Here is a 72,089-nt window from a genome sequence, read left to right as displayed (position 1 = left end):
GTGGAGATTTTGAGAAGGCAAGTCTTGCTTTTGAAACAATGGCTGCTCACGATGTTATTTCATGGACAACAATGATCACTTCGTTCACCCGCAGTGGCAATGTAGAAAGAGCACGGGATTATTTCAACCGAATGCCGGAGCGTAATGTCATAAGTTGGAATGCGATGTTAGGTGCATATTGTCAAAACAGTTTTTGGGAAGAAGGTTTAAAATTGTACATTCTCATGCAAAGACAGGAAGTTAGGCCAGATTGGATCACCTTTGTCACCACGATCAGTGCTTGTTCTGAGTTAGCGATTTCAAAACTTGGAACACAAATTCTATCCCAAGCTGTTAAAGTAGGGCTTGGTTCTGATGTTTCAGTTGCCAACAGTGCAATTACCTTATATTCCAGATGTGGTAGAATTGAAGAAGCGCAGAAAATTTTTGACTCAATACAAGAGAAAAACTTGGTTTCTTGGAACTCAATAATGGGAGGATATGCTCAAAATGGTGAAGGCAGGAAGGTGATTGAAGTTTTTCAGAACATGTTGATGGTTGGTTGCAGACCTGATCATATCACGTATATAGCAATTCTCTCAGGTTGCAGCCACTCGGGCCTTGTAAAAGAAGCAAAATATCATTTTAACTCCATGACTAAAGATTTTGGCATCTCTGCAACTCCTGAGCACTTTGTGTGTATGGTAGATCTGTTTGGTCGAGCTGGGTTACTAAAGCTGGCTTTGGATTTGATTGATCAAATGCCATTTAAGCCGAATGCCAGTATATGGGGTTCTCTACTCAGTGCTTGTAGGATCCACCATGACACTGAAATGGCAGAGCTGGCAATGAAGAACTTGCTAGAATTGAACACGGAAAACTTTGAAAGTTACATTCTGCTTGCAAATGCCTACTCTAGTTCTGGGAGACTGGAATGCGTTTCTGAGGTGAGACAAGTGATGAAAGAGAAGGGAGTACAGAAGGATCCTGGCTGCAGCTGGATAGAGGTGTGCAACAGGGTCCATGTATTTACTGCGAATGAAACAAGTCATCCACAAATGAAGGATATTTACAAGGCATTGGAAGACATTGTTAAGAAGATCAAAGATGATTATGGTTATGTTGATAGGTCAAGTTTTGTTGGGTATCATAGTGAGAAGCTTGCTATTGCTTTTGGTTTGATCAGCTTGCCTGATTGGATGCCAATCTATGTGATGAAAAACCTTCGAGTTTGCAATGATTGTCACCAGGTGATGAAATTGATTTCTCTTGTTGTCATGAGGAAACTTGTTGTGCGGGATGGGCACCGATTTCATCACTTGGAGAATGGAAGTTGCTCTTGTGGAGATTACTGGTAGTTATAAAGTCGAGTTCTGATTCTTTGATTTATGGAAGGAAAGGATGCTTGGAAGAGAGATTGAAAAGAAATTGTGGATAGGGTTTGAAAGAGATAGACTTGTTGGAAAAGAAGATTCTTCTCTAAAGGTGGTAGTGGTAAACTATGTACTTAGCGCCGAGCGGGATCCTTATTTACTGCTTCTACTTTATTTACTGCTTCTACTTTTTATTCTCTGCCTATTCAGTTTGTAAAAGTATTGAGAGATTTCTTGTGCGAAGAGGTGGATGAGATAAAGGAGCGCACCTTGTAAGTGGTGATTGGGAAGCCTATGAACTTGGGAGGGCTTGAGATTGAGAATTTACAAACTTGTAACAAAGCTCTAGTCGCAAAATAGCTTTGATGTTTTCCCCTCTTGTCTAGCTCCCTGTGGTGGAGGATTATTGCGAGTAAGTATGGGTGGCACCCCTTTGATTGGTTGTTAGGTGGCTTTAAAGGCGCACATAAAAATCTTAGGAAGAATATTTCTTTTGAGGTGCCATCTTTTCTTTTCTTGATCTTGTTCATGGCATCGTTGAGGGAAAGGAATTTGTTTTTGGAGGGTCAATGAGTGGGGACACTAGAAGAAATATGGTCTTTGATGTCGAATGGAAAAAATAAAAACGGATGTTTAATGTCAGGTTTTAAAATGCGGATGTTTAATGTCAGTTTTAAACCGACATCGAAGAGGAATGATTAATGTCGGTTTAAAGCTGACATTAAAGTTATTTTTTATTTTTTTATTTTTGTAAAATTATTTTATTATCAAAATTATATATAAGTTAAGTTTAGAGTTTGTTGTTTTTTTTAACCCACTGGCAGCCGCTCGGTCCCCCTTCCCTCCATCTCTCTTTGTCTCGACATCTCGCATCTCATCTTCCTCCAGGCTCCATCTTCCATCTCCTCTTCTTCCATCTCTTCGATCTCCACCACCGTGTTGACCAGTTGCTCTTCTCTCTTCGTACAATTTTCATTAACCTCTCTCTTCGTATGATTTGCCTCAACATCTCTCTTCATACGTTTAATCCTAAATTTTAGAATTCGGAGGGTATTTTTGAAGTTATGTCATCATCTTCTTCTTTACTATTAGGGGCTAGGAATCGTGAAACGCTAAACAGAGACGGAGTAGTAGGTGCTTGGCCAGCGGTGAGTCTTCAGATTAGGAGACGGATTTACAGCTTTACCTGTGGTTCTTTATCTGTAATGTAGGTACATTCTTCATGCTGATGTTATATTTGTACATAGTTTTATTTTAGGGAAATTACCAAAAAAATTTGATCTTATCTTGATGTTATATTTGAGTTGAAATTAATATTCGGTCTTTCACTGTTGCTTGACGATATAAAAATCGCTGAGATCAAAATCCAACCAGAAGTGAGGAAGATGAGAAGATCAACAAGGAAGGTAATTTATGTAACACAAACTTTTTTAATCTTTATTTTTTATTTTGGAAAAAATAGGGAATACGTCAGACAAATTTATCATCTATGAAGGTAAATGGTTGTTCTTTCTTTAAAACATTGGTCCATTAGCTAAGTGGAGAACGTTGGTTATTTTTTTGGGCTGCATAACTATTTGTTATCAATGGGTTTCATGCCAAGGTCATGATGTAATTTTTGACCGTACTGGGATCACATTGGAGCCAGATCCAACCATTTTTTTTCTGTAGCTCCCTACATTACCCTCAGATTTTCTACTTTTTATGTAAATTACAGCATGCAACTAAGGTTGCCTTTTCTCTAGATTGTTAAGCGTTTTTCTAAGACACACCTATTGCATCTAATGGCTTATTGATTTCCATTATTTTATGGCAGCAAGACAAGTTTATGAAGAGGAAATTCATGAGAAGTTTCCGTTCATTGGAGCCAACTTTTCCAAATGTAAGTAAGTGAACTATACCCAGCATTATTTGCTCCGTATCCAACTTTTCCTTGCTTTAGTTTTGCTAGCTATTACTCGAGGTAAATTAGTTGCTATACTAGCAGCTTTTCGATTATGTAGATTTGCTTTCCATCGTTGATTATTGTACATGGGTCAAATGTTGTAGATTTGCTTTCCATTGTTGATTATTGTACATGGGTCAAATGTTGAGCTGGAAATGAGCTTCAACTGTTTCTACGACTAAGATATCTTTTGATGTTGTTATTAAACATTTAAAGGTTAATGGATTTTAGTAAAGTCAAGTTTTTGAATTTATATTGGAAACATTTTGTGTACTTTATTTACTAATTTATTTGTGAAATTACTTGAAGACATAAAGCTTTTCATTTATTTTAGACAATTTTGACTTCTTCGAGTTGTTAATGTAAATGTATTTGTAAAATTGTAGAAATCGATGAGGGTTATTTTGAATGTGATTTCTTCTCTTGTGAAGAAGTTATGATCAATATCTTTAAGGGACGACATTACAAGTTTTTTCCCATCTAATTATTTACCATTGAGAAGGAAAAGAAAGATCTCATTTTCGGATTAATATCGGATGGTGGGGAAAGTATAGTGAAAGATAAAAGAGTTGAAAGAGGAAATTGTTTGAAAGAGTTGAAAGAGGAAATTGTTTGGCTTCTTGAGGAGTTTGTATTTAGATCTGGAGCTCTTTTTGCATGGTTTGGATTTGAGTCTCTTACTATCTTTCTTTTTTCTTTAATTCTTGTATTGAGTTCTGGCGGTCACTTTTTTAGCGGTTAGTATGATAAGCATACTCTCTATACACCTAGAACCCATTGTTCCATTTGTTATATTGACTTATTCAAATATCGATTATGGACTGTGGCATGTTTCTAAAAATATCTACTTGGGAATGCTGGTCGGTAATAATCTCAAGTATGTGAGATTTACTTTGCAAGTTCTCGGCTTTTCTTAGGTGCTCAATTTACTTTTTGCTCATTCATATCTTGTATGCAATCTGTTTGTATAAATGCCTCGGTCAAGTTTGAGTTTACTTTTTCTAATATACACCTTTTGCATATGATGGCTTATTGATTTCTAAAATTAGTCCTCCACATGTTGAAGAATTTGTTTATATCACAGACAATATCTACGATAGAGAAGATGTAATTTTGTTTTCATTTATTGTTTAATTTATGTTAATCCTCATACGGGTTTAGTCATAATCAAGTTTGGTCTATTTACTTTGATCATAGTGTTTGTATTTACTTTGATTCTGAACGAGGTTGAGATGGAGGTTGAAATATTGAAGTTGTGTCTATTTCCAAAACTGTAGCAACTCATGGCGGCGGTGACCCAATGACAACAATGTCCAATTAGCTAATTTGGACTCTCCAATGTAGACAACCAGCTCTCTCAATGTAAATTTTTTTTTACAAATGATGCTCAATGTAACTTGTTGATAGGTTAGTTAAACTTCTTGCTTTGTTGTTGGAGTCAAAGTTATTGTATATATAATCACACTATTAAGATTTCATTTTGTATATTCACATGTAAAACAACAATATTTATAGTTTCTAAAAGAATATTTATTTTATTGATTTGTTGGCGCAAGAAAAAAAATATTTATTTTTTTAACTATGTGACATCATAAAAAATGAGCAATAATGCAACAATTTAATAGAAATAAATTTGTAAAAATGGACAAAAAAACAAGGCTTTAATGTCGATTTTAAAATGCATTATTGGAAACTACAATGTCAATTTTAAATTGACATTGTTGGCTTCTTTAATATCGATTTTAAATTGACATCAAAGCCCAACTGACATTAAAAGGCTTTAATAACACTTTCAAAGATATCAGTTTTAAATTGATATTAAGGTTCGATTGAGATTAAAGGACTTTAATAACACTATCAAAGATGTCAGTTTTAAACCGACATTAAAGCCCAGTTTTGTACTAGTGGGATAAACCCTTTTGCATTACTTAATTGTGAAAGATCGACTTACTAACTATGTTTATATCAAGTGGACAAAAATATATCTACAATGAGAAGAATATAGCTACCGAACTTTAGTGGAGTATCCTTGTAATTAACGAATGTTGTTAACTAGGTTTGAGTTTGGTCTTTTAAACTCGAATTGTTGATCTCATGACCTGAAGGATTATTAGATCTCTTGTTAGCTCGTATCAAAATAAACCTATAGAACAATATGATCAATAAATTTGAAATGTTCGAATTAGTTTAGGGAGTAAAATGAAATGGGTTAAATATATTCGATATAGTTAATGACTTGGTATGGAGAAAGAATACGAGATATTTAAATATGATTTAAATATTGAAAATTTGAATACGAATTAATTTAATATTTGATATTAATTATGTTTATAAGTTAATTAAATAAATTAATTTTTGAATGAACTAAAATATAAAATGTTATTTGGAAATTGACTTTCAAAAGTAAAAAATCTATTCAATTTTTGGCTAACTGAGTGGGTTATTCCGTGCTGCGTGGGATTATCTTCACACGGTGATTTAGTTGATTGGTTGCTTGGTGTTGCTTCATTTAGAAATACTAATCCCATTTAGGGACGTTTGGAACTTATGATAGTTCTAGTAATATAGTAATCTGCATTTGGGGCAAGAAAATATTTTATGTTGAAGAACTCTTTTGTTGTTGTAGGTGCATTTTTTGCTCCACGCCACTCTAGTAGGTGATATCTTTATTCTCTGTAAGGAGCTAGAAAATCCTTAGTGTTGGGGTACTCAACACCGCATAGTTAGTAATACCCTGTTAGGATATCGAATGCTTTAAATGTCGTAATTGAGGAAGTTTAAAATATTGTTGAAAGGAAGTATGTGTATGTAGTTTCCCTCTGGAACCTTCAGGTCGTTCGGTCTTGAATTAACATCTCTAAGAATGCACGAGTCAGCTGCAGATCCTTTCTAGCCGGCTAAGAGGAACACAAAATCTCCTTTCGTATCACATACTTCTAGGATGTTTGTGGCAACTTCACCCTTTTGTGTTATATATCTTGGGCAATCAGTTGCCATCACGTTCACCTTTAATTTATGTATGTGCCATCTAATGCACCAAGGCAATTCTATATTGTATAAAAACAGTGAATCAACGATCGTGATTGGGAGATGTTGAAGTACCGGCTATATATAAATATCCAACCTCAAACCACCTCCATCGGGGATATATGCATGCGTTTGTTACTAGTTGTGGTTTTTCAACAACTTGTCATGCAGGCGTAGCACTGTCAACAAAGACTATGTTGAAATGTCGCAAAATTGTCTCACTGGACTACAAGAAGTCCCTTTGAATCACTCGATTCTTCATGTTGTGCACTAGTACGTGCAGGACCATGATGACCATCTCCTCGATATCGATGATTTCCGTTGACGCAAATCCAACGATGGTCACAAGTAGGTTGCATAGACTGACAAAACATCTTTTGTCCATTGTAGTACTTTGACGACATACTAGGTCGAACTCATGGATCATGCAGAAGTATGCGAGCTGCCTAGTTCTATGCCTAGTGTCGTAGGGTGTTTACTGTAGCCTCTTGTGGTCATTTATTAATAGCCCCGACATCATTAGTAACTGGTGTTGGGAGACTATGAGCATGGTTAGTATTTTAGCAATGTCTTCTGAATCCATTGTAAGATGTAGACTAAGAACCTGTTCAAGTACGTGGTTTGTTAAGTTATTTTGAAATAACAAATGCTCAAGTACTCTATTATGGTATGTAGAAAAAAAAATATGGTGTACTTTTATCTACTGTGTGTGAAAAATGGTCGTACTCTCCTTGTACCCTATAGTGTGAAATAGCAAGTTTTTATTTCCAAAATAGTTGATAATCTTCTATTTCTCACTATCGTACCCGATCTCTTTTGATAAATCGTTATATAATTTGAGTTTGAGAAAACACATTCTACTTGATTTGTTCAATTAATTAAATTTGAATTGAAGTTTAATTCAAAGTGTCATGGACTCTACAAATTATAAGGTGCATTACATATTGTCAAATTTATTTATCAATTTTTTCACTAAAAATCATATTTGTGAATCATTTTTTAACCCTAAGCATATTTAATTAACAATTTCAAATATACCGAAAAATCGAAAATGGCTTATGTTAATGTGCAAAACTCTTTTTTCAATAATTTCCTTTTACCCACCGTATTCGTTTTTCATTTTTTCTAAGTACAAAATCTATTGCAATGTCTAATTTAAATTTTGAAATAGGTCGAAAGTTATAAAATGACTTTCATATTTTGTATAGTTAGCTAATAATCATTTTTCTTCTAACCATATTTGCAATTGATACCTTTTTTCTAACATAGTAGCAATTAAGCTTTACTTTTCTAACGTGCCCTATTTTTTGTTTCCTAGGTTAAATTTACGTAGTTCAGATTTGTACGAAATTTAACCTAGGAAACAATGACCTCAAACATGCAATGCAAGAAAGCAATGACATTATAGGCATGGAAAGGAAGAACAAGTAATTTTCAAAGATGCATTTCAACGGAAAATGTAACAAACACAAACAGAGAATTGAAGTTCAAGAATCTGAACTTCAATTTGCTGTAATGGAAAAGATGTCCTCAAACATGCAATGCAAAGAAAACAGTGACAATTATAGGCATGGAAAGGAATAAGAAGTGATTTTCAAAAATGCATTTCAATGAAAAATGTAACAAATACAATAGGAAATTGAAGTTTTCAAGAATTTGAACTTCGATTTGCCGTAATGGAAAAATATCCTCAAACATGCAATGCAAAGAAAGCAATTAAGATCAGACATGGATCTCATCAGAACCTCATCATCGACAATTAAAAATTTGAATTAAACCTCCAGACCTACCGTGCTCAGAGAATTTTAAAACTTTACCATTCTTCAGATGTAGGTATCTGTTCATTCTTCAAATGTATAAGCAAATGAGAAGTCGGAGCAACAAGGGGAAATCTGAGCGGCAAGACTGGAAGCCCAACCATGCAATCAACTAGAGAGGGGTAGGAGAATAATTTCTGAGGCCTTAGCGTGGAAATAAAGCCAGTCAATGAAACCAACAAGTGGAAGGAAATAAAGCCAGCCATGAAAAACCTTGCATCTTTGCCCTAGGCTTTCAAAAGCATTCTCATTCAGATTGTAAGTTCGTTTTCTCATAATTCAATGGTTTGAACATAGGGAAAGTAGAACTTTGTTTTCTCGTTGAATATAATGAGTTCTGTTTACATCTTGTTAGAGGTCAAACTACTAACTTCGTACCTGTTGATTCTCATATGTGAATGATATAGTTTTAGCCTTTAGGAGAATTAAACATATATGAAGACAAGGGCTGAACATAAGTTGTTCTCGATTTATAAATGGGATAGTGTAATTGCAATGTAGTCACATAGAAGTGCAGGAGTTTCCTAAGCTATAACTACTACACTCTATGGTTTGTTTATGTATGTTATGAGTTTGACACATAGAAGTGCAGGAGTTTGGTTTGTTAATGTCTTCATCCATAGAGACAATGAGTTCAATTCCCCCTTCTCTCAATCTCTTCCATTGCATTACACTATTATTATATAATATACGGATTATGTAACACTATTATCTGCCTTGAGAATTTGCACTAGCTCCAAATTATTGAAACAAGGCAAGCTCATTCATCAAAGAATATTTTCTTGTAGCTTTCAATCCAACATCGTTCTCTGCAAATCCCTCATTGGGTTTTACTTTTCCTGCCATGATTATGCATCAGCTGAGCTTGTTTTTCAAACCAACGAATGCCCATGGGATGTTTCTTTATGGAATGCTCTTCTCTATGCTTACACCAACAATTTCAGGTTTGTTGAAACTTTGCAACTCTTTGACCAATTGAATTGTAATTCTCATGTAAGACCTGATTTTTATACTTACCCAGTTGTTCTTAAGGCGTGTGGTGGATTGGGTAGAGTTAATTATGGGAGGAGAATCCATAATCATTTGTTGAAAACGGGTTTGATATGAGATGTTTTTGTGGGGAGTTCTTTGATGAATATGTATGCGAAATGTGATCAGTTTGTTGATGCCATTAAGCTGTTCGATGAATTTCCTCAGAGAGATGTGGGGTGTTGGAATGCAGTTATCTCTTGTTATTTTAAAGATGGTAAGGCTGAGACTGCGTTGGAGATGTTTGATAAAATGAAAGAGTTGGGTTTTGAGCCTAATTCTCTAACTTTTACTGTTGTTGTCTCATCTTATACTAGGCTTTTGAATTTGAAAAGAGGTAAGGAGATTCATAGGGAGTTGATAGATAGATGGATTTTCACTAATATGCACAATAATAATCTTTATGGAAGTTTTTGGCTCACATTTTTTGTTCCCTAATCCATTAGCATAATGCTTGTAATTTTGTCCGGATGATGAACATTTCAATGATTGTACCTATTTATTGATACTTTTAAATATAATAACATGTTTCTTGCTCCATTCTCTTTCTTTTCTGCAGAGGGGCTTTAAACAGCAATGGTTGTCTATTACGTTCTCAAAGGCTATTTTTCTTGGCAATGGTCTTGTTGCAATTCTTACTGGGTTGTTTGGGAATGTACTAGTTGATAGTCTGTCTCTTGGACCAGTGGCACCTTTTGATGTTGCTGCATGCTTTCTTGCCATTGGTATGACCATCATTATGACATCATGGACCGAGAACTATAGGGATCCATCGGAGAGAGGATTTGCTCACCCAGTTCAGCGTGGCTGCTGTTGCCATTGCACTTTGTATTCTCTTAGATTTTCATGCTTATATATTTTTTTTCATTTGATTACATTTCCTGAAAGCCTAAAGTCTTAGCAAGAGTTTTAGTTTCCCCCTACCATAAATACTTCAATAAAGAAATCTTATAAATTTGCCACGACCAAATTAAACTAATTCTAAAAAAATATAGTAATCAAATGAATTTGTAATGTAAGCACATGCTTTCTGTCAATTGATTTGATTACATTATTCTGTATATTGTGTAGTGTACATTACAAATATTTCCACGACTCATTGTATAATGTGCAGTTTACAGTACAAATTCATTTGATTGCATTATTTTGTTAATTGATTTTCCCCCTTTCTTCTTTTTTCCTTAGAAAGATAAATATCTGAACGTTGATTGATATTCTTTAAGATATGCCAACTCATTTTAAATTTTCTTTGGGTCAGATGAGAAGATCGCACTGCTAGGTGCAATACAGTCTATTTGAAGGTTCAATGTATTGCAGGCTTCGTGAATTGAACAGCTTGGTGATTACTTTTGTATGTTTATTCATTTTTGTGAATGATGTTCCGTATTTGTTAATCCTTAAATTTGAGGGTGCTACATTCACAAATATGTATATGTATTTAGTAGGTGTGCATATGATACTATCAGGCTAGCTATTTGAAATCAGAAATTGATGTTTAGTCAAATATTGTTAGGAATGTCCTGATTATAATCAGAGTTTTAAGTTTAGTAAATTGGTATTATTGATGGAAGCTTGTGCTTCACTCGTTGTTTGGTTTGGAGTTTTTGGACTATACATTGACATGTTTATGACAATTACATTATGAACTTGTTGATCACAATTATATTATGAACAATTATATTATGTCTTACTTTTTCTAATTTATTTTACTTCTTATTGGGATATTGTTGGTTTATTTTCACTTCTTTATTTGTTTCTTCCTTCTAATTTATCTAACTTTACTGATAGTTGTTCAACAGAGGTTTGCCACATAGTAGTAGGCATTCTATAGCTAGTGTGCAAGCAATTTTTTTTAATATATTTTTCACAATATACAATGACGAATATTTAATGTCGGTTTAAAACCGACATTAAAAGCTAGATTTCTTGTAGTGTAAAAACTATAAAAAATAATACCCCTTATTCTTGACACTGAATTAGTTGATGCATAAAAACTATCAAGTAAACCTTCCTTATTCTTGACACTGGATTACTTGACGCATTGAAAAGCGTCAAGTAAACCAATACTTGACAAGTAAAAAGCGTCAAGTAAACCCAGTTTTGTAGTAGTGAGCGTTTGTGGCTGGTTGGGAACCACCAATGATTATTGTAGATGGTGTTTCTGTTCCCAAATCTGAAGTTTACTGGACTGATACTGAAGGACAAGCCTTTATGGTTAATGCTAGAGCTCTTAATGATATCTTTAATGGTGTTGACTTAAATGTCTTTATGTTAATTAACTCTTGTAGTTCTGCCAAAGAAGCATGAAAAATCTTAGAGGTTGCGTATGAGGGCATTACAAAAGTTAAAATATCTAGATTACAGTTGGTAACCTCAAAATTTGAAGCCTTAAAGATGTTTGAAGACGAGTCTGTAGCTAAACATAATGACAAAGTTCAGGAAATAGCCAATGAGTCATTCAACCTTGGAGAGAAGATACCTGAATCCAAGATTGTGCGAAAAATGCTGCATTCTCTGTTTGAAAAATTTGACATGAAGGTTATGGCTATAGAAAAAGCACGTGATAACTAAGCTAAAATTGGATGAATTATTTGGGTCTCTTCTTACATTCGAGAGGGCCATATCAAACAGAGAAAATAAAAAAGGTAAAGACATTAATTTTAAATCAAGATATGAATAAGAGTCAACAAACAATAAATCACCAAGTGAAGCAAATGTTAATGAGTCAATAGCCCTTCTGACAGAACAATTTTCAAAAGTTGTAAAAAAGTTCAGAAATATGAATTCTATCGAGTCCAACTCCAGAAATTCGATAAACTTTAGAAGAAGAGATGGTGAAAGTTATAATAGAAGAGATAATGAAAATTTCAATAGAATGGATGGTGAAAACGTCCGATGAAGAGATGGTAAAGGTAGAATTTTCAAATGTAGAGAGTGTGGAGGAGTTGGTCATTATCAGGCTGAATGTCCCACGTTTCTAAGAAAGCAAAAGAAGAATTGCCAAGCTACATTATTTGATGATAGTGAGGAAGATGATGGGGGTACAAATGCATTTATTGTGAATATCACTGAGACTAATTCTGTAGTTGAAGATGAAATTGAAGATTTTAAAGAAGAAAGTGAAAACGACTTGTCCGTTGAATAGTTAAAGATTTAGTGGAAAGAGGATTCAAAAGCCAGAGCTATGAAAAAAGAAAAAAATACAGAATCTCTGGAAGAAAATGAACAATTATTATCGGTGATATCTTCCTTAAAGTAAACATTGAGGGAGGTCCAGATAGAGTATTATCAGACTATGAAATCTCACAAAATGTTAAATTTAGGGTCTAAAAATCTAGATCAAATACTAAAATCAGGACAATCTAGTTAAAATATGTGTGGTCTTGGCTTCAACTCATCAGAAAAGAGAGTTACTCAAGAAAATGGAATAAAATTTATTCCTGCTACTATGGACATCAAGCCAGACCAACCAGTTGAAACAAATGCTGCTGGCTCTTCTTCAAGAGTAAATAACTGAGTGTACCATTTTTGTGGTAAGAATGGTCATATTCGACCTTTTTGTTATTAGCTACAAAGATATAAATTTCAGTATCAAAAAGCTACTTATCATTCACAGAAGCACAAATCAAATTTATTTACTTTAAGAGGCAAGAGAAGTTATAAGGAATAGACAGTCAATAATTCAAGAAAATGTAATATTGCCTTTACTACAGTTCAATCATCAATTAATGCATGGTATTTTGATAGTGGTTGTTTCAGACACAACTGGAAATAGATCCTTCTTTTATGAACTAAAAGAGACATTTGGACACGTTACCTTTGAGGATGCTGCAAAAGAAAGAATTCTTGCCAAAGAAAATATTAAGAAATATAATCTACCATGTTTAAATGATATACAATATGTTGAAGGGCTCAAGGCAAATCTAATTAGTATTAGTCAACTCTGTGATCAAGGTTACATTGTAAATTTCAGCAAAGATAATTGCGTAGTGACTGGTGCAGATAAAAGGGTTCTTATGAGTGGCTGTAGACAGGCTGATAATTGTTATCATTGGGTATCAAACAATACTGATGTATGTCACTCAACCAAAGAAGATTAAACTCGACTATGACATAGGAAACTTGGACATGCTAGTCTACGTAGTATTGATAAAGCTATAAAGAATGAAGCAGTCATAGGAATTCCAAATATTGACTCAAACAACAAGTTTTTTTGTGGTGACTGTCAACTAGGAAAGCAAATCAGGGCATCTCACAAAAGTTTGAAGGAGTGTTATACAAACAAAGTTCTAGAATTGTTACACATGGATCTAATGGGGCCCATGCAAACTGAGAGTCTTGGAGGGAAAAAGTATGTGTTTGTTGTTGTAGATGACTTCTCCCGTTTCACTTGGGTAAGATTTCTCATTTATACAATAGAGCCCATGCATACTACCAAAGTGTGCATCAGTTTATGCTTGAGCCTTCAGCGTGAATAAGAAAAGAGTATTGTTTGAATCAGGAGTGATCATGGAAAGAAATTCGAAAATGAAGAACTGGATAATTTTTGTGAAGCAGAAGGGATTTGTCATGAATACTCAGCACCTTTAACACCGCAGCAGAATGAAGTAGTAGAGAGAAAGAACTGAACTTTATAAGAGATGGCTCGAGTCATGCTACATGCCAAATCTCTACCACTACAGTTTTAGGCTGAAGCCATGAGTACTGCTTGTCATATTCACAACAGAGTTACTACTCGTTCTGATACTACTGTAACCTTGTATGAGTTATTGAAGGGCAGAAAATCTAATGTTAAGTATTTTCATGTATTTAGAAGTACTTGTTATATTCTTACTGATAAGGAGTATCACAAAAAATGGGATGCTAAATTAGAAAAAGGGATCTTTCTAGGATATTCTCATAATAGTCGTGCTTATAAAGTATTGAATGATAGAACGAGAATGGTTATGGAGACTATCAATGTGGTAGTAAATGATAATGAACAGACATTATATAGACGAACAATGTGGTAGTAAATGATGATGATGATCTACCAACTAAACTCTCTATTACACCTGAGTTAGCTGTTGCTGATATTCCTACAGTTGATACAAGTGTTAATAGCTTTGATGATAGCTCTAAATCAACTCAAAAGGAAGTAATGGATGATGTGAGCGAAATTATTCCATCTTCACATGTATAAAAGAATCATCTATTGAGTTCCATAATTGGAGATCCCTCAGCTAGGATTACTACCAGAAAAAAGGACAAGATTGATCATGGAAAGATGATTGCTAATATTTGCTATCTTCATCCATTGAGCCTACATTAGTAAATGAAGCTCTCAAGATGAATTCTGGATAAATGCAATGCATGAAGAATTATTGCAATTCAAAAGAAATAATGTGTGGTCTTTGGTTCCTAAACCTGAGGAAGCAAACATTATAGGAACAAAATGGATATTTAAAAATAAAACATACGAGAAAGGACAAGTAACAAGAAACAAAGCCAGATTTGTTGCACAAAGTTATTCTCAGGTGGAAGGAGTGGATTTTGATGAAACCTTTGCATATGTAGCTAGACTTGAAGCTATTCCGTCTTTTACTTAGCATATCACATATTCGTAAGTTCAAACTATATCAGATGGATGTTAAAAGTGTCTTTCTAGATTGGTACTTGAATGAAGAAGTGTATGTAGTGTAACCTAAGGGTTTTATTGAACCAATGCATCCTCAGCATGTGTATAAACTCAATAAAGCCTTATATGGACTTAAGCAAGCACCTAAAGTATGGTATGAACGACTCATGGTTTATCTTAGTCATAAAGGATATTCCAAAGGAGGTGCTGATAAGATTTTATTTGTGAACAAATCTGACAAAGGCTTGATAGTTATGCAAATATATGTAGATGATACCATATTCGAAGGTTTTCTAAATGAACTTATTAAAAATTTTATTGATATTATGTAGTCAGAATTTGAGATGAGTATGGTTGGAGAACTATCTTGTTTTCTAGGTCTTCAGATTAAGTAAAGGAAGGAAGACATTTTTATCACTAAGGAGAAATATGCTAAGAATATAGTTAAAACTTTTGGTCTTGATAAGCCTCAACAAAAGAGGACTCCAGCTGCTACACATGTTAAAATTACCAAGGATAGTGATGAGAAGTCTGTAGATCATAAACTTTACAGAAGTATGATTGAGAGTTTGCTTTATTTAACAGCGAGTAGACCTAATATTGCTTATGCTGTTGGTATATATGCACGATTTCAATCTGATCCTCGTGTTTCACATCTAGCTGCAATTAAAAGAATAATAAAATGTGTTCATGGAACAAGTGAATTTAGAGTTTTATACTCTTATGATACAAATTCAATTCTTGTTGGCTATTGTGATGCAGATTGGGCTGGATGCTCAGATGATAGAAAAAGCACTTCAGGAGGATGTTTTTTTTTCTTGGAAACAACTTGATCTTCTGGTACAGTAAAATGCATAATTGTGTTTCATTGTCTACAATAGAGGCAGAATACATTGCAGTAGGAAGTGGGTGTACTCAACTTATTTGGATAAAACATATGCTTAAAGAATATGGTATTCAAGAGGATACAATGCACTTTATTGTGATAATATGAGTGCAATCGATATTTTCAAAAATCTAGTACAAGACAGTAGGACTAAGCATATTGATATTAGATATCATTTTATTATAGAGCTTATAGAGGAAAAAATAATTACACTTGAGCATGTTCGATCAAATCTTCAGTCGGTAGATATATTTACTAATCACTGGATGCAAGTTCTTTTGAGCTGGTTTAGGAGTTTGTAAATTTTAATTTAATTATTTATTTAGGGAGACTTGGAGAAAATGCATCATGACCTACATTTATGGGCATGTTAGCGCTGAAATAGCCTTTACTAAGGGGCACTTTTTTAAACAGGAAGTTACTTTTGTTTTAAGTCCCCTCATCTTCAAGAAACCCGTTCATCTTTGAAATTCCAAAATACACGTTCTTGAAGTTTTTTGAATTAAAAAATGGTGAATATGTATAAAGGAAAGTATCAAGCTCATTCGTCTAAAGGTGTTATTGAAGTTCTTGACACTTGAACCAACATGCATGGCGTTCGAATGAGGGGTCATCGACTTAAGAGCACTCCCTCTCAGAGATCCTATCGTCTGCCGTCTAAAAAGAATTAAGTAAATCCTTCTGATATCCCAAATTTTTCTGTGCATGATGAGAATGTTGCTAGTAGTGCTGTTGAGAATGTCCAAACTGAACTGGTTGTCTCTAAGTCTCATATGTCTGAAATGGATTCGGATGAACAAGATGATGTTCTACTAACTAGGTTGTTAAAGAAGAGTTTATTTTTTATCGCTAAGCCCACTGTTGCTAATGCTTATGTTACTTCTGTTCATTCTGATGGTAGTTCTTCCTCTGAAGATATATTTGTTCCAACACCTGATCAGCCCTCTACTACAAATGAAGATCTTGGACATTCTGGTCATTCACCACCAGTTAAGTCTCCTGTTCAAACCAGTTCACCTGTTGATGTTCAACAATTTGTTTCTGATCCTAACCCTATGGGTCAGTCTACTAATAATATGGGTGAGAACATTGCTGATAATGTTGATGAGAACCCTGATGTAAATGTTGATGACCATGATGAACCAATTGATAATACTGTATTGGATGATGTCGAACCTAATTTGAATACCCCTTAAACTGAATCTGAATAGCCTCAAGCTGAACTGAGACCAAAACGGAAGAAATCACAACAAAGTTGTTGCAATATTACTACGAAAACTGGGAGGAAGAAGATTCCACCGAATATTCCATCTGTCCCCATTGATGGAATCTTATTTAATCTCGAAGAAAGTGTGCAAAGGTGGAAGTATGTAGTGTAGAGGTGTATTGCAGATGAGGTGAATGTGTCTGATAAGCACCATTCTTGGTTAACTGTTATGAACTTGATTATTAAAGCAGAGCTGTCCAAAACGATTTCTAATGTAGGACCATTCTATCCTCAGTTGATAAGAGAGTTTATAGTAAATATTCCTTCAAAATTCAATAATTCAAGCAGTCCTAATTACTAGACAGTGCACATTTGAGGCTTGAAGTTCAAGATTTCTCCTACTGTAAATGGATTCTTGGAAAGCACCGTGGAATCTAGCTCTACTCCTTCACATCCATTCAATGATGTTTTGGCTTCTGTACTGTTTGGAGAAACCCTGTCTATATGGCCTCTGAATGAGATTCCAACTGTTTCACTAAGTATCAAATATGTCATTCTTCATAAAATTGATATTGCTAACTTGTTTTCCTCCTCACATGCTTCCAGTGTTTCTGTTACGTTAGTGACTCTTCTTTATCAAATCTGCAATGATGATATTGTGGATGTTGATCTCTTTATAAATAATTAGCTTTTGAGACATATGGAAACGTTTGGTGTCAAGATTCCTATCTCTCTACCTCATTTCTTCTCAAGTCTTGTGGTTCATCTAAATGTTGGTATCCTGACCCCAAATGATGCTCTGGTGGACCCAAAGACATTATCATTAAGCTACAGGCTATTTCAAGGAAGTCATGTTCTTAACATAGAACATGATATGAGACCCTTTAGGAACCCCCATGTTTGACATTGATGATGTAGATGAGAATGCTGAAGGGTTCTTTGTTCATCGTGACTTAGTCTCCAAGATAATTAATACGCTTACAGTTGAGTCTTGGGCTCTTTCTATTGTCTGATAGAAGATTAGAGGTTGATTTGCTTGTTCATCACCTGAAGTCACTTATTCCTTCCTCCAATACTAATGTTCCATAATAGGAGTAGTGTTTTTTTTTTTTTTTTCAGTTCAAAGGGGGAGAAGTTGTGAAGATAGGGGCCAGGAGTAGTTGTAGCAGGTTGGTATCCTGAAGCTGTTTATGATGCTGTTTCTATTGAAGCTATAAAATTTTGATGATGTTTTGAAGATTGCTGAAGTTCAAAACATTTTTTGAAGTTGTTTCTTTTTTGTTTTCTTTTTGAAGAATGTAAGGAATTCATATGAGGTTATATGATCATATGATGTTTACTTTTGATTTTTTGCTACATGAATTTATAGAAATGAAATGATGATTGTCAGAAGTTTATGGATAATTATTTTCTTGATGAATGAGTTAATTCCATGTATTGATGTATGGTTAAAAAATGTCGATATACTGACTGTTGCATTATGAGAAGTTTCTGAGAAGCATGACTTGAACTTGAAAAGAAATCTCCTCTTTTTGACAAAAGAGGGAGTTTGTTGAAATTTTGTCAAAAAGATTTAATTAGATTTTCTTTTATTTAAACAAGTTATTTAATTTCAAAAAGATAAAATATTTTCTTTTATTTTTGAAATCTTTTATCAATATCTTTTTGAGATTATCAATGGATATATATATATACATACTATGAAACTTATGTGAACTGGTATGACTTATGGACGGAGAAAGCTTTTCGTGCTGCTAGTTGAAAATAGTGTTGCCGAGCTAAGAGCAGAAGAAGGTAGTACAATTAACTATCTATGGTCTTAATGTGTTGATCTGCGATGAAATTAATGATGAGTAATATGAATGAAGAAGTAATGATCAAGAAATCATCTTGAACTCAAAAGGAGTATGAAGCCATCTCCAAGAAGATTCACTCATATATTCAGGGGGAGCCTGAACTCTTAAGTTAATTAAATACTTTAAGATAGTCATATACTTGAGTTGATTATCACTTACTATATTGATGTATCTTGACTATTGTGAATCTTAATAATATTACTCATATGAGCTGTGCGCAGCTCCCCAGACGTAGGTGATAATTGCCGAACTAGGTTACCAAAGCTTTCTGTGTTATTTACTTCTTCTGTCCCTCCAGCTATTACAATTTAATTACTTTAGAATTAACTATAGATTATATTGATTATCTCATAACTATTTTCAAGTTATAGTCCCACTATAACCGAACTTCTCTTGGGCTAAGAGAGGGTGTGACGCCACATTGTTCAAGCCCAGGAATCAACCCTTAAGAGAGAAATTTCTCTACTTAATCTATCTATAAAGAATGAGTGAATTCCTTCTTGTGTAGTTGTGTTTCCAGCTCCCCAATCAGATGAATCCCCAAAATGGTAGGCATATTGAGTTGGCGACATAGGTCACTCTAACCCATGCAAATCAAAGAACCACCTTCATATGCAGGAGTTCATAACTCACTCATAATTTAGGTTAAGTCACTTATGGTCATCTTGGTGAAATGTGGTCTCAACTAGTAATGGTGTTAACAAGAGAGACTAAACATTTCATGGTGCGGTCTTATACAAACTCTTTGTATAGAATACCCCGCTCTAATGCCTCAACATGAATGATTAAGATCATCATTTGTAGCACTTTAGAACAATTGTAACAATTAAAAAGCAAGCCATATTCGTAGTGTCACCAGGATAAGGTATCCAATCTTATCCATCTAGTATAAACCATCTAATATAGACCATTTATTGAAGGGATAAAAAGCCCTTTACAGCGGAAGAAATACAGAGATCCAATTTTAATTGGAAACTTAAAAAATACTAATACATTGACAAAATTACAAAACTAATTTCCATGGCTAAACATGCTTTGAAGAAAATACAGAGAAGAAGAACTTATTCTTGTTGACGACTCTGAATCTACCAAACACCAACTTAGGACACTACCACTTGGAAACCTTCCTATTCTCTGATTGAAATGCTTTGTGGGAACCAAATTGGATTAAGGGAATTTCTCTTTACAGAGAAATTTTTTTCAGAGAGAATGGGAGAAACTCTGTATTGGCAGAATCACCTTCTGTTTTGTTACGCAAAAATTTCCTCTTCTTCAGACGCAAGAAGTGGGAAGTTGATAGAGTAAATGGGAACGTGGGAAAACCACCCACATTCTCTATTAATTTAATAAATAAATAATAAATCAATATATATTAAATTAATTAATTAATTAAATTAAATAATTAAATAATTAAATTAAATAATTAATTTAATTATATTTAATTAATATTTAATTTAAATCATATTTAAATGAATATCTCTCGCATAACATATAGTTTTAATTTAATTAATTTAATTAAATCAAATTAAACTAAACTATTAATTAATTCTCAAATTAATTAATTTCTAAATTAAATATCTTATATTTAATTTAATCCAAAATTTGAATCATATTCAAATATAAATTTCTCTCATAACATATAGTTTTAATATGTATCACATACACATTAAATTTTAACCTATAGTTTTAATATGAATCTAATTCACATTAAACTAATATTTGAACTCATTCAAATATTTTATTCTCTTGTAATTTAATTTTGAATCATATCCAAAATTAAATTTATATAATAAAGTCTAATTAAAATATAAACTTTATATTATATTATAATGTATCAATATACATTATATTAATTCCTAAAGTAAATTTGAACATTTCAAATTACAACAAATATAAATAAATCTCATTAAGTTAGGAAGGGGACCTAATGGACCTATAAATCAGAAACTACAACGATATGAGATTAATTAGCTAAACTCATTAACCACATTAATCAATATTCGTTAACTGTGTGTACACTCCACTAATCAATGTGTTTGTATCAAATACAAAGTGAGCCGTATGCATATGTTAACAGGATAAGGTACCCAACCTTAACCTTATACTATAGACCCCTTAAGCTGATCTTGAACATTGATCCCCGTATGTTTCTACATACTGTTCAAGACTCATCAAACAGCTTAGGATGTTAATTTATTGGATTTAGGTTATTAAGACAAAACTAATAATATAATCAATAACACTTATTGAAATTATAATAATAAAACATTTTATTAATAACGGTCAATTGATTATATTTACTATCTACGAGTTATAGGACATAAAACCCAACATTTAGGTTATCACTTAAGTATGATCATTTGTATGTCTTCACATACATGTTTAGGTTACAGAAAATAACCTTGGATGTTAGTTTATTGGTTTTGTAAGTTAATGCAACTAAATGTCAAATGAAATAAAATATTTTATTTTATTAAATAAATAAAATGGTTGCATAATACAATTACTAACTACAAGATCACGAGATTTAGGGCATCAACTACAACAAAAACTTTAACCATACCCTAGTAAATATCGATTGATACATTTACTTACTCAAAATTGTGAGATTATCTGTTATAATATCTATTGATACACGTGTTTATTCAAAATTGTTTGATTTGTATATGTTTGTATGATTATATCTTTGTACATTGAGAATATACTTATCTTTAGGACAAATATAGATGCAATCAATGATACCAAGTAATTATTATCATCACATTTTGAAATGAAAGATTTAAATTGCAATGATACAGGTAATTATTATTATCACATTTTGAAATGAAAGTTTTAAAAGAAGCTGACGTAATACTTGGGAGATGAGTGACTTTGAAGAGGCTAAGTGACTTTGAAGACTACGGGAGATGTAGCATTGTGGAGAGCACTGATACTAAGAATAGTGTGTATAATGTCAAAAGATCTTGGAGAAATTATTTTCATGGAGTTTGTTAGGTCTAGGAGGAACTTAGCGGATTCCAACCAAAGACTTAATAAGGAGAGTAATTCTAGAATTTTCAATAAGTGTGATAGACTTGATGGTGTATAGCTTTTCATTAATGTGAATATGAAGATATGGTTTCCTTTCACATTGACCCATGGTTCTATGTGCATGACCTTAAATATCACACTTTTATCTTTGAATCAATGAAAATTAAAAGACTAAAGTCTATTGTAGGGACTCAATCATAGTTATCGAAAGTTCATGAAAAATATTGATTTTTAAATTTATTCTTCTTTATTTGCTTAGATAAATTACTTATTATTTTTTTTAATTGCTAGTCACTCGTGGAGATGGTTGGAAATGATTAGTCAATTAGATAAAATTTATTTTTATATTTAATATACATTTGAAAAACTCTTCATGTATTTCATTTAAATCTGAAACATCTTTTTGTATTTAATTTAAATCAGAAATGTTTTCTATATTTAATTCAGGGAAATGTTTCATTGAATTCTTATTAAAAGAAAAATGGTTCTTTAGTACTTGAGGTGATTTTGGAGTTTTGATGTTATTTTTCTCTCCGTTTATTTTAACTGTGAGCAAGTTTTCTTTTGATTCAATTCCTTTCTTCAACGAATGCATGTCTCAAGTTGGAGGTTGTGTAAACTTGGTAGCAATTGGCTATTTTGATTTAGCACCGAGGTTGCACCAAATTTTTCTATCAAGGTTGTGGATCTTCCACGACATAGCAACAATTGAGAATCGAAATTGACGTTAAAAAACACACATGGAAGAGTGTAAGTGACAAGATGAAGTTCAAAGTTGGTAACTCATAGTTGGAGGGTTATGAAAATTTGTAATCTTGTAGATAAAATTTGTGACATCTACTAATTAAATATTATTATAAAATCAACCATACATAATAATAATCGAATTAAATCGAAGATAATCTAGAAGCATTTTTCAAAAATTAGGAATTGACATGTTCCTTTTGATACTTCTGAAAACAAATAGACATCAACTTCAAATTTTAGAGTAAAAACATTTTCAAAAAGTGTTTCTTTTGATTGTCAGAAAATAAATAGACACCAAACTCAATTCCCATCGACTAAAATTGAATTTTTACCCGTAATTGTTGGTATTTTTTTTCTCCAAAATCGTCCTCTCTTAACTTTGTTTCCTCCTAAAAAGGATCATTATATTTAAAATTTTCAAGACTTTTTCTGATCACCAAAATATTTATTTTTTCATACAATTATTTATTTATTACATTTTAAACTCTATTTAATAGAATTTAGTCAAAATTTTATATAAAGAAAGATGAAAACTTAGTTCTTTCTACCAACTTTTTAAAATTATGTTAGTTTTCTTTCTAAAATTTTGACTGCTTAGAGCTGCACAAAGAGACCAGCCCAGCCTCTGGGAAGACAGCGGTTGAGTGTTTGTCTTTTCCATATTAAATAAACAAATGTTTCTTTTATACATTCATCTCACCAAATAAGTGAAAATAATGTATAAGTTTGGTACTTTTAAATTTACTACCAACGATTTCACGTGCGGGTGTCACATGTTTAAGAATTTTATAATTTATAATTTCATTTTTTTTTTGTTTTAAAGATTTAGTTTATTAATGGTAAATTATGCTTATGAAGTAAATGAAATAACTTCTGCTACTCTATATGGTATAATGAAATCTCTTTATAAAAAAAAAAAAAAAAAAAACTGTAAAATTAGTAATTGATGCAGCACTTAAGATGGAAGGACAAAGTGTCATTTACAAAAAGGGTAGGGATAAAAAGGGAATGTAAAAGTTCTCCTGCTTTCCCCTTCTAATATTGTATTGATATGAATTTTACCAGATTTTTGTCTCTACAAAGATTTTGTTCTTTTCTTTGAAATTGGATCATGTGAAATCCTTTTTAAGATTGAAAACAAACCAAACTTTTTCAATTATTATTTATGTATCTTGTTTCATAAGCAAAAGAATGCACTAATTCGATATGCATCCGCATTCAACTAAACATTTGCAACAAATATATACATTTGACCTATCATACTCTATATTGAACAATTACATCATGTCGGCATCAATTGTATATCTATTAGACTCCACAAACATATTTATGTCTCACCTAAAATAGTAAAATAGGAACTTATTAGATTTTTTTTTTTTACAATATTTTTTATATAAATTGAGATTATACATTAATACTAAAAAAATTACACACCAGAATTTAGCCTTAAATTGATTAAAAAAAATTACAGCATTTAGCACTTTTTGTATATAAAATTTCACAAGAGCAAGTTTTTACTAAAATTATCGGCTTTAGCATTTCTCTAATTTCGGCTACCAATTTATTTCATTATGACCCTCAAATTTTGTTACATGTTATATTTATATTATGTCATAAAACTCATCACTGAATGCCAATAATTGTGCAATGCCAAGAATGCAGCTCAGGAAGCAGAATCTCATAAGAACTACTTGCGTGATTATGCTAATATGCTTGTTCAACTTCGTTTGACCCTCAACTCTTATATTATCGGGCGTAGGTCATTTTGGCAACTCTGAATCATTCAGTGGCTTCTAATTCATATGTTTGGTCGTTTGATCCTGTGTTATCATTTTCAGGTGTAGAGACAATATGCTCATTATAACTATATTTATAATGCAAAACTGTATTTACAAAAATATAATAAAATCACACTAAATTGATAAATTTTTATTAGTGTATATAACAGATATGAAATTTTACTATATTTTGTAAATTATTTTATTCATTTTGCAATATTTAAATCTCCACCCTGTATTTGTTAACCTAGGAAAAGAAAATAGATGAATAACCAATTCAAAACTGTTGGTTTTTTTAGGTCCAGCAGATATGCACAAAATTATAGTTCAAATATTATAGATCACAGTGTGAGGACGGGATTCGACCAATGAATACTCTTAAGTGAGTGAACATTTTAAGTGAGTTAAATTTTTGTTTATGATTTTCTTTTTTATTTTATCGACAGCATACAAGAAAATAATATCAAATACCGTATCAACAGCCATACATTTTCTGGGATGGAAATGGAATGGAAACTAAAGAGAGCTTGTAATAGAGTTTGCTTTATTATATCATACCATACTAGAACAGGATTCAAGTTAGTTGCAACATGCCCTCTACTTCCTTTAACATCTCTTCACTTTCTAAGTGAAACAAATGATGTTGGAATAGAGATAGAGGAGAAAGACCAACCTTCTTCCATCATTGTCCTAAGGTAATAGCTGCTGCTGCTTTCCCTTCATCATTCTGTGGCTTTGCCTTTGCGTCTGCTGCTATCCCCAGTTTCCAACAAATAACAAACCATTGAATCCACATCATCTCCAAATATGCTATAAGCTTCAATCACCTGTAGATAACTGAACCCCATCGAAAGCACCGTTCGCATCCCATTGCTTAAAACTGACTCCTGCACCCCACTCTCTCGCTTACAGTTACCCTCACTTCCCGAAGACCCTGAAGTTTTAATAAAACAAGACACTAGTAAGTAAACATAAAACTAACTTTTCATATTCGTGCACTTTTACATCCCATAAAAATATCACTACGTATTGATAATTGCATATACATACTGGCGCCTGAAGAAGACGGTTCTGCACCCGAGGTGGAGTTGTCTCTTCGGTCTAATTGCTGCTTCAAGGAGTATTTAGCAAGATATTCAGCTCTTGAAGCTTCCATCACCATCTGCTCGATCTCCTTTTCAGTTACCTCAAGATCTGAGAAATACCGTCCTTGAGCAAGAAGAGCCTGTCAATTCAGAAAAGTAAAAGATCGCTCTTATTTTTCAAAACCGCTCTAACCTATAATTTAACAGTCCAAGATACTTGCATTATCAAGCTGTTGATCTTGCTGCGCTTTTAAAGCAGCCTTCACTTTATCCTTGTCAACATTTGCCTGCAAAGTGCATATGAAAACGTCAAAGGTCCATACGACATTCAACAAAAGAAAGTTCAAAAGAATAACTTGCCGACTGGAATCTTTGACATGCTAAAACTGGGTAAGTGAAGATTTAGGGAGCTTTTGGCACGCAAAGTTGAGTTTAATTGGTAATTATTATACGAGAGAGAGTAACAGGGAGAACTGACACAAATGACAGGGTGATATGTGTGGGTTCGGTAACCAACCCTTTTAATTAATGACAGGCGGGGATTTTTTTACTCACCCAACCTAAGTTGGGGGCCTTAAGGTTTCAAGAAATTTTGACCCTCACTTCCGCCCAACCAAAACTTCAAGGACACCAAGGAAAATAAAATTAATAGCATATGGTCCTATCAAGTAGTCGATAGAACCTGAAAGTACATTCAAAGGTAGATCACAATGGAATTACAAGATAAACCAATGGAAAACTACCTTTTTGTCCTCAATTTTGATGAATATGTGCTTCTGGTCCTAGAGTTTTAAAAATGGACCTTTTTAGTCCCCAGATTTATAACAATAAACCCATTTGGTCATTGAGTTTTCAAAATGTACCTTTTTAGTCCCTGAGTTTTTAAAAATAGGTTTACAAGGTCAAAGTATTTTTTAAAAAAGGTACATTTTGAAAACTAGGAGACCAAATGAGTCAATTCTTGTAAACCTGAGGATTAAAAAGGTCTATTTTTAAAACAAAGGGACCAAATTCACATATTTATCAAAACAGAGGGACTAAAAAGGTAATTTTCCCTAAATCAATTGTTCAAAGTACTTGGACCCTCCCAATCTAGAGGCTACTCTCAATCTTTTTCATTCTCCACACCCTCTATTTATAACCAATAAGCCTAACAAATTATCTAACTAATTACAAATATATCCTTATAATTCTCAATAGCTAGTGCTTTTTAATGCTAAAGATACAGAATTAACTGCAATAGTCTGGAGGATTAAGCGCAAAGTGGAGAAAAAGGTGCAGGTTTTCTTTTTCCAGGAACACTATATATAAAAAGAACAACATATAGAAGGGAGAGCATAGTTGTGAAAATATGAAAAAAGAAAAACATAGTAAATTTGATTTGTTTGGTTAATAAAGAAAGAAAACCCTTAATCCTAACTATTTTTTAAAGAAATAATGAACAAGCCCCTGGGTCTTTGAGGTTTCAGGTTTCACAAAAGGTGCGCCTTGAGAACTGCACCTTGAGCCTAGGTCCAAAAGGGTTTTATAATCAGATGTATTTTAATGACCGTCCATTGAAGTTCATCCAACGAGAGAACAAAGAATAAGAAAGAAAAGATGGAATAAAAGCATATGTTTACAGTATTTAAATTCCTGCATGAAGCAAATCTTCTTTAGGTAATAATGAGGTGCTTGAGGATTGCGGCCAGACACACATTCTAATGAGTCTGAACATGAAAATTTTTCTGTCCTATTTCTATTTATTTATTTTTAATTTCAGATAGGTGGGGACACATTTAGGATACTTCTTGGGCACGCCTGGAAGTTATTTTTTAAAGATAAAATCATCCTACCTTTTACGATGGACCCAAATTTAAATCCCAAATCAATTATATGTTAAACTAAAATTTAAAAAAACAGAAAGGAAAGCCCATTTTGTTTCTTTTAACTAAAGATAAAAAATAGAAACATAAAAACTTAATTAGATTTTTAGAACTCATAAAAAGGTATCTCACTCAGTAATCCTGGGTGAATTTGCTCTTTTAACTCGTCAAAACTCAAAATTGAAAATTGAAGATGCCCAATGTGTAAATGGCTCCTTATAATTCAAGGCTTGAAAAGAAGGCTCTCTCAAGAAGAGAGCACCATTGCATTCATACCCATGTCATGGACAGATGTTAATAGGTCAAGTTGATGGCATCCATCGAGTAGTTACAAAACAACTTATGTTGGTTACTCCAAGTAGAGGCTGTAAACTAAACAAGGTAACAAAAAGAAAAGAGAGCTCTGAAAACTCTCTAGAATCTCTTTCCAAAGAAGCCAAGGAATAGCACTAGGCCCCTAGCAACATTCGTCCAGAGCACTAGCTTTGTCTTCCAGCCAACACCTCAAGAGGATTTCGGCCAACCACAAAATCATACTATGAGGTTTACACCCTGCAAACCAAATGTCTGACCGAACTGAACTTTTCAAGCAAACTAACATTGCAACAGACGGGAAAAACTCATTTTTACAGCACATAACGCACATTGGTGAATGAACTGAGTATTGGTAATATCAAGGACTGTGGTCCAAAAGAAATTTTTCACTTCCTTTGGAATCACCCCATCCGCCGTCCCAAAGAAAAGTACACAAAGCTTCATCTAACACTTCATTTTTTTTGAAGAACCAAAAAAAAAAAAAAAAAAAAAAAGATAAGAAAGAAAAGAAAAAACAAACAGGCAAATGGACTGTAACCATACCACACTTATCAGAACTTCCAGAGCAATGTATCGTGCCCATCAGAAGGATATCTAGTTTCCAACAACACCATTATAATCATCACTATACCCTTGGAAGGCTCATTGGGAAAATTATTTTAAAACCCACCTGATAGGGTTAGTGTCCTTATTTTTCACTATTTTGATGATCTCTCTGGTTCAAGGGAGGTTTTAACTGTTTCCTTCATTGTTTTTACAACAGAAAGGAAATAAACAACAGAACAAAAAAAAAAAAGGCATACCCCTCGAAGACTGCTGAAGCCAAGCCCTGCTCCAATTGCTAAGCGCCGTGGATCAACAAGAGAGTTGTAATGATTTCCATGATGATAACTCAACCGAATGGGAGGCAGGTCAGTAGCATAGTTTCCATGAAAGATGTTAATAGGTTCTGCATTATACTAAGGGTAATTAAAAATGTATAGAAAACATAGACTTCCATTTAACTACTAATGATAGCAAACAAACAAACTGTGAGAAAGTTAAAAGAAAAAAAAAATTAGGCCCCCCATGCCAACAGTGTCAATCACAAACAATAGGCATAGATGATTGACACACTACTTGAAATTCATTGGTAAAACCCCATCCAAGAGCAGTAACAATAATCGTACTAATATGATATAAACATAATTTGCACCTGTTCCATAAGAAAAAATATGGATAGGTCGATTATACATCTCACAAAGAGCTTGGATTTCGGCATTATTTCCATATACCTGCAACAAATGAAAGAGCCCCATTCCATCAACGGTCACCAAAATTGAAGGAAAAAGTAATATAGAATTAAAGCATAATGATAACAATTTAACTACTTGAAACCTTGTCTCTTCTTTTCCTCTTGCAATAAGATGTAAATCCTTCAGTTATGAACTGGGAAAAGTGATCCCTTTCACGCTCCTGAACAGTATAGTAAACTCAATTAAACGCGCAGGCAAAACTGGACCCAAATGAAGCATGATCTTTACACACAACTGGGACATGAAACATATTCAAAATAGTCGTCTATATGTACCCGTTACTGGAATCTGTATGAGAAAAAGGTTCCTCCTACAGAAATCCATGACTAGTTTGCTGTTTCTGTATAGCTACCTTTATTTGTTTATTGTAGCTAATTAATAAGGTGGTTCATCATTTGGCAGCCCATACAAAATTTGACGGGAAGTTAAATCCAGCTTTTCTCTGATTCTTCTTTCATTTATTTTTTTTGGAAAAGAATGTTGAATCTTCTGGAATACATTTCTATGTAAGCAACACAAAGGATCCATCCAATTGTTGTGGGGTTCAAGACTATAATAGTATACAATGTTGTAATGTACTACCCTCAATCTATATACTACATTAATCATTTTTTTTTAATATTTATAACTTTCATTGAGATTAAAAATGAAAAGTACAAGGGATGGGACCCTCTTAAAGACAACCCTCAGATAATGAAAGGGGTCCAATTAATCAAAATGTGTCCAATCGTACAGTTACGAAACTGCTTCAAAATTGAAACCCAAAGAGAACCATGAAATCTCACCAAGGACCAGACATCACTAGGATCCTATTCTCTTCCTCTAAAATTCTATGTCTATCATTCCTCTCACCACATATATCCCATAAAATCGCACACACCTCTGCTATAAAAAAAAAACAACCTTTTTCTTTCCAAGGGTGAATTCAGGAGAAATTCACTAATTGTTGCTTGAAAGTCATGATGTCCTGCATAATTAACAACAAAATCTTGTAGAAATAAGCTCCATACAGCTGTAGTGTAATGGCACTACCAAAACAGATGATTAAGGTCTTCCTCCGCTTTCCGACAAAGAATACTGCAAAATGGTCCCATAAGCGTAGTTCTTTTCCTCACCAACCACCGTAAAGTATTAATACGACCAAGTAACACTTGCCAGGTAAAAGATCTCACTTTCTTAGGGATCTTAAGCTTCCAAACAACCTCAAACACTGTCTAGTGGGAGAAGGATCCAACAAAGATTTGAAACAAGATTTGAAAGAAAAGCCTTCACTAGGACTAGGACGCCAAATTCCAACATCCTTTCTCCTCAATCTAAAAGAATAACTCTCAACGAGAGATAAAAGAGAAACAACCTCATCTTCTCTCTATCAGTCAAATTACGACAGAACCCAAAGGAAAAAGAAACAGAATTTTCAGACCACATCAAAAAATCTGATATAGGATGGTTTTTATGGGTAGATAAATGATACAGATGTGGAAAAGACAAAGAAAGAATATTATCTCCCACCCATGGATTCTCCCAGAATACTTATTCTGACCATCGCCCACAATACAATGAATGAATAAAGAGAACGTAGGTAATTCAAAAGCAATGCTACTCCAGGGATTCCTATGAGTGCCTTCAGCCCTTTTCGATATCCATACAGAGGGGCGGTTACCATATTCACTTACAATGATTTTGTGCCACAAAGCCTCTGGTTCATAATATAAGCACCATAGCCACATCACCAACAAAGCTCTATTGCTGACTCCTAAAGTTAATAATCACCAAACCCCCTTGATGCAACTGACGCCCTAACCCCTCCCAGCTAACAAGATGAGAACCCATTCCCTCATCGATACCGGTCTCTCATATGCTTTTGTAAACTTTTACATCCCAAGCTGGGAATCCGGAATAGAGATAGATAGTATACTGGGATACCCGAAAGCACAACTTTGATTGAAGTTAATCTTCCCACTTTAGAAAAGAAGTAACTTTTCCAAGACGCAAGCCTCTTGCAAATGCCATTGCAATTAATCATTTTTCTTTAATAAACAGCCAACATCATTGCGAACTGAAGATGTTAATGTCTTCTGTCTATTTATCATTGAGCAGTTATAGTATATAATAAACTTTGGGAGGGGGGGGGGGGGGGGGTGGACTTTAAGATAAGAGAAGAGCTTTTCTACAGGATGTTCAGAATGAAGAGAACTACATGTTAATCATAAGATGAGAATTCCATGAAGGGGTTGTTCTCTAAAAGATCTTGCATTATTCTTAACCCTCAATAAATATTGCCTGAGTGGTTCCGCCTCCTTTGGGAATAGGCTTGGACTTTTCCTCTATTTAATCAAAGATTAATTGTTTGATTTAATTGGTTTCTTGAACTTGAACATCTATTATAGGCACCCATAAGGTCAATATTTCACTGTCTCTGTTGCTCAACCTATACATGCCTACTCCATTATTGGCAGACCAGTTCTGTACAATATTTTTTTAGGATAAAATATACATGTATTGGGTCTTTCCTAATGTCAGTAACAAGAACCAATCTTACCATGCCTTTTAAACAAAAAATTAACACTTTTACGGTAAGAATTAATCTGCAATATCACCATTAAACATTGGTTCAACTTTGAAATTCAATTCAGTCCACAAAAAGATAACAAATTAATCTTTCTTGGTCAAAAGAAGATATGGAAAGCATGAAACTTTTGAGGCCATCATCATAATATCATCAAAGAGAGATAACTCAAGAATTCATCATACCATGTAATCTATGCACATCTGGCGAATCAGATCATATGCTTCAGAATCCCCATACACTTGATCTGCAACAGCACGAAAGAGGCAATTCCCATCCTCCAGCATTCTTTTAACTTCAAAACCCTTTACCCGCCTAATTTCAGCCTCAAATTGCCTCTCTCTTTCCTGGAATAAGTTAAATGAATTGCACACATTGGATAAGTACAAGAACTCATTAAGATGAATTGTACACATTGGATGAGAACAAGAGTTTATTAAGGAACCCATGCTTCCAAAAAGGACTAAAGTGCTCATTCGTCAGGAAGATCCTTGAAATTGTACGGTTCAAGGCATTCAAATACCTAGATAAATAAATACCCAAACAAGGGGTGGATCTTATTTGATAGTCAAGAAATAGAAGTGGAAAACCTTCACATGCATAATGAGTTGCATGAACATCTTAAACCACTAAAGCACAATGTGATATTTGTTCTTGGAGAATTAAAACAGAACAAGAAAACTGGAATTTTTTTTATTAATATTCTGCTAATAAAATAATATTAGCTATTACTTATACTATAACAAAATAAAGATGACCTATCACTTTTTTAATAGGTCAAAGAGTTCAATAACTAGCCCAATAGGTAATGGGTAAACAGCTAATAACTAACTATTTAAGCAAACTAAATACATCACAATGTTTCAGGCGAAATCACAAGATAAGAGAGGATTTTTAGAATTTTATATTAGCATATTGACATTTAAAACAAGAAAACAAGAATTTCAGAGTTCTAAAATATATTTAAAGAGTAAACCAAGACTCGATCAATTTATTTGTATCAACATAAAAACCTTACCTGATCATAATAGGACACATAACATGAGTTCTGCTCATCAGCACTATTGTAACCCTCACTATCAACATGTGATCTTGGAGATGAAGGGCGTGACCCAGTGAGGGAGGTTCTATTTGAAACGACAGACCAGGGAATGCCACTTCTTGAGGACCCAATTCTGCCAGCATTTGAACTTCCCAAGACATGTCTCCTTGTGTTTGATGAACTCACTGAAGAAGGTTTGAGTGGTGGGGCAGGGGGTGGTGGCGGTGGTGAATTCCCTCGAATGGCCTGTGAGGAATCCCCTTTACAGCACTCGTTTTCAGTTACATTCCTTTCAGGAATTAGCAACTGATCCGATACTATTCTAGCCGGTTCCCCTTGATCCACGGTATCATCTTTAACGACTTTCTCATTGTCTCCAGAAAGTTCCTCCCTCAAAATTTCCATCTGGTGATCATTACAAGACCCTTCGATTAAAACATCATCTGTTTTAACTGTCTTGCTTTCGCTATTGGCAGTATCCAAAACCTCATCAACAGTAGACTGTTCTTGTACAATCTCTCCAAGTTCCTCATCCTTCAAAGCTGGCTGTGGGGGAGTGGAAACATGTTGTTCAGGGCGAGATGATGAAGAAGCAGGGGCAGAAGATCGGTTGGGGTTTGTAGAAGAAGAACCACCGGAGGAACCTCTCGGTATAAGAACCCTCGTCATTGGAGTGGTGTTATCAAAGAAAGCCTCAAGAAATGAATGAGGAGCCCAATTATCAGCGTCAAGAAGCAAGCTTAGAGAGTCAAGAAGGCAGTAGGCATGGGTTTGTCACGAGTTCTTGCCTTGGGAGCAGTGACACCCAAACCTCGGCAAAAAATATTGTTCCAGCCCAGCTCCCTCTGCTGCTCCTTGCAAAACGATTTCTGCATTCCCCTAAAAATTCTCATGAGACCCAGACCTCGAACTTTAAACAAGAAAACCCTTCTTTTTAAGTAGTCGAATTTACCCGGAAATGATCAGAGAAGCGCTTCCACAAGTCCAAGCTGCAATAGAAGAACCATATATCACAAAGAAAAATCCATAAACAACAGAGAATTATACGATGATCAAAGGAAGAAAAGGAGGAGACAATCAATTATCCACCAGAAACATTTTTGATTCTTGATCAAACAAGACAAAACGGGGAGAAATGAAAAGAAAAGATCCGATCAACAGAATGAAGATGGAATCCATAAAGAAAAAGGAAGAATTAAAAGAAGGAAATGGGGAAGTTGACTGATGAGGAGTAAGATGCTCTCACCTGGAGGAGAAGAAAGCCCGGAATGTTGGATCTGGGAAGGAATGAAGGAAGTGGAGAAGAAAAAAAACGAGTGGAGAGCAAAAAGAAAAGAAAGGAATGAATTGAAAAGAAGGGAAATTTTATTTTTTAGGGTTTTTGCAGCGAAAAGAGGGAGAACAAACTTGGAGGCTAACTCAACAGTATTATTATTATTATTATTATTATTATTATTATTATTATTATTATTATTATTATTATTATTATTATTATTGTTACGTTTCTACAAAGTTCAAAATGCATAATTACATTAAACAAGTTTAAAAATGCCATTTATGCATAGAAGAATCTATTTCTTTGTTTATTTATTTTTGTTATATGTATAGAAGAATTTTAATTTATAATTACTTTAAAATTATTATTATTATTATTAAATAAAATTTTGCAAAAGGAGAAAAATTGAATTATTGGCAAATAAAAATTTGTTTTCGCCCACAAACCCAACTAATCAAATAAATTTATAAACTCCAATATATATGTTTATAGTACAAACGTAGTATAAGTAGCAGACCCGATTGTCTCCACATGAAATCTTAGTACTTTAACTGATCGATGAATTCAAATAGTCATAAGGTTGAGTGTTGTTCTGATTGCAAGAAATTTAAATAACATGAATGTAAAAGTGTAATTAAAAGTGGATTAGATTTGATTAAAAAGAGCTGTTTAAGGAATTTAGATTTTACTCATGCTTTTGGTTGTTTATCGATCTCTAAAGATTAATTGCATCTTTGATTTTGTTCTTGATTAGCATAGAACGCCATGACTACCATCTTAATGCATTAGTAAGGTGGCTAATTAGTTTACACGTTTAATTAATTTAGATAACCTAATTACTAACCGCTTAGATTATGGCATGGATGCTTTAAGTGTCATAAATGTAATTGTCTTTAGACAATTTAAACTTAATTATATACAAACCACAAATTCAAGTCCAAGCTGAGATTTATACACATAAATGCAATTATCCCTAAAAAAAAGCATCAAACTGGCATGGTTTATCAAGCCAAAAGTCATTTCTAAGCACAGAACAACAATTTACATCAAGAATAAAAAGAACTCAACAACAAACAAGAAAAATACAAGTATCAAAACCAAGATATAGAGTTTAATCCTACCTCTATGTTTAACTTAGCCACTTATAATGTGCTATGATGAAGTTCAATGGTGAAGTAAATGCAAAGAAACAAGAGTACATAAATGTTGGGAATGTGAAATTATAGAGAAAATGGAGGTGGAGACTTCAAAATCGAGCTTAAAATGACCTAAGCCAGACAAATTTTCTTTTATGGGCCATAACACTGTAGAGTTACAACACTCTCCATGATTTTCCCCTAATCCTGTCTTGGCGCATAGGGAGCATTGTGCACCTATAAATGCTTATTGTTCATCAATGTTTGGGAGTGTTGCAGGTAGAGTCACAGAGTTTTCTAAATATAGTGCTATTATCTTCTAGGGTTGAACAGTGTAGCACCGCACAAGGCATGTTGCACTTCGACCAAGACTAGTTTGGTTTTTTCATCCTTTAATTGTCACACCCCGCCCTGCACATGCCCTTGATTGGTATTCGAGACGCGGTGCAACTTGAGCATCCTTGACGTGTCTAAACTCCAAAGGCACTTAGTCTTGGGTTCCTTAACCCCCGTGATTGGTATTCTAGATTGGGGCTGTTTGGGGAAAGGGTTAGTACTGTGGGCTTGGGTTAGCCCAACCCTAACCCCTCGTTTGGCCCACGGTTTATGGAAATCCTAGTTCTACGGTTTCCTAAACACGGTTTCCTTCTCCCCCAACTCGGCGTATGTTTCGTCTTCAACGCGTGTTTCGTCTTTCCCTCAATCGTCGTCTTCAACCCGTGTTTCGTCTTCCCTCATGAAATCCCATCAAATATAAATTAAAATAATTATTAAATAATTACGTACTCGATTTGGCTACCCCAAATTTTTTTTTCTTTCAAAATTTGGTATACGATCGTTTAGATTTGGCTACACGATCGTTTAGATTTGGCTACACGATCGTTTAGATTTGGGGTTCCAAATCTAAATGGTTTTTTTTTCAAAATTTGGTATATGATCGTTTAGATTTGGCTAGAAGATCGTTTAGATTTAGCTACATGATCGTTTAGATTAGACTACACGATCGTTTAGATTTGGGGTTCCAAATCTAAATGATTTTTTTTTTCAAAATTTGCTATACGGTTGTTTAAATTTGACTAGAAGATCGTTTAGATTTGGCTACACGATCGTTTAGATTTGGGGTTCCAAATCTAAATGATTTTTTTTTTCAAAATCTAAACGATCGTGTAGGTAAATTTAAACGATCGTGTAGCCAAATCTAAACGATCGTGTAGCCAAATCTAAACGATCGTGTAACTAAATCTATGTTTGAAATGTCCACAAAGGATTTAGGATCCATTTGAAATTACAAGTTACATTTTTAATAAAACAAATTATCCGTATATCACTATTCAAACATTTTCAAAATAATTTATTTATTAGCTTTTAAAAGGTAATTAACTATTCACATCTCATCTAATTAATTATTTTAAATTATAAGAGCAATATACTTGAGTTTAGTTTAGTTTAGGTTACACCCAAGTCCATACTCACCATTTTTTCTACACATGCAAATAGCTCTAGATTTTAATTTATTGGATATAGTTATATGCAAATTAAATTGAAGACATTAAGATAAAATAACATGTTGTTTAGTTTAGGCATAAAATCCAATACATATATAAGACTTTGTTTCTCTCGCATATATTTATCCAAAGGAGCTTTTATTTCCCTCTAGCATTGACCATGTATTAATGCTTCACATGCACCACTGCATAAAAAGGGTTCTGCTTATTGGTAGATTCGTAGTTAGTCGAGTCAGGTAATAACTCATTCGAGGTATTTATTCTTGAGTCCTCCGTAGGTGGCAGACTTGATTAGATCCTTTTCTTTCCTCCTCCCTATTATTCATATTTGTAAGGTTTGTAGGTTTACCATTATACAACTTTCTTCCCAGCCCACAAGCAGACACTAAATTTGACGCCAAAAGTTGAGCAAAGAAAACGCATACATGACAGTACAAGGAATGGATTTTTTTTTTAACAGAGAAAGAACGTGTAGTTTACAAAAGAGAAAACCTACGCCTCAATTTAGTACTTGTCACACACTCTATAAATATTATGAAAAGTTCAAATCGATAAAAAAAATATATAGATTGATTATAGTTATGATTTGACATCGTATTAAAAAGTTAAAAAGTTTGTTATATATAGACAAAACAATATAGAATGGCTACAAATATAATGAAATATAGATACAAAACCAATTCTAAATAGATAAATGGAAAATGGGATTGAATGATGTATATTGAATAAACAAAACATGTGTAATCTAAGAAAACACGTATCATATTGGTTCTCTTCCATCACTTTATAGACAAGAATCTTCTAGCCAAATTTTGAAAAAAAATCGTTTAGATTTGGAACCCCAAATCTAAACGATCGTGTAGCCAAATCTAAACGATCGTGTAGCCAAATCTAAACGATCGTGTAGCCAAATGTGAACGATCGGGTAGTCAAATCTAAATGATCGTATACCAAATTTTGAAAAAAAATGGTTTAGATTTGGGGTAGTCAAATCTAAACGATCATGTAGAAAAATCTAAACGATCGTGTAGACAAATCTAAACGATTGTGTACCCAAGTAATTAAATGATCGTGTACCAAATCGTTACCAAATATATTACGCGCATTATTGACGGGGCATTTTTTATATTTTACACGGTGTCATTTCGCCGATTGGGGAGGATTTCATGTAGCCGAATCTCTATCTACACGGTGTCTCTTCAATTCTTTGTCTTATCTTTTCATGTCTACTTGGCTGCAGAATAGCTTCTAATATCTACTTTGGTTTACTTGTTGGATAGGTTTTGTTTGTGTCGGTTTAGTTTGGTTTACTTTCTTGCCCTTCAAGTTGTTTCTGCCCTTCATTATGTATATTACGATTTTGGAAAAATCTCTTCATTTGTGTTTTATCTCTTCAATGGTTTGTCTTATCTTTTCATGTGTACTTGGTTGCAGAATAGCTTGGTAAATCTACTTTTCACTGTTGTTTGACTTATCTTGTAGTCTACTTTTGTAGAGATTCCTCTGCCTTTTCTTGGCTGGGTCATTTATTTGCATATTTAATCCCCATATCCTCTCTATATAAACCTTCTTTTCTGCTTATGATTTACCACTTCCATTTCTCATTGCTTGGCTCTTTCCTTCATATTCTTCTTCTTCTTTCATAGGTAAATGGCTCTTTCCTTCATATTCTTCTTCTTTTGTATGTCCACTATGTTTGTATGCCTTGTTCTCTCACGGTTTGTATGCCTATGTTTGTATACTAACCTTTCATTTTTTTTCAGAAAGTCCCCGATTATCCCTCACTTATAAGAGGTATTATGGTTTAGGCATATGTACATTAAACTTCCATGTTCTATTTCTTCATTTCATTACATTATAAATTATGTATGTACGTATTTTTACAGACTATTTGTTTTGTAGTAATTTATTTTGATGGACATTTCATTTATATACATTCAATAATATTATTTTTCTTTCCATTGTATGTTTTTAATATCTGTTTAAATTAAACTTTCACATCCAACAAACGCCCTTTGAACAAATTTTCATACCAATGTTTATAACTAAGAGAAATAAAGCAAATAACTTAGCAAATTAACATACCAATGTTTATAAGTTCACAATTTTTTTATGAAAAAAGTTTTCAAAGTTTTAACGATCCTTGTAAGTAAGACAAATAAAGCAATTAACTTAACACCATACTATAGTTATAAGTTCACAATTTTTTTATGAAAAAAGTTTTCAATGTTTTAATAATCCTTCTAAGTAATACAAATAAAGCAATTAACTTACCCCCATACTACTTACAAACAAAAGACGTCCTTCTCTTACATACAAAAAAAAAAGTTTGAAAATAATATTTTTATCATAACGTTCTTCTCTCACATATGATTTTTCTAATACCTATAACACGTTGTACTTACAATTTTCATATGGCCTTTAGAATGCAACCCGTATTTTAAAATAACGTTCAAAACAAGTTATTTGTTTTATGTTACACAAGCGAAGTAAGAATGAAACATTTGTACATATGTTATTTGTTTTCTGTACGTAAGTTTTAAGTAAAGTTACAACTTTTTGTACATAAGATGGAAACATTTCATACATGTCATGTATCGCATATTAAATAGGGGGGTTTAGCAAATTACTAAGTTTAGGGTATTAGTAAGTGCGTAATAAGCTTTAATTAGGGATTTTTCACAATGTATATGGATATTGTACTAATTCACTTAGTACATATTTTTTAGGAAACTTTACATAGTTTGTAATGGACCAACAAACACTCCTTAGCGTCCTAACTGTGTTCACGCTGGCCCAACGTTAGATCTTACTAACGTTGGAGCTACTAATGAACGACAATAGGCGAATCACACATACACCGTCCGATACACGCCATAGAATAAGGCAGCTTGCATACTTTCGCATGATACACGAGTCAGATCTTGTGTGTCGCCAAGACACGCGAATGAACAGGCAAACATTCACAATTCTATGTCATTTACTTCGGACTGTATCTGGTCTTTCGTCCATCGAGATTGTCGACGTTGACGAAATGGTAGAAATGTTCTTGCACGTCCTTGCCCATGACGTGAAGAACCGCGTCATTTAAAGGGAATTTGTACGATTCGGTGAGACAGTATCATGACATTTTAACCTTGTACTATTGGCTGTCATTCGACTATACGAGGAGTTGATAAAGAAACTTATTCCGGTGACGAACAATTGCAATGATCAACGTTGGAAGTGTTTCGAGGTGGGTATGGTACAAGTTTAATGTATTTGAGCTTAATGTACGTGGCACTTATATCGGTGTGTTTATTACAACCTGCAGAATTGCCTTGATTTGTTAGACGGGACGTATATAAAGGTGAATGTCCCCAAAACAGATCGGCCTACATTCAGAATGCATAAAGGGGAAATTGCCACAAACGTACTGGGTTTGTGCGACACGAAAGGGGATTTTGTTTATGTCCTCGACGGTTGGGAAGGATTCGCGCCAGACTCGCGGATTCTACGTGATGCCCTTTCACGAGAAAATGGACTACAAGTGCCAAAGGGTATATCTTATTTATAATAAAACAACGCCGCTTTCTACTTACCTATTCAAAGCGCTTAAACGAATGTTTTAGTAACATGATATTATTATCTGTGCAATGTGGGTTATCCAAATGCGGAGGGGTTTCTCGTCCCTTACAGAGGCCATCGGTACCATTTGCAAGAGTGGCGTGGTGTTGGAAATGCGCCAACAAATGCAAATGAGTACTTCAACATGAAGCACTCCTCGATAAGGAATGTCATTGAGCGCACCTTTGGTGTTCTTAAGGGTCGTTGGGCCATTCTTCGTGAGAAGTCGTACTATCCCTTACAAGTCCAGTGTCGCACCATACTAGCATGTTGCTTGCTCCACAATTTAATCAACAGAGAAATGACATATTGCGACGACGTTGACGACGTGGACGAGAGGGACTCCACGTACACGACGACCACTGCTTCAGAAGACATTGACTACATTGAGACAACAAACGAGTGGTCTTAGTGGCACGACGAACTAGCTAAATCGATGTTCACTGATTGGCAGTTGCGTAACGCTTAGATAAGACAATTTTATATTACAAGTCATCGATTGTATGCATATTTCTATCACCTGTAAAATGTACTGTTGCATATGAAATGTACGTGTGCCTTTTGTTTGTGACTGTTAAATGTGAAATTGCTAACGTACTCCATGTATTTCTTGTAATTTGTCATTCGCAGTATGTCAACCTCAAACTGTTCCTTGAGACATGTCTGGACACTTTTGTGGAGTGTTTAATGGAGTTGGTGTCAATGGGGGGATGGAAATCGGATAATGGTATGTTTCGGCCAGGTTACTGGCCCAGTTGGAACGCATGATGGCAGAGAAACTACCTGTATGTCAGGTCCGTGCAACGACTGTAATTGACTTTAGAATAAAGACACTAAAGCGGACATTCCAGGCCATCACCCAAATGTGGGGGCCAGCATGTAGTGGCTTTGGGTGGAACGATGAAGAGAAATGTATCATTGCGGAGAAAAGATTATTTGATAATTGGGTTAGGGTAAGGAAAATAATATAAATGTCACACAATGTTCGCAATGTACATTTACTTAAACAATTTTTCTATCAGTACTCATAAGTGATCTTTTTTTCCCCACAGTCGCATCCTGCAGCGAAGGGACTTCTGAACAAATTGTTTCCATATTACGATGAACTTACATATGTACTCGGTTGCGATACGGTGATGGGTCGGTTCGCTGAGACATTCGCCGACGTGGGTCTAACGAGCCTAACGGGTATGACGAATTTGATATGGGGGATGGAAACGAAGAGTTCCCGTCCGTGTACAGCCAGGGGATTGACCTGTCGCAGGACGATGTACGCGCATCACGACCTTTTCGCGCTTCAGAGGGTAGGACCGGATCGAGTGGATCCAAGAGGAAGAGAGGAAGTCAGCGAGAGGTGGATGTTGAAGGCATACATCTGACACTCGACCAAACAAACGAGCAACTCAGGATGATTGCGGAGTGGCCTGCACACGCCTTTGCCAATGACAACCATGTGCGCACGAAATTCTTCCGCATATTGCATGAGATGCCAGAACTAACGAGTTTGGATAGGGCACTATTGCAAAGGCATCTCTGTCTCGTATGGATGACCTTCGGGGTTTCATACTCATGCCTGAGGATGAGAGGGAGGAGTTTTGTAGAGTCTTCTTACGAGGCATCACGAGATAGTTTATGTTTGTACAGACCTGGGTTGCTTCTTACTTGCTTACTTTTTTTTTTTTCTGTATGATGTTGACTGTTTATGCTTTTGCTGTTGTAGACAACTATTTTTTCCCTTCATAATGTTGATTTAAAATTAAGGAAAATAGTCACAATTTCACCCAAACGTTATAATAGGTAATTATATATGTTCAAAATAGGGGGACATCGCTATCGCCAATTACAAATAGGAAATAATTAATTTGTCTTTCAAAAAATTGAATTTTAATAAAATTTTCACAATATGTTCAGAAATTAATTCCAAATTGGACGACTGTCTTTACTAATTTAATAAAATTACACATACAATAAATTATTTGCAATAAGACGAGTTTGACGCTTTCATAAAAAAGTATACAATAAGAATTTTTTTCTTATCATATTTACAATCTCATTTAAAAAATATTATACTACATAAAAAAAATTTATTAACCCAACCTATATAACACTTTTCTCAAATAAATTTTATCATAAATTTGACATAAACCTACCCACCTAACCCTTCCCCCAAACACATTTTATCATAAAATCCCCATAAAACTACCCATCTGACTCTTCCCCCAAACACATCTTATCATAAAATCCCCATTAACCCTTCCCACCTAACTCTTCCCCCAAACAAATCTTATCATAAAATCCCCATTAACTCTTTCCTCCTAACCCTTCCCCCAAACAAATCTTATCATAAAATTTCCATTAACTCTTTCCACCTAACCCTTCCTCCAAACACATATTATCATAAAACTACATTTCTAAACCTTTTTCCCAAACAAGGGTTATGATAAAACTAGTTTTATCATAACACTAGTTTTATCATAACACTAACCCTTCTTTAAATCAACCCTTCCCCCAAACACACCCTTAAGCTTTGCTTAATTGCCTCATGACTTTTCTTAATCTTAACTTATACCTTATCAAAAGCCTTTAGGTGACATGCAATAACACAGAGAAGTAACCAAACTAAGACTTTATTAAACTTCATTAAGCGTTTTATAATGACTTTACAACAAATACATATACACACATATCTTTAAACTTTAAAGGGTAAAACGCCTTGGCAGCCTTCTTCCTAGCAAGCCCTCTAAACTCCTCTTACTTGGCCTTAACGCTTGACTCCTGGATATGAGTTTTAAAAACGTAAGTCTAAAGGACTTAGTGGAGTTTTAAGAAAACCTTTTCGTAATACCTTTGCAAATGTTCTTTCATCAAACATCAAAATATTTTATGTAAACAACTTTTCCATTATAACATATCAAGCACATTTTAAGCATAAACATATCTTTTCATAGTAATAAATCATTTCGCATAATCAATTCTCATAAACATAACATCTTGTACAAACACACATTAGTTATCGTCATTCCTTTCGTCAAGGATCTTGAATCATTCTCTACGCTAGGTCATGTAACTTCGTGTTTATACTACTGTAACGACAACATCCAAGAATATACAAATTCATCCTTGTTGCTAAGGCCACAAAGCCTAATACACTCCTTTCAACGTATTAGCTAGCTTCTCATCACCATGTAGCCCTTTTCACCCCATTGTTGCCTTGGCTTGATGTGTACATAATATTTAGCTCATTCATAGGAAATAACTAATGGTTTGAACACCATTTATGAACAATTTATGCTTTAAAATACATAAATTATGCTTTGCAACATCTAAGCTTTTCATGTAAATCTCTTTTAGAAACATTTAAATTGACATATCATCATTTCAAACTATCAACAAGTTTATAAGAATGCTTAAAATCATTTAAATACTTTAAAGAAAAACACTCACCCTACTTAGCTACTTAAACTTCAAAGGCTTCTCTTCTTTTTCTTCTCGCATAGTCTTCTCGTGGAGATACTTTGGCAGCACTTTAACGCTTAAATTTTTCTCTTCAAATTCTCATAATAACCATGACTAATAATTTGTTGAAGACCCCTATCTATACTAATCCTTAAACAAGCTTAGTCACCCTTAAACTCGATAAGTCGCCACCTCCTCCTTCTTAGTGATACATGTGTAATTATAGGATTTAACTTAATCATGCTTAACTTAAACTCGTGGCCCATTTAATAAATTTAGGAAATTTCTGGGAAGTTTCCTTGTTTATTCTTGCCAAGTTCCATTTCACGAAGAATTCTAATCACCTAACCTTCCAAAAGACTTCTCACATAACCTTTCTCGTGGACTAACCAACTAAAAGACCTATTTTAGGGCACTTAGTCAAATTTTAGTTCTTCTCTTAACTACGGGTCTTAATTACTTGTCTTAACTTTGAGTCTTATCTACGGGTTTTAACTACGGGTCTTACACTAATTTCTTTATTGTTGATGCTCTAAAGCTCACTTGGCCTTGGGCTGTAAGGTCCTCCTTGTTGTTGTATAATAAAATTACTTTTTTTAAAAAAAAAATGGCTCCAATGGTCCATTTTGCTCCTTTAGTTGCTCAAAACCTCTACAATAACATAATAAACACATAAAATTCAAGAACAAGCTCAAATTAAGTTAGAAAAATTAGCACGTTTTCAATGTTATTAAACACACACAATTTAATTTTTTTATGCCTCCGAGAAATGCAGAGACATACGTTTGCTTGTTTATCCATGTTATGAGTTCGACGCATAGAGATGCAATATTGTCTTGTGCAATGACTAATACATTCTATTGTGTGATTATGCTCTTTACTCGTAGATCTATCATTGAGGCTCTAAGTATGCAACTTGTTGGTTTTTATGTCCTAAAACTAGTGATTTGTGAATGTTAAATTATTTTATTATTTAATAAAGTTGTTATTGAAGTGCTGTTCAATAAATTGGTGTTGAATAAGAGATTTGCTCGTTATAAACTCAGAATCCAATAAACTAAGGTTTCTTGACTATAATATGAGTACTCAAACATTAAGTAGTAGATAATTGTGGATCAAGTTTGAGTAGATAGTTCAAATGATCTATAGTATAGGAATAGGTTCAATGCCTTATTCTTGCAACATTATGGATGCAATCTACTTTGTATTTAGTACAATCGATGTGATCTTGGATCACTCATGTAGAGACATGTAAGTGGAGGTATCATATGTAGAAAAGTTTGCATAAGACAAGATCATGAAATAGTCACTTTTACATTATAACACCGTTTACTGTTTAAAATTGACTATTTCGACTTTAATGACCTAGGTAACTTGACCTTAAGCTTCAGCTAACTACGAACTCTTGTGCTCTTAATATTGTAGATATATTTGGGTCCACCTAATATAACCATAATTAGTAAGTTGACCATTCATAGGAGGTCATAGTTAGCTTAGGATTAAGATCGAGTTACCTAGACCATCAATAATTGAAATAGTTAGTTTTAATCAGTTAACAATGTTATAATGTAAAAGTGACTATTTCATGGTTTAATCTTATACAATCTCATTACTTAGGATGTCTACTTTTTCTTATATGTGTATGTGTTTTAGTGCTATCGTGAATATGACATTGTTGTTCTAAGTATGTGACTAAGCTAGGTGACTACGTTAAGATCATGCGATAAAAAGAGCAGACTTAATCTTATGTGTTGCTTAACTCTATTGATGTGTCTATTGCATATAAGATTTCGTTCTCTTGTCTCAGTGTAAGTGAGAAGAGAGGTTTACTAGGTAAACCAAGGTCGAATACAGGAAATTTTGGGTAGTCATTGATTATAATGCGTATATTAGTCTTATGCGGTACTTGTACAATAAAATTATATCACAGTATTGCCTAACTACTTCTATCATTATTTACACTAAATTTGTGTCGTGAAGGGGGGAATAAAGGTGATCAATATGTACGAATTTGAACTCAGTGTGTAAAAGCAAGAACTTGGAAGAAAAATTCTTTATGTTATAATGCGATACAAGGAGAGTAAGTAGTTTCTTGAAGCAATATGAATTTCATAACTGATTTCAATTTAAGGTGAGCATCCTCTTGGAGCCTTCACTATACTTGCCCTCCTTTCGAGATGCAAATACCAACACACTCGCATTTCTGATATGTATGTTAAGGAGGGACCCAGTGAAGTGATCGTATTACTACAATCCTTTCACCGCCTGTTCCGTGAGGTCTTTGTCACTTACTCTCTCGAGTAGTTAACTCTCCAATAGCCAGTTCATTCTTTCGAATAAAACTAGACGTTGAATAAAGCTAAGCCTAAACAGGATAAGTAATAAGAACATTCAGGTTTTTTGAGAACTTTTACTTATGTTTGTCATTCATAATCATAAAGAATTCAAACATGCGATGAGTAAAGAAATGAGAGAATGAAAGTGAAATATCATTGTATTCATAACAAAAGTTTTAGGTCCTCGGTCATGGAGTTTTTTAAACTATCAATACAACCGAAATTCAAAGTACAAATGTAAGGGAAATGAAATGAGTCAAGGGGCAAACCACGATCTCTTGTGTTCTTTAGCTTTATTTTATGCCTATTACAAAACTAAGAGTGAATGAGAATGGTCCTTTACAACTCTCAGTCTAAGCTGGAAATGGTCCTTTACAACTCTCACTCTAAGCTCTTACCTAAATTATAGAGAGGAAAGGTTAGAGATGAAGTTGGGATTCTTTCACCGAAGATCACACACCCAAAATGAAGGAGGCGCTATTATATTTATAGGCATTTTTGTGATAGGATTGCACAAGGTCTAATGTGTCATTAATTTCCTGACTTCTGATCATTGTCATGCGGCACTAAAGATGTCATTTCGTCCTTTTTGCTGACAATCTCACCAACTTTTCTTTTCTCAAAATACCCTTGCTCATTTATAGAAAATCTTATTATCATTTTTAGAAATGTGCATGTTTTAAAAAATGCTTGATTCTTCTAAGTGTTCTTTTTATTAACTTACATCAGGCGTTGATTGAAAAATCATTGGTATTCTATGAATTTGTTCCTCTTCACAACTATAACTCTTATCATTGCTTATTTATTACTTGTGAAACCTGCATTCTGATAGAGGGGTTCCTTGTAAATTAATTTTTGAAGTTAACATAATTAGGCTTGAGTAGCCGTTTTGAGATAACGCGAGTGACAGGATAGAAGGTGAAGGAATCAGACAATGCATTGTAAGGAAAGGTTGTGGTACAATAAGATAACGCGAGAAGGGAAGATGACAACAAATATTTAACCATTTATTAGGTGAGAAGCTAGAGGAGGAGTCTGATTATTCAGCTAAACATGAGTTAAGTTTAAGTTAAGCATAGTTTAAGAAGGATACTAAACTAACACATGTAACACACTAAGTAGGAGTTGTCGAGATTAGTATGGTTTGCTACGATCTATTTTATTTGGCAAGAGTGTAATCATTGTCTCCATGGTGGTCAGGCTCGTGAGCCCATTGCTCTATTTCAGATTATTTGGACTTGTTTTTGTGCTCGTGCTGTGTCTTGGCATAAGAATGTTTAGAATCTTATTTAGTTTTTTTTCCTTTTGGTTTCTATTTGCTTGTTCTTGGGCTGTTGGGTTGTTTTCTTTGTGTTGTTTCTTTTCCCCGATTTGTGCGGTTGTTTTTAGGTTTATTGATTTTTTATGCTGTTTCCTATGGTGCTTTTGTTGTTCTTTCTGTGTTGAGCATTTGTTGCTTTGGTCCCTTGGCCTTAGATTGTGAGGTCCTCCTTGTTGTTGTATAATAAATTACTTTTTTTAATAAAAAAAAGTCGAAAGAAGTACTGAGGCGTTCTGGCATTTGACCTTGAAATGTTGGTTCACCCAAGTCATGTCCACACTTTGGTACGTTGAGGGCGTGTTCTGAGATCGGGCATGGGATTACTATTCTCATATGTTGAAGCTTTTCTCCTGTTTTTTTGGCTGGGGTGCGACAACATTAAAGTTTTATTCTTAATGAATTGCGTTAAAAAAATATGCTAGCTTTTTTAAATGAAGCATTAAAGGAAGATTATTTTTTATTTTTGAACGCTTTAGTTCGAACCTCATACACTCCCAAGATGAACTTTAGTAAATGTTTACAAAAAGGTTTGAGTTAAAGCTTGCTTGCATACTATAATTCCATAAGCGTTTTCTAAGTAGTACTTTTTTTTTAAGGTGTTGTAATAAGAACAAACACAAGGATAGGAAGATTTGAATCTAAGACCTCTTATCCACAAGTACATACAAGCGCCAGTTGAGCTGAACTCATGTTGGTTAAAAAGACTAAGTTGTAATTATGTTGACAATATTTCTATCATTAAAGTTATCCTTCCAAGGTTCAGAAGAAATAGAACTTCTAAATGCATAAAATTAAAACAAGTGATAAGGGAAGAAATTGTGATAAAGGGAAGAAATTGTGATAAAGGGAAGAAATTATGATATAAGAATTGAGTAAACTTGTAACGCCATGTATTGAAACTAGATAAACAGATTAAAAGTACAAAAGAAGTGAAATGAAAATCAAAAGAAGAATTAAAGGACATAGTAGAGGACACCCCAAAATTTAAGAGTCATTTAGTGCTTCGAGAGCATCAAGGGGTTCCTCCAGATCAGGCAGGATAATTGAAGCAGGCATGTGTTTAACAAACACCTCATGAATGTAATTCATTATAGTATGGAATTGCTGATCTTATCACCTAGAATTCATCGGATGAGGGTGGGTTGTGATCAGACCTCAGAACAAAGGGTTGCAACAACATAAGATAAGTCGTGTTTGGTTGTGAGAATGTTAAGCTTGTTTTCCAAAACTTCATGTTCTTTGTGCAAGGCTACAGAGTTGTCTTCAAAACTTTGGAATGTGAGATGTAAGTCAACAACATCTTGTCACACGTCTTTACTTTCCATGTGGGGATCTTGAAGGCAGCAAGCAGATAATTTTGAGCCTTGAACAATATCTCAAAAGACTTGTTCATTGGTTTGCACACAATATCGCCAATGAACTCAAACACATCCTCAATTTCATCACTTGTTGCATGTTCAGGTTGGATGTGATAGTTATATAGTGAAGAGATGTTATCAAGCTCGGACTCAGTGTTGGATATAGGTGTAATTGATTCTATGCGATAAGTCATCGATCATGGTCATGGTATGCAAATTACTCACTATGTACTTATTTATCGTATGAAAACTAAGTCCTTATTGATTTCAAGTTTTCCTACTGCATGCCCAAGTATAAGAGAAACAATAGGTTTATTCGGATGATCTAGAGTCGAACATAGGGAATTGATATCAAAGGTTAGTGTTATGATTTACTCGTCATTCAATTGGTATAAAAGAATTATCTATACAGTGTAATGAAATGTATGTTTAACAATAACTACTTATCTACACCAGAGGATCTGTAAAAGGTGAATTAGATGGGTGCAAAATAGAGATGCGAACTAACTTGTATTAAGAATGGGTGAAGGAATGTCTATGTATGACTAGACGATTAGGTCATGAAGGTCTTGATGCGATCTAACTTTCATAACTAGTCTCTGATTAAGGCGAGCTCCACTCAAAGTCTTTAAATGCTACACTTGTCCTTTTATCAGGGTACAAATGACTCAACCTAGCCAGGTGAGATATATCTATAAGCATTCACTTATAAAACGTATAACACTTCGTGTTTAAGGACAACAACCTCTTGGCGCCTATTGCCCACACTTGTTCTCTCGTTGGGGTACAAATGATGGAAGTTATCTCGCCAAGGTGGAGTTTATTAACTTCTCCTTGCGCATGTTAGCCATATCCTTGCTACATTCCCTCTTGGGTAGTTGGCTATATACACTGACCAAGTGATGAAAATAGCTCAAATAACACGATAAGAGTTATAAGTAAAACAACTTATCAAGAATTTCCCATGAGTCCTAAACTAAAATAACACATTAACAAATGAAAGGTAAAAAGATGAATGGATTGAAGATATATAACCATGTAATATATATTTAAAAGAATATAGGTCTTCGATCATTCTACAATATGAACAACGTATATTACAAAGAATACAAAAATGGAAAGAAAAGAGAATGGAATGTGATTACAAGTTAGGGAAAGAAGGGAAATGGGCTTCCCTCCATTTAAACTCCAAGCTCTCACTTGTAGGTTGATCGGAGAAGAAGAGGGTTACTTTTACAGACGGCAGAAAGGAGCCTTTTTACGCTTCTCTAGAATTTCGACAGGCATAAGCATATAACTTTTCACAAAACTGACCATCATTTTAGGTCCATTCAGACCTCCCTCTCTTAAGGTAAAAGGAGACTTTATATAGGAAACTTTCGATGGGAAACTTTTATTCTTCTGATCATGTTAGCATCAAAAGCCACCATTGTCAGTCACATCATCCCCAACTATCATTTTTGTCTTCTAGTGAACCATGCTCGCGTAGTGATGAAGGTCCTCAACTAACATTTTCTCTTGCCAGATGGGTTCTTGCATAGCTCTTGTGCAATATCCTCTACGATTCACTAATATCTTATTTTGCTTTTATTCCAATGTTAAGACGCTGAAATGCGGTAAAACAAACATGGATGCTTATGTAAAGTGTATTTCTAAATACTTATATTTTTTCAGCATAACCATGGCGTTTTGATACACTTCTTCTACATTTTGGCCTCATTATTCTATAAAAGGGGATACAATAACTTGTATTTCTACAAGTTATCACACCCCCAAATTTAGAATAATGCATGTTCTCAAGCATCTCTCTGTATTATGCTTGTTCTCAAGCACAAATCCTCCTAAAGACTTACCTTCCTTCTTGCATTTCTAAACTTCTCAAAATGCGATCAAATTTTATTCGTTATTCATGGTTTACTCTTATCGTGTACTTTTTGCTATAAAGACATTTCTAAGTTCAAAATGCGGTAAACATAATACTCAAAATACCCTTGTTCATTCCTACCAGAATCTTATTTTCAAAATCAGAAATGGCTAAAGTTTTTGAAGAGTTTTGAATCCTTTTATTCGGTGAAAAAATGCTTTTTATTACACTTACTGAAGGTTTGGCGTTGAGTGGAAAGTCATAGACATTCAATGAGTCTATTTTTCTCTTCAACTATAACTCTTATCACTTCTTATTACTCAAACTCTCTAAATTTTACTTTTGAAGATTTGCTTCTTATATTTGCGAGAGGATGTAACATAGGAGTTGTTATTTTAATTGAATAAACGAATACAAAAATTTTAAAATTTTACGCTTTTTGGCAATGTTTTAACTTTTGTTAAAATGACTTATTTTAAAACGTCTTGGTGGGATTTCCAAAAAGTTTCAAAAGCTTTAGCATAAACCTTACACACCCCCAAATTTAAAGATTAGCAATGTCCTCATTGCTAAAATTGAATGCTAAGATTATTTATAGAAAAATATTACAAGAGAGGTTTAAGGTAAAACTTGCTCACCTAATAAACTCTAGAACTTTTTTCTAAGTAAATTTCCTTAACAATTTAAATGCCTAAATATAAAATGAAACCTTATTTCATATATTTTATTTCACTGAAGTTGTCATTGAGACGCAAGGAAAAATTAAAGTGCTAAAATCCTGGGAGCTAAACTTGCGACATGAAAGACTAAACGCGAAAGAATTGCATCAAAAGTTGTACTTGACAGACAAGTTCTTGTGTTGTGTTGATTTTGAAGATAAGACTTGTATGGTTCATAATGTGTCATTGATTCAAGATCATTGCATATAAAATGCTTGTGAATCTCTTCATTATGCGTTCAGATATGATCATTGTATGCGAAATGCTCCCAATATCTTTATTCAACATAATGAAACTAAGTCTTTGTCATGTACAAATTTTCCTATTGCTTGCCCAAGTATAAGCGAAATAGTAGGTTTATTCGGATGATCCAAAGTTGAACACAGGGAACTGATATCAAAGATTAGTTCTAAGATTTACTCATCAATTATACGGTATATAAAAGAATAATGAATAATGAATAATGAATAATGAATAAATGAATGTGAACTGAACTAAAACTACTTATGTACTCCAGAGATTTTGTAAAGGGGAACTAGATGGATGTGAAATAGAGATTTGAACTAACTTATATGAGAAGGGGTGAAGAAATGTCTATGCATGACTAGGCGATTAGACCATGAAAGGCTTGATGCGATATGGGTTTCATAACTAGTTTATGATTAAGGCGAGCTCCTCTCAGAGTCTTTATATGCCACACTTGTCCGTCTTTTGGGGTACAAATGATTCAACCTAGTTATGTGAGATATATCTAAAAGAATTTACTTATAAAACGTATAAAACTTCGTGATTAAGGACAACAACCTCTCGATGGCTATTGTCCACATTTGTCCTCCTTTTAGGTACAAATGATGAAAGTTATGTCGGCAAGGTGGAGTTTGTCTCCAAACTCCTTCTGATGCGCGTTAGCCATATCCTTACTACTTGCCCTCTTGGGTAGTTGGCAATAAGCACTGGCCAGGTGATAAAAATAGCTCAACTAACGCGATAAGAGTTTTAAGCAAAGTAACTTATCAAGAACTTATCACAAGACTAAACTACAAATAATATTGACAGATGAGCTGTAAAGAGATGTATGGATTGAAATGGTATAAACGTGTAATATATATTAAAGAATGTAGGCCTTTAACCATCGTACAATATGAACAACATATATTACAAAAAAAATGGAGAGAAAAGAGAATGAAAACTGTGTACAAGTTAGGGGAAGTGGGAAATGGACTTCCTTTCCGTCAAACTATAAGCTCTCACTCACAGCTTGTTCGGAGAAGAAGAAGATGCCATTCTACAGACGACAGAAAGGCTACTCCTTTTCGCCACTCTCTAGATTTTGACTTTTCACACAGCCGACCACTTTGGCCTATCCGAGCCTCTCCTTTCTTGATGGTGATGGAGTTCATTATATAAGCATCTTTCAGCGGAAAAATTTTATTCTTCTGGTCATGTCAGCGTCGAAAGAAGCCATTGTCAAGTCACATCATCCCTAACTACTATTCTTCTCTTCTAGTGAACCATCCTAGCATATTGATGAAGCTTCTCGCCTAGCATTTGTTTTCGCCAGACGGTTCTTCTACGTAGCTCTTGTTCAATATCCTCTGTGATTCATTGATCTCTTCTTTTGCTTCTATCTTACATTAAGACACGAAATCTGGTAAAACAGACATAGATGCTTATGTAAAGTGTATTTTTATATACTTATGATTTTTTAACATAATCATGGCATTTTGATATACTTCTTCTACATTTTGGCCTCATTATTCTATAAAAGAGGCTATAATAACTTGTATTTCTACAAGTATTAAGTACTTTATATTGAAGAGAACATAAGTATAAAGAAGTACAAAATACATAAGCAACAATTGAAATTACAAAAAGAAGAGTTACAAAATTCTAGAATAATCCTCTACTTAAGTTTGTGGTGAAGGAGGTGGTGGATTTTGACATTGTGGTTGAGATGGTTGTGGTTGAGGTGGTTGCGGCTGAGGTGGTGGTGGAGGTTACAAATTCAACCTTGCTTGCACTGTCAGGTCAGATCGTGTAAGAGGTCTTACCAAATTTTGGGAACCTAATGTACTAGAATGGTGCTACAAAATAGAAGGTACTGATATTGCATTAAAGAATGGTATTGCATGTCGCACCTCACTGCAAGCTCTTCGACTGAACCAGTCAATGTTTTACTTCTTTCCCTTATCGTCGTATTCTGCTCTTTGTTTGCTGTGTTTTGTTCCCTGCGATCTGTGAGTTGTGTTTGGAGCTCTTGATTCTGCATTTTGAGTTCCCTCACTTCTACTTGGAGTTGATCCATTTGTACCTGATTGCTTGCATTTGCATTGTCAACTTTAAGTTGCTCTGGCACTGGAATATATGTTCAAATCCTCTCTCTAAAGGTTTGCAAATAAACTCATCCATGAATTTGAAGACATAGTCCACATCAACTTCTTCTCCTCTTACTGCCTCCTTTAGCTTTTCTAACCGTGTTGTGGCTTCTAGGATTGACTTAGGCGGTAAGGGGAGACTTTTCTCGTTAGCGTCCTCAAGAAGTTCTTAGTTTTTCCCTTTGGAGTGGGTCATCAATAGTTTTCTCCAGGACTTCCTTCTCTTTATCGCCTTCCTCAGACTCTCTTGTTGCGTCATCTAATAGTGTTGCTGGGTTAGAGGAGGTTGTAGAAAACGTCCTAATTTGAAGTATCAGGGCTAGACAGCTTGGATTGGCTCAAAAGAATTGTGTCAATAGGCTGAGTAGTTTCCTCTTGGCGCAAATGGAGGTTTCGATTGGTTTTATCAAAACAAGGGCATGATCTTTGTCAGGTTCATGCCTGGGCGAAAAAGTGGTGGATTGGTCAATGATGGGTGGTGTCGATTTGGATTTTGTGAATTTGAATTTTTGGGATTACGGGGAGGCTTGAGGTTTTGTAGGCGTTTTGGATTTTTAGGGTGGGAGGTTGTGGCTTTAGCAAGTTTGCATTTGATGGGCTTGAGAGGTAATTGGACTTCTTGACGACACGGGAGGCAAGGTTACCTTAGTGTCCCTGGCCTTAGTAGTTATAACTTTCTTTGAACCCGAGTTCTCCTTCTTACCTTGCGTCTTTTGCTTCGGTAGGACTTCTGATTCTTCCCCATTTTATTCTTTCTCGCTTCCACATTTTTATACTTTTTCTAACCTTCTTGTTTGGTCTTTAGGTTTCTAAGCTTTGCTTTGATTTTGTGGACCGTGATGATGCGATGGAGTGTTGGTTTTGTGATACTCCATTGTTTACTTGAACTTGTGGGGATTTCTCTAACTCCGAGCAAGCCTTTATGCAAAGTTGTTTGATGAGACATGGAAATGACTTTGCCCTGCATGGATGCTTGATCCATGTAGTTAGATGCTCGCAGATGATCTTGCCTACATTAATCGAAATTTCCATCATAATGCAGTAGAGCAGCATTATTCTCTCTATTGAAATCGTGCTGTTATGGCGAGTAGGCATTATGTTTTTCTTGATGAACATCAACCACACACTTGCTTTGTCGTTAAATTGTGCGGGAAGAGTTGGTACTTCCCGGTTGGTGTTCTGTCCCACTTTGTCCATGGCCAGGTGACTTTTTCCAAGGCCTCTTGTAGATCGCGATCTTTACGGTTCTTGAATACTACATGACCAATTTCATTATTGTCCAACCTATATAACTCGTTGATGGCATCAAGACCAAAGTCTACCCTCTTTTCCTTGATTGCAGTGTAATGCTCTTTTATGTTGATGTAATCTTTGTAAAATAAGTCCACCATGCCATTTTAACCCTCGTATGGGGGCCACGAGGAATTCAAGCATAGTTCCTTTGTAAGCTTGAATGGGCCTCGTTCATCCCACTTTCTTCAGTCTGACCCTCCTCTCCTTTCTCCATCTTACTTTTCTCTTTCTCTTCTCACCTTTTTCTGAATTGCTCCCTGAAAGCCTTCTTCTTTATCGTGACTTTTCTATTTTTCTTTAGGCTTTGGGGCTTCATCCTCCAAAGGACTCAACTCCTCAACTTATTTTGTGACCTCATCGCAAAACTCCTTAAAGGTCTTTTCTTTACCCTTTTCCTTGCTCTTTTCCACGGAGAGAGCCACATCATCAACTTTACTATGGAGCTCTTCCCGATCCTTCATTTTGGTTTCAAGTTTACCTCCCACCAAGACCTTAACACCTTGTGCCATCACCTTGATCTTAAGCAACCCAGACTTAACTTATTCCCTCTTCTTCTGCGTCTTCTTCGTCACTCTTTCAGCTATCGGCAAGGGGGTTCCTTTTTTTCACAAACTACTTTCTTGCTCCTCGCCATCATCTTCTTCTTCCACCTCTTTTTCTTTTTCTTTTTCTACTTGCTTCTTTTCATCCTCTTTCTTTTTCAGTTCTTCCTTTTCTTTCTCTCCTTCTCCTCTACATTTTCTCTTCTCGCCCTCTCTTCATCTTCTATCTTCTTCTTTTTAGCTTCTTCTTTCACTTTTGCTTGTCTATTACTCTCTTCCATGAGCAAGTCATCATAATTCCAATATTCTCATTCGTCATGGGCATCTTTTTGCCCTTGAAGCTGAAAGGATTCCATCCTTCTGTTCCAAAGAATTCTCTCGAACTGGTAGTGCTTTGTTGTGCGACGAGGAAGTCAGCTGTGCTTGATCCGATACAGAACTGTTGGAGCACACATTTTCAGTGTTTCTCTTAGATGAATTGGTCTCAGATGGTGCACGTTTCTTTCCAGACTGATCAACATTCTTGTTTTCAACAGTTTTTGGGAAGGGATATAGGGTAAAATAGACAATAAATAAAAGTAAGGAGATGAGAGCTTACTTGGTTTGCTGAAGAAAAAGATCGAAGAGTTTAAGGTCTTTGATAGGAGTTCATACTACCGAAAGTTTGAAATAGGGATTTTTAAAGGACTTAAATAGGTACAGTTAACTATGGTTAGGGTTTAGGTTAACCACGTTGTTAACGTCCTACGTTATTAAGGCGAAGTGACGTGATCTAACAACATTGTTTGGACTTTTGATGGCGATGTAATCATTACTCTTAAAATATGAATTTTAAAAGATATGACCGTTTGAGCTCCCCCAAAATCCTAATCATTGATAATAAAACTCTTTGCTCAATACTTTGCAAGAAGATCAAAACGCCTATTGTGTTTGAACGCGTACCTTTTTCGCTTGGTGACAATGCTTCGCGAGAAAAACTCGCGCTCCCTAACTTAAAAAGAATCCTCACTAAACTAAACTACAAATACTTATAAGTATATAAAAATAATTACAAGTATAATATAAAAAAAGAATACAAAATTGAGAATACACATACTAGATAAAATAAGGGAGATTTATACATTTCAAATGCATCCTTGCGTTTAGGTTCTTTGCCAAGGAAGGTTGTGCCTCATCGCGTTCTGCTCCTTATAGCTCCCTAGCCTTGTAGTCTTCTCCTGAACTTTTTAGTTCATTTGTTACATGGCTCTCTACATCTTGATTGCTCATCACAAAAGCCTCTGTTCCCAATCATTCATTGCATTGCTCAAATAATATTTCATGGTTCTTTTTGTGTAGTTAATAAAGATATAGATGTCACTAAACTATCTGCGTGGACACCTTCTTAACACCTTACTTTGGGTTCTCAAATTTCAACAGATTATGCATTTAAGATTTAAGCGTTTGAGGATCTCAACAACATGTGTGAATTGAATTGAATTTATTCTTACTTTCCTGTTGAATCACTCACTGTTCGAAAGACACACTCAACCTCGGGCCTGGTTTAAGCAACACAAATTACTTTGGTACCTTAAACCTCTTCACACGATCTTTAGTTGAACACGCAATTCTCCAAAGTTAAACATTTTGTCCAGAATCTATGTAAAATCCTGTTCCTAAGTTTGAAAAATCAATTAGCGCCAAAAACTGGAAGAGATGTTATTAAGCCCAAACTTAGGGTTGGTTATACGCATAATTGATTAGTCATCGATCATGCTCATGGTATGCGAATTACTCATTATGTATCTCTTTATCGCATGAAAGCTAAGTTCTTATTGATTTCAAGTTTTGTTTTGCTTGCCCAAGTTTAAGTAAAACAATAGGCTTATTCGTATGATTTAGAGTCGAACACAGAGAATTGATATCAAAGGTTAATGCTAGGATTTACTTATCATTCAATCGGTATAAAAGAATTATCTATATAGTGTAATGAAATGTATGTTGCACTATAACTACTTATCTACACTAGAGGATCTGTAAAAGTTGAATTAGATGGGTGTGAAATGGAGATGCGGACTAACTTGTATTAAGAATGGGTGAAGGAATATCTATGTATGACTAGGCGATTAGGTCATGAAAGTCTTAATGCGATATAGCTTTCATAACTAGTCTCTAATTAAGGCGATCTCCTCTCGGAGTCTTTAAATGCCATACTTGTCCTCCTATCATGGTACAAATGCGAAACTTGTCCTCCTCTTGGAGTCTTGATGTATGTATGTACCAATTCTACTATTTACACTAGAGGTTATGTAGAAGGTGGCATGGAATGACATGATTGTGGAAGGTGAACTAACTTGTATTAAAGAAATGTGTTGGAAGATTTCCGTGTTGTAGGCGATTAAGCCATGCAGTAGTCCTTGATGTGATAGCCACCACTTAACCATCTTCTAATAAAGACGAGCAGCCTCTTGGTACCAAAACGCTACACTCGTTCTCCTTTCGGGATACAAACAATAAAGATAAATTATGCGATGACTATCTAGGTTTCTTTACTTATATGAATCAAATTGCCTCTGTATTTAAGGCAAGCTACCTCTCGGTGCCTAAACACACACTTATTCTCCTTTCATGACACAATGATGGAGGTCAAATGACAAAATTCCAAAATGAAGTTTATTTCCAATCTTCCTTCTACGTGTTTAGCTATGTCCTTGATACTTACTCTCTCAAGCAGTTGGCAACGAATGATGGCCAAGAGATGGAGTTGAGCTCATTTGAACCCGATGAACCTTATAAACAAAGAGCCCTTATTATGCACTTATCACATACCTAAACTACTTATAACCACAGAAACAAGATGAATAGTAAAAAAGTGAAAGATTGACCGTGAATAAAGATGCAATATATTGATTGATGGATGTAGGCCTTTCAGCCATGGAAATATAAAAGTCAAAACATTACATTGAAAGTACAAAAATGGAAAGTAAAGATGGGAGCCGAGCTATAGAATGCATGGTTATGCATTCCTTGGCTCTTTTACAAGTTAGGGGAATGGTTGGTGGTTTCTCTCTCTAATCTCTCTCTAAGAAGTTGACTGAAGAAGAGGTGAAGAAGAGAAAAACTTCTACAAAAGGGGAAAGACTATTTCTTTCAACCGGTTCTCATAGAGATAAGCCTTCTAGAACTCCTCTATTTTTGGTCCCTCGAAATCCCCCCATACATGGTAGAGATGGAGGCTTTTATAGGCTAATTTGGGTGGGAATTTTATATTCCTTATCCTTTGCACTTGTTATCACTGAACACCACCTTGTCAAGTCACATCACTCTATCTACCATTTTTGTCTTCTAGCGAATATCCTTGCATGATGATGTCGCATCCCGCCAACAATGTTAATCGCTATACACTTTCTTATTGCGTAAGTTCTTGCACGCATTCTTCTTGTGATTCGCTATATTTCTTCTTTTCTACATCATCCTATGATAAAAACACTGAAAAACATAGTTAATCATGTCACACCCTCCTGGACTACCTGCTAGCTTAGCTCGAAAGACGGCATGAAGCCGACTGACATTGCTCTCCCTTAACAATATCTGTCGACTTTGCTGAACTCTTGAACCTAATAAACATGCTAATCTTGTATATAAACTATTTTACATGAAACATAATACAGCGGAACCTTGACCAATCATAGACATACATGAACTGCAGCCCTAAAAAATTGATTTAGCAAGTAAACCTAATGTAGACACCATAACAAACAACATAACCAACAAAGGTTTACATAACCGTAACACCTAGAGTTTACACAAACTGTAGAGTATCTATATCTTACAAAGACATATACAACATAACAAAACAGACTCTATGTACAACTCCAACCACGTACTAGCAATCGATATGGGAGCTTCAGTATAGATTAAGGTAGTCTATCAGGCACCGGGAGCTTGTTCTCTAACTGAAAAGTGGGAAAAACATTTTGGAAAGGTAAGCTATAAAGCTTAATGAGTGACTTAGTTTAAAACTGTAAATTTAAAGATCAGAGCACATGAAAACTTTACACATATAAATCTATTTAATCAAGTTGTAAATACAAACGTATAATAATAAGAACAACTTTCTCAAATACTCAGCATGTACGTCTTTAAAATCTAGCAAGGCATATCAAGTATATCAAAACATTTTAACTAACATGATAAACCTATTTTGTGTAGGGCACGTCCAATACAACCAACATTTACTAACTTTACGATGTAGTGGGACTTGCCCAACACTCCCATCGTCTTTGTCGTAGTAAGGCCCGCCCATCACTCATGACAGCATCGTTGTTACGAAATACAGTCAACGTCAACAACGGAATCTAACCTGTGTGAACACGGTACCAAATAGCCTAAGGCTCTACATCTCATTCATGTAATTAATAGAAACATCATAAAATCATACAGAAAAAATTAAAACATGCCTGCTATCTTTATCTTTTGTAAAGCTCAAGCTTACTCAAATTGTTCGTGGAAAACTAAAAATCTAAAAACAATACTTTCTTAAAATGATATGGTTTCAACTACTTTTCAGAAAGTTGATAATAACGTGTTCATATATAAATTTCATCATAAAACTTAAGCTTGAACTTATGCTTGAAACTGTTAATAGAAATCATGTACTAGTCATAGAAATATAATCATAGATACAATTTAAAAATCTATTTAGTCACTCACAACCTTAGGTTAGCTAGTAAATTTTGATGACGTGCAAACGATGACATTCAACTATTCTAAACTTCGGCATAAAAGAGTATTTTGCTATTTCTCCAAAATTTTCTAGATTTAACAACTTAACTTCAAACCTTCATAACTTTCTCAATACTTCAGCAACATTAATGTACTTTATATCAAACTCTTCGTTTTTAACTTCTCTATAACTTACTTGAAGGAAGGAAAATGAGATTGCCAAAAGATTATCTCAGAAATGGCCTGAAATGGAGAGAATAAAAAATCGAGTCTTCTGCTATCCCCTGATTTTCTTTTGAAATTAAGCTTACTTCTAGTCATATTTGGCTTACAATTTATTCATAAAAGTTGTAGGAAATTTTATAAGATTTTCAACCATATCTAATAGAGTTTCTAACTCCCTCTGTACTATCTTGAAAACGTGAAAAACCAGAGGCTTCATGATTTCACACACTAAACTGTGACCTAAATGCCTCTACGAAAAACACTAATCTAAAATCAAAATTTACTCATATTTCCTTCACAAAACTTGTTAAAAATTGAATACAATTTAAAAAATAAGAAAAATAAACCACACATTTTAATTCTTCTTGGGCAGTAAAAATCAACTAAAAAATCAGAGGATGCCTGTAAACACCAAGCTTATGCCATGGCTGTCTATCCCTTCATATTTTTCTTCATCTCTTTCACCTTAATTCACAACCATTTCCTCTTCTTCTTCTTCCTTAGATTCTACCTCAAGATCCCTCTAAAATTTTGGTAAAAAATTGATGAAGACATGGTTTGGCGGTAGAGAGAAAACAAAGCACATGTTGGCACCGAAATTCTTTCTCATCTCATTCTCTCCCTCTTTCTTTATTCTCTTTTTTTAATTAACTTTTCTCTTCTTTTTTTTTTTTTACATAAATACATAATTTCACCTTTGTTTTCTTTTTCCTTTATTTTATTTTATTTTTTTTCCTTGGAAAAAGAATTCCAAATTGATTAACACAATTTGAACTAAAAGCTTTGCCCTTTTTTTCTTCAACAACTTAAACTCAACTTCCTAAAATATGTCAACAACAAAAAATCCAAGAAAAATATTAGGTTTACAACTTACCTCCCCCTTAAGAAATTTCATCCTCAAAATTTGGAAGTCCTTAGATGAAGAGTGTTGGGTAACTCCTCTTCATCTGGTCTTCTGACTCCCAGGTTTCCTCCTCTATTCCGTGATCTCTCCAAAGAACTTTCACGAGTGTGATCGTCTTGTTTCTCAAAATTTGCTATTTTATGTCGAGGATCTAAATCGCTTCCTTCTCATAATTCAATTCTTCTTTAAGCTCCACCGATTGCGCTTACAACACATGTGATAGATCTGGAATATTTTTCCTTAACATGGATACATGAAAAGCATTATGTATTGTAGCAAATTCTGCTAGCAACCTAAGTTTATAGGCCGTTGGCCGAACTCGTTTCGTTATTTTGTATAGTCCAATATATTTAAGACCCAACTTTCCTTTTCTCCCAAAATAATGAACACCTTTCCACGGAGATAACTTCAAGAAAACTTGATCTCCAACGTGGAATTCCAAGTCTCTTTGTCGCTTATCTGCATAGCTCTTCTATTGATCTTGAGCTATTTTTCAAGTTTTCTCTAATAATTTTAATATTGTCTGTCGCGATCTGTACTAACTCAGGACTAACTAGCTTTTGGTCTCCCACTTCATTCTAGCACATAGGAGTTTTGCCATAAAAAGCCTTAAATGGTACCATGCTGATACTAGACTAATAGATGTTATAGTAAGCGAACTCCATAAGTGATAAGTGGGTATCCCAACTTCCTCTAAACTATAAATGCTCTCAACATATTCTCTAAGACCTGTATGATTCTCTCTAACTAACCATCTGTTTGGGGATGGAATGCTGTACTAAACTTCAACTTTGTTCCTAATGCTTTCTGTAAACTAGGCCAAAACTTAGAAGTAAACCTAAGAACCCTGTCTAAAACTATGGTCACTGGTACTCCATACTAACTCACATCCTATCGACGTAGAGCTTAGCTAGTTAATCTAGTGTAGCGTTGCTTTAATCGATATAAATCGTGCAGTCTTGGTGATCTATCTACTATTACCCATATACCATCATGTCCACTAGAAGTATGAGGTAACCCAAATAGAAAATCCATAGTTATGTTCTCCCACTTCCACTCTGGCACTAGAAAAGGGTTAAGGAGTCCTCCTGCCTCCGTCTCACTGGTTTAACTTGTCGGCAAATCAAATATTTATCAATATTTTTCGGCTATCTCTCGCTTCATACAAGGCTACTAGTAAGTCTTCTTTAGAGTTCTATACATCTTGGTGCTTCCTGGATGTATAGCGTAAGCAGAACTATGAGCTTCCTCTAGTACAACATCCTTAAGCTCTCTAATACTCGGAATGCATAGTCTCCCCTGATTAACTATGGCTCCATCTGCTCTCAACTCAAATTCAACATATGATCCTTGCTTTGACTTTTCAAGCATCTTCTGCAAGTTACTATCCTCTTGCTATCATCTCACAATCTCTGCTACTAGAGAAGACCAAACTTCAAATTTAGCTAAAAGACTCTCTGAACGCTATGGAGTCACAACTGTCCTGAAGCCTCTTAACTCACTTAGTAAGGTTGCTCGAATACTGCATAATTCACTCTTCAGAAGTCTTGACTTCCTACTTAATGCATCTGCTACTACATTAGCCTTGCCCGGATGGTATTCTATGGTACAATCATAGAACTTAATCAATTCTATCCATTGCATCTATCTTAGATTCATCTATTTTTAATCAAAGATATACTTCAGACTCTTATGATCTGTAAAACTATTGTAGTTCTCATCGACAAATAATGTCTCCAGATTTTCAATGGTAAAACTGCTGCTACTAATTCATGAGTAGGTTAATTAAACTCATGCTTCTTTAGCTGCCTTAAAGTATTAGCTATTACTTTACCTTCATTCATAAGTACACAACCTAATCCTTGCCTCGAGGTGTCACAATAAGTCACGTACTCCTTCCTTGTTACTAGAACTATCAAGATAGGTGCTGTGACTAATCTCTTCTTCAGCTTTTAGAAGCTTTGTCTACATTTATCCGACCATTCAAACTTAGCATTCTTCCTTGTCAAAGCTATCAAGGGTAATGCTAATCAGGAGAAATCCTCAACGAAACGTCTGTAGTATCCTGCCAAGCCTAGAAAACTACATACTTTGTCGCACTAGCTGGTCTCTCCCAGTTGACAATAGCTTCCACTTTCTGCGAATCAACACTAACTCCGTCCGCTAAAGCAACATGCCTTGAGAACACTATCTGTTTCAGCCATAATTCACATTTGCTAAACTTGGCACACAACTGTTTATCGCGCAGTGTCTGTAGAACAATCCTCAGATGTTCTTCATGGGCTTTTCTGTCAATTGAGTAAACTAGTATATCATTAATGAAAAAAATGCATGATACCAAACTTCTACTCATATTCTATTCCTAATTCGACTTACTTTTACACCTACTTGGACGATGCTCTATAAATTCTACCTAAACTAACTTAACATCTAACTTTAACTTCTTAGCTTCTTCTTAGAGCTAACTGTTCTGTCTCATTTCCCTTGGAGCTAACTGCTTTGATACCAAGTTGTCCCACCCCCTCTTGGACTACCTACTACCTTAGCCCGAAAGACGACATGAAGCCGACTAACATCGCTCTCCCCTAACAATATCTGTCGACTCTGTTGAACCCTTGAACCTGATAAACATGCTAATCTTGTATATAAACTATTTTATATGCAACATAATACAGCGGAACCAAGACCAATCATAGACATACATGAACTGCACCTCTGGAATAACTGATTTAGCAAGTAAACCTAATGGAGACACCATAACAAAAAACATAACCAACAAAGGTTTACATAACCGCAACACCTAGAGTTTACACAAATTGTAGAGTATCTATATCTTACAAAGACATATACAACATAACAAAGCAGACTATATGTACAACTTCAACCACGTACTAGCAATCGATATGGGAGCTTCAGCATACTAAGGCAGTCTATCAGGCACCAGAAGCTCGATCTCTACTTGGAAAGTGCGCAAAGTATTTTGGAAAGGTAAGGTATAAAGCTTAGTGAGTGGCTCAGTTTAAAACTGTAAATTTAAAGATTAGAGCATGTGAAAACTTTACACATATAAATCTGTTTAATCAAGCCATAAATACAAGCGTATAATAATAAAAATTGCTTTCTTAAATACTCAGCATGTACGTCATTGAAATCTAGCAAGGCATATCAAGTATATAAAAAATTTTTAGCTACCATGAAAAATTTACATTGTGTAGGACATGCCCAGTACAATCAACGTTTACTAACTCTATGATGTAATGGGGCCTGCCCAGCACTCCAATCGTCTTTGTCGTAGTGGGGTTTACCCAACACTCACGATAGCATCATTGTTACGGAGTATACTCAACGTCAATAACGGAATCTAACCTGTATGCATACATTACCAAATAGCCTCAGACTCAACATCTCAGTCATGTAGTTAATAGAAACATAAAAAAATCATACGAAAACATTAAAACATGCCTGCTATCTTCATCTTTCGTAAAGTTCAAGCTTACTCAAATTGTTTGCGGAAAACTGAAAATCTAAAAACAATACTTGCTTAAAATGGTATGGTTTCAGCTACTTTTCAGAATATTGATAATAACTTGCTCATACATAAATTTCATCATAAAACTTAAGCTTGAACTTATACTTGAAATCGTTCATAGAAATCATGTACTATTTATAGCAATATAATCGTAGATAACAATTTAGAAATCTTTTTTGTCACTCACAGCGTTAGGCTAGTTCCCTGGTGTGTAGACTCGACCTATTTTCTCTTTGCCTGTCAAACAAACCAAAACCGAGTGCCAAAACCTTATATAGTCTAGTATGCTTATACTAACTTTTGATGATGCACAAACGATGACATTCAACTATTCTAAACATAGGCATAAAAGAGTATTTCTCCTATTTTCCTAGAATTTTCTAGATTCAACAACTTAACTTCAAACATTTATAACTTTCTCAATACTTAACCAAAATTAATGTACTTTATATTACACTCCTCGTTTTTAACTCCTTTACAACTTACTTGGAGGAAGAAAAATGAGATTCCCAACCGATTGTTACAGAAATGGCCTGAAATAGAGAGAGTAAAAAATCGAGTCTTCTGCTATCTCAATGACTTGCTCCTAAAATTAAGCTTACTTCCAGTCATTTTTGGCTCACAAGTTCTTCATGCAAGTTGTAGAAAATTTTATAATATTTTGAACCATACCTAATAGAGCTTCTAACTCCCTTTGTACTATCTAGAAAATATGAAAAACCAAAGGCTTCCTGATTTCGCAAACCAAACTGTGACCTAAATGCCTCTTCGAAAAACATTAATCTAAAATCATAATTTGCTCTTGCTTCCTTCTCAAAACTTGTTAAAAATTGAATAAAATTTCAAAATTTAAAAATAAATAAATAAACCTCACCTTTTAAGTCCTATTGGGTAGTGCAAATCAAGTAAAAAATTAGAGGATGTCTGTGAACACCAAGCTTCTGCCATGACTGTCTATCCCTTCATGTTTTTCTTCATCTCTTTCACCTTAATTCACAACCCTTTCCTCTTCTTCTTCTTCCTCAGACTCTATCTTAAGATCCCTGTAACGCCCCGAAGCTCGAGGTAAAAATTTTCGCATTTTAAGTGAATTTTAATAATATAATATTAATTATATTATTAGTATTGGGTATTATTGTCATTTCAATTTTAATGTTAATATTTTTCCTTTTACTATTTACTTAATATAAATATTAATATTATTATTTAATATTATTATAACTAATTAGTATTAATGTTTTATTATAAATTATTATTATTATTATCATTTTTATTTAATATATATTATTATTTATTTTAAATTATTTAATATTAATATTTTAATATTAATTATATTTACTTTGTTTTAATATATATATATATATATATATATATATATATATATATTTTAAAAAAAAAAGAAAAGAAACCCTACTGCCGCGCGCGAGCCCCCCCCATCCACCTTCTTCTTCTTCGTCTTCTCCCTTCCTCGCCCGACGCCGCCGCTCCCATCCGTTTCTCCTTCTTCTTCATCTCTTCTCCTTCCGACCGCAGTGCCACCACCATCCTCCTTAATCTTCTCCTTCGTTTTCGACAGCGTCAGCACCGCCTCCATCTCCGATCTCCTTCGGTCTTAAGCAGCTACGGGTCCGCCGGCCGTCTCTGTCTCTACCACCAGCAGCACCTCCTTCCTCGTGCGTCGTCCGCGAATCGCCGCCGCCATCGCTCGCCGGGGGAAAATCGATCACCGTGGCTGCCGTTTTCATCCAACCCGACCCGGTTCCAAGCTGACCCGACCCAAAACCCGCTTCCAGTCCGAGCTACATACAAATCCGGGTAAGCCGAGCCGAGTGAGCCGCGAGCCGAGTGAGCTGAGCCGCGAGCTGAGTGAGCCGAGCCGCGAGCCGAGCCGCGAGCCGAGTGAGCCGAGTCGCGAGCTGAGTGAGCCGAGCCGCGAGCCGAGTTGAGCCAAGGCCAAGCCGAGCCGAGCCGAGGTGGAGCCGAGCCGAGCCGAGGTGGAGCCGAGCCGAGCCGAGCCGAACGCTTTCAAGCCGAGCCGAGCTCCTTGTTTCACCAAGCCACCTAAGCCTTCCTTCCTCCGCTCCGGGTCACGGTGAGTCTTCGGTAAGGATTGTTTTCGATGAATTCCCTAATGTTGCTACATCCGATTAGAGTTTGAATATTGGAATAAGATATGGCCCTACTTTTCTCATTTGAAGGTAGTACAGAGTTGACGCTTGAGTTCTCGGGTCTCGGGGTAGGCTTGTTTGGAGGTAGTTTTCCTTTCCTTGGGTAAGTCAACGGATGTCGCTTCTGACCTTTTTTAAAACGACTTCTACTAAAGTCATCAACTAAAACCTTCGTGTTTCGTTTAGGTGGATCTGTTGAGCGTGGATTCGATCGAGGGGCATAACCGAGTATCAGGTAAGGGTTTTCCTACTACTGGACCCCGAATCCAGGCTGAAAACGTAGTAATCCACAGGGGATTACACGTTAGTGACTGTACTGAATAAATGTATGCGTGTTGACTGTTAAGCACTGTTATTATATTTTGTCTGATGTAAAGATACTTGGACTGCTAATTGTAGATTGAGATTTTATGTTGATGGACCTTGAAGTTACGGTTCAGTATGTAGTAAAGCATTGGTCTGGATGTTGATCATGGAGTTCGGACGGGGAAGGACAGTGAGTCCGGTTTTGGTTGGTTAGTTGATTGGGTCTAGGGTTTGCCCTAATGGTGTGCGAATTGGTGATGCGTATAGCAACTGAGGGCGTAGTTGTTTAAACCTATACTATCTGACTGACAAAGTCTATGGCGGAACCGTAATATGAATGCCGTTGGGGTATGACTGATGTAGACGGTTTAGTATGGACTGAGGGGTAACGGTTAGCTTCATCTATGGGGTAGTGTGCCTTACGGATAGGTGCATCCTTCGGGAGCACTAGACTGATAGGTGCATCCTTCGGGAGCACTAGACTGATGTGTGCATCCTTCGGGAGCACTAGACTGATACGTGCATCCTTCGGGAGCACCAGACTGATCTGTGCATCCTTCGGGAGCACTAGACTGATATGTGCATCCTTCGGGAGCACTAGACTGATGTGTGCATCCTTCGGGAGCACTCGACTGATATGTGCATCCTTCGGGAGCACTAGACTGATATGTGCGTTCTACGGAACCACTAGACTGTTATGTAGGGCACCCCCGAATAGGAAGTAAACTGTTGTCCCCTAACGGGCCCAGTAGTGGGTCCCTTACTGGGTATGTTTATACTCACCCTTTTCTCTTCTTTAACTTTTCAGGTAAGGGCACAGCGAGGGGCAGACCGACGAGAGGCAGGAAGGACGCGTGAAGGCCATATGGACGCGTCTGGTTTTCTTATCGCTTCCGCTATGTATTTTGTCAGAATATTTTGACTTGTGATTTTGAACTGGTGACTTGAGTTTTTATTTGTGACTTTTTGATTGATTTAAAATAGGGCCCGAAACTGTCTTTTTGTAAGGTTTCTAATGCTTTAATGAATCGTAACTGGTCCGTTTTAAATTTTATGTTGAATGGTCGAGTTTTGGTATTTGGTAGTGACCTCAGCTTAGTCCGGAAAGTTGGGTCGTTACAGTTGGTATCAGAGCCTAAGTTTTAGGTTCTGTAGACTGGCTTATAATGTGAGTCTGTGTTTTGTGTCCTTATGGCTGAAACGATCCTTGCCGCTCGTCAGGTACGCTCCTATGAAAGTATATGTATAACTCTACATGCATTACCTTACCTAAGTTAAACTGCAAATTCAATTACCATTTATGACTAAAGGGATCGTTGGTGGTTGTTAGGGAAATGCCGCCAAGGAGAGGTGCACGTAGGGGTGGCCGAGGAGGCCGAGGAAGGGGAGCAGGACGCGTTCAGCCTGAGGTGCAGCCTGTAGCCCAAGCCCCTGACCCGGCTTCGCCAGTTACTCATGCGGACCTAGCCGCCATGGAGCAGAGGTTTAGAGATTTGATTATGCAGATGCGGGAGCAGCAGAAGCCTGCCTCGCCAACTCCGGCGCCAGCTCCAGCGCCAGCTCCTGCTCCAGCTCCGGCTCCAGTACCAGTTGCGCCCCAGTTTGTGCCGGATCAGTTGTCAGCAGAGGCTAAGCACCTGAGGGATTTCAGGAAGTATAATCCCACGACGTTCGATGGGTCTTTAGAGGACCCCACCAGGGCTCAGATGTGGTTATCGTCCTTGGAGACCATATTCCGTTACATGAAATGCCTTGAGGATCAGAAAGTTCAGTGTGCTGTTTTTATGTTGACTGACAGAGGTACCGCATGGTGGGAGACTACAGAGAGAATGCTAGGTGGTGATATGAGCCAGATCACGTGGCAGCAGTTTAAGGAGAGTTTCTATGCGAAATTCTTCTCTGCTAGTTTGAGAGATGCCAAGCGGCAGGAGTTCCTGAACTTAGAGCAGGGTGACATGACAGTGGAGCAGTATGATGCGGAGTTTGACATGTTATCCCGCTTCGCTCCCGAGATGATAGCGACCGAGGCGGCCAGAGCTGATAAGTTTGTTAGAGGCCTCCGACTGGACATTCAGGGCTTGGTCCGAGCTTTCAGACCCGCTACTCATGCCGATGCACTGCGCCTGGCAGTGGATCTCAGTTTACAGGAGAGGGCTAACTCGTCTAAGACCGCTGGTAGAGGTTCGACATCGGGACAGAAGAGGAAGGCTGAGCAGCAGCCTGTTCCAGTGCCACAGCGGAATTTCAGATCAGGTGGTGAGTTTCGCCGCTTCCAGCAGAAACCTTTTGAGGCAGGGGAGGCTGCCAGAGGGAAGCCGTTGTGTACCACTTGTGGGAAGCACCATCTGGGCCGTTGCTTATTCGGGACTAGGACTTGCTTTAAGTGCAGGCAAGAGGGTCATACAGCTGATAGATGCCCATTGAGACTCACGGGGAACGCGCAGAATCAGGGAGCAGGTGCTCCACAGCAGGGTAGAGTCTTTGCTACCAACAAGACTGAGGCTGAGAAGGCAGGCACGGTAGTGACAGGTACGCTCCCAGTGTTGGGGCATTACGCCTTAGTTTTGTTTGATTCGGGTTCGTCACATTCTTTTATCTCCTCCGCGTTTGTGTTGCATGCCCGCTTAGAGATAGAGCCCTTACACCATGTTCTATCAGTATCTACTCCTTCCGGGGAATGTATGTTGTCGAAGGAAAAGGTGAAAGCATGCCAGATTGAGATAGCAGGCCATGTGATTGAAGTAACGCTGATAGTCCTGGATATGCTGGACTTTGATGTAATCCTGGGTATGGATTGGTTGGCCGCTAACCACGCCAGCATAGATTGTTCCCGTAAGGAGGTAACGTTTAACCCTCCCTCGATGGCTAGTTTTAAATTTAAGGGAGGAGGGTCAAAGTCGTTGCCTCAGGTAATCTCAGCCATCAGGGCCAGTAAACTGCTCAGTCAGGGTACTTGGGGTATCTTAGCGAGCGTGGTGGATACTAGAGAGGCCGATGTATCCCTGTCGTCGGAACCGGTGGTGAGGGACTATCCGGATGTCTTTCCTGAAGAACTTCCGGGGTTACCTCCGCATAGAGAGGTTGAGTTTGCCATAGAGTTGGAGCCGGGCACGGTTCCTATATCCAGAGCCCCTTACAGAATAGCCCCCGCAGAACTGAAAGAACTGAAGGTACAGTTACAGGAATTGCTTGATAAGGGATTCATTCGACCGAGCGTGTCACCTTGGGGTGCGCCAGTTTTATTTGTTAAGAAGAAGGATGGATCGATGCGTCTATGCATTGACTATAGGGAGTTGAACAAGGTAACCGTAAAGAACAGATATCCCTTGCCCAGGATTGACGATCTATTTGACCAGTTACAGGGAGCCACAGTGTTCTCTAAGATTGATCTTCGGTCGGGATACCATCAGCTGAGGATTAAGGATGAGGATGTACCGAAGACAGCATTTCGTTCCAGGTATGGACACTACGAGTTTATTGTGATGTCTTTTGGTTTGACGAATGCTCCGGCAGTGTTTATGGACTTGATGAACAGAGTGTTTAGGGAGTTCCTAGATACTTTTGTGATTGTGTTTATCGACGATATCTTGATATACTCCAAGACGGAGGCCGAACACGAGGAGCATTTACGTATGGTTTTGCAAACACTTCGGGATAATAAGTTGTACGCAAAGTTCTCGAAGTGCGAGTTTTGGCTGAAGCAGGTGTCCTTTCTGGGTCACGTGGTTTCTAAGGCTGGGGTCTCTGTGGATCCAGCTAAGATAGAGGCAGTCACTGGTTGGACCCGACCTTCCACTGTCAGTGAGGTTCGTAGCTTTCTGGGTTTAGCAGGCTATTATCGACGGTTTGTGGAGAACTTTTCTCGTATAGCTACTCCTCTTACTCAGTTGACCAGAAAAGGAGCTCCTTTTGTTTGGAGCAAGGCATGTGAGGACAGTTTCCAGAACCTTAAACAGAAGCTAGTTACCGCACCGGTTCTTACTGTACCTGATGGATCTGGCAGTTTTGTGATTTATAGTGATGCTTCCAAGAAGGGTTTGGGTTGTGTTTTGATGCAGCAGGGTAAGGTGGTCGCTTATGCGTCCCGTCAGTTGAAGAGTCATGAGCAGAACTACCCTACACATGATCTAGAGTTGGCAGCAGTGGTTTTTGCTTTGAAAATATGGAGGCATTATTTATATGGTGAAAAGATACAGATATTCACGGATCATAAGAGCTTGAAATACTTCTTTACTCAGAAAGAATTGAATATGAGACAGCGAAGGTGGCTTGAGTTAGTGAAGGATTACGATTGTGAGATACTGTATCATCCAGGCAAGACGAATGTGGTAGCTGATGCTCTTAGTAGAAAGGTATCACATTCGGCAGCACTTATTACCCGACAGGCCCCATTGCATCGGGATCTCGAGCGGGCTGAGATTGCAATGTCAGTGGGGGGCAGTTACTATGCAGTTAGCCCAGTTGACGGTACAGCCGACTTTGAGGCAAAGGATCATTGATGCTCAGAGTAACGATCCTTATCTGGTTGAGAAACGTGGCCTAGCAGAGGCAGGGCAAGCGGTTGAGTTCTCATTATCCTCTGATGGTGGACTTTTGTTCGAGAGACGCCTCTGTGTGCCGTCAGATAGTGCGGTTAAGACAGAATTATTATCTGAGGCTCACAGTTCCCCATTTTCTATGCACCCAGGTAGTACGAAGATGTATAAGGACCTGAAGCGGGTTTATTGGTGGCGTAACATGAAGAGGGAAGTAGCAGAATTTGTTAGTAAATGCTTGGTGTGTCAGCAGGTTAAGGCACCAAGGCAGAAACCAGCGGGTTTATTACAACCCTTGAGCATACCGGAATGGAAGTGGGAAAACGTGTCCATGGATTTCATTACAGGGCTACCGAGAACTCTGAGGGGTTTTACAGTGATCTGGGTTGTGGTGGACAGACTTACTAAATCAGCGCACTTCGTTCCGGGTAAATCCACCTATACTGCTAGTAAGTGGGCACAGTTGTACATG

The 72,089-nt window shown here is 35.7% G+C and overlaps 2 protein-coding genes and 2 long non-coding RNA genes across 19 annotated transcripts in view; 3 read left to right on the top strand and 1 right to left on the bottom strand.

The window, feature by feature from the left end:
• LOC103499765 (pentatricopeptide repeat-containing protein At2g13600-like) overlaps positions 1-4,839 on the top strand; it is an 8,150-nt gene extending 3,311 nt beyond the window's left edge. For 5 of the 15 annotated variants that reach the window (XM_051080511.1, XM_051080502.1, XM_051080512.1 and 2 more), the window contains 3 exons: positions 1-2,758; positions 3,169-3,234; positions 4,575-4,839. The exon at positions 1-2,758 is cut by the window's left edge. In XM_051080511.1, coding sequence (XP_050936468.1) covers positions 1-1,337 — 1,337 coding nt within the window. In that variant the 3' untranslated portion in view covers positions 1,338-2,758; positions 3,169-3,234; positions 4,575-4,839. Of the gene's footprint in view, positions 2,759-3,168; positions 3,239-4,494 lie in introns of all 15 variants that reach the window. The other 10 variants (XM_051080506.1, XM_051080505.1, XM_017047564.2 and 7 more) reach the window with 10 other exon arrangements.
• A 2,929-nt stretch (positions 4,840-7,768) lies between these two features.
• On the top strand, positions 7,769-10,629 carry LOC107991963 (uncharacterized). The gene is made up of 3 exons (XR_007816190.1): positions 7,769-8,399; positions 8,930-9,085; positions 9,730-10,629. It is a non-coding gene; the product is annotated as an uncharacterized LOC107991963 (long non-coding RNA).
• Positions 10,630-24,814: 14,185 nt separating this feature from the next.
• On the bottom strand, positions 24,815-33,857 carry LOC103499811 (OVARIAN TUMOR DOMAIN-containing deubiquitinating enzyme 6). Of its 2 annotated transcripts, XM_008462922.3 has the most exons (10): positions 33,706-33,857; positions 33,412-33,448; positions 32,436-33,328; positions 31,603-31,764; positions 28,934-29,011; positions 28,752-28,830; positions 28,360-28,505; positions 25,598-25,663; positions 25,342-25,516; positions 24,815-25,225 (listed from the first exon to the last, which is right to left on the bottom strand). In XM_008462922.3, exons 3-10 carry the CDS (start codon positions 33,126-33,128, stop codon positions 25,014-25,016), a joined length of 1,611 nt encoding a protein of 536 aa, XP_008461144.1. In that variant the 5' UTR covers positions 33,129-33,328; positions 33,412-33,448; positions 33,706-33,857; the 3' UTR covers positions 24,815-25,013. The 2 variants fall into 2 exon arrangements, with proteins under 2 accessions (XP_008461144.1, XP_050936458.1); XM_051080501.1 differs by having other exon boundaries at positions 32,436-33,448.
• A 33,078-nt stretch (positions 33,858-66,935) lies between these two features.
• Positions 66,936-68,044, top strand: LOC127144241 (uncharacterized). Its single transcript, XR_007815830.1, has 2 exons — positions 66,936-67,011; positions 67,891-68,044. It is a non-coding gene; the product is annotated as an uncharacterized LOC127144241 (long non-coding RNA).
• The last annotated feature ends 4,045 nt before the right edge of the window (positions 68,045-72,089 follow it).

This window comes from Cucumis melo, chromosome 12, assembly GCF_025177605.1.
Source record: "Cucumis melo cultivar AY chromosome 12, USDA_Cmelo_AY_1.0, whole genome shotgun sequence".
NCBI lineage: Eukaryota > Viridiplantae > Streptophyta > Magnoliopsida > Cucurbitales > Cucurbitaceae > Cucumis > Cucumis melo.
This window is presented reverse-complemented; position numbering and strand designations above follow the sequence as displayed.

Excerpts from the sequence above, each read along its gene's own strand:
- LOC103499811 (XM_051080501.1), bottom strand. The coding sequence starts at position 33,128 with ATGACGAGGGTTCTTATACCGAGAGGTTCCTCCGGTGGTTCTTCTTCT. Across the intron at positions 28,831-28,933 it reads AGAGGAAAAGAAGAGACAAG|GTATATGGAAATAATGCCGA; the intron begins GTTTCAAGTAGT and ends CATTTGTTGCAG. Across the intron at positions 28,506-28,751 it reads TATTTTTTCTTATGGAACAG|AACCTATTAACATCTTTCAT; the intron begins GTGCAAATTATG and ends AGTATAATGCAG.